The sequence below is a fragment of the Salmo salar genome, chromosome ssa01 (genome assembly GCF_905237065.1).
Source record: "Salmo salar chromosome ssa01, Ssal_v3.1, whole genome shotgun sequence".
Classification (NCBI taxonomy): Eukaryota; Metazoa; Chordata; class Actinopteri; order Salmoniformes; family Salmonidae; genus Salmo; species Salmo salar.
Genome location: NC_059442.1, coordinates 35,917,104 through 35,989,192, shown reverse-complemented (window position 1 = coordinate 35,989,192; position 72,089 = coordinate 35,917,104).

The following is a 72,089-nucleotide window of genomic DNA, read 5'->3' as shown; positions in this document are numbered from 1 at the left end:
TTTGACTAAATCCCTCTTGCCACTACACTATATCTGACTGTGTAAATAACTTTATTTTGAGTAAAAGCCAAATCATGCTTGATTCGAAAAAGTAGTCAGAGTCTTCGGATGGAGGGTGTGAATGAATTGCGAAGCCTCCTGAGGCATGCAGAGGCCAAATCAAGCTCCGTACCACATCGCTGTGCGCCTCTCCAATTTTGTAATAATACGAAGGGCTCCGTATCCATCCGCATTGACATGATTGGTTGACGGTAGGTGGAGACGGTATGTCCTGTATAAACACAAACTCAACTTCCTTCACAATAGCTCTCCTCTGCTCAGCTAAGTGCAAGAACTATGAAAGCCCTGACGCATCTCAGTAAATGCTGTATGGCCACTTCAGAATTCAGATTGACCATGCAGAGCTTGTCAGTGTGACTTAATCTTGAGCACTTGGACCAGGACTCAAGAACGGGTACTCAGGACTTCAGCCATAGGGACTTGTGACTCGACTCATGACTCGACCGTCGGTAACTCGGACTCGAGCACAGGGGACTTGGGACTCAATTTGTAGTTATTGGATGAAATTGTCGTTAGCTCTGTTTCAAAGTCATTAGCCCCCGTTCTACTTTTGGACATCAATATGGCTGTGGTGTCTGTGGAACGTTGATAACAATGGCAATGACACGACCGAGTGACCGAGGTGCAACCCAGACTTCTTTGCGTCAACATCTGGTGATTGTGCTACTCTCTCTATCGCTCTCTTTTTTTCTCTCTGTACTTGTGTATGTCTGTTTGTTTTTTATGTAATGTGCAATATCTATATAGCCTGAATTAGGAATTTGCATGGCCAGATAATTGTTATATTGAACAAAAATATAAATGCAACATGCAACAATGACAAAGATTTTACTGAGTTACAGTTCATATAAGGAAATCAATCAATTGAAATAAATAGATTAGGTCCTAATCTATGGATTTCACATGACTGGGCAGGGGCACAGCCATAGGAGGGCCTGGGACTGCATATGCCCACCCACTTGGGAGCCAGGCCCAGACAATCAGAATGAGTTTTTCTCCACAAAAGCAGGTTGGGTTGAAATGAAATAATACCAGATTACTTTACAAAAAATTGGCGTTGACTGATCAGATCAAATGATGACATAAAGAGCCATTGTGTTGAACACTGTGCAATGTTTAACAGTGAGAATGGCAGAATGGTGAACTTACTAAATGACTGAGAGTTTCACTGTGTAATATTAGGTTGCTTCTTGTGTAAATATTTTCCATCTGGATTTTAATGATTTGTAAACCAGATTAATTGATTCTCTACTGAAAGGTTTTGTACCTTTCATTTGTATTTCTTTTAAATCTTTTTAATGAATTTTAATCTTAACACTATGTTCTAGCTAGCTATTTGTGTAGGTAGCTATCAAGTAAAAATCTGCTAACTCCGGAGAAGGTGACAGACAGAAACACTCCTCAGTTTCATCAGCTGTCGGGGTGGCTGGTCTCAGACGATCCCGCAGGTGAAGAAGCCGGATGTGGAGGTCCTGGGCTGGCGTGGTTATACCTGGTCTGCGGTTGTGAGGCTGGTTGGGCATACTGGTATATTCTCTAAAACGACGTTGGAGGTGGCTTATGGTCGAGAAATGAACATTAAATTATCTGGCAACAGCTCGGGTGGACATTCCTGCAGTCAGCATGTCAATTCCACACTTCCTCAAAACTTGAAACATCTGTGGCATTGTGTTGTGTGACAGCACATTTTAGAGTGGCCTTTGTCATGGAAATTGCAAGATTATGTTATAATGCTTGTATTGCATTATAATGGTTGTTTTATTCGACAGAATAGAGTATTCTGTTAACTATTGTGTGTGTGTTCTACTGAGGAGGGCCTCTATGAGATAGCACTGACAGAGGAGATTTACAATGTCTTTGGGTAATAAAGCCTAAAGAGCATTCCAGAGAACATGAGCTAATGGTTCTGTTCTATACCGTACCAGGGAGAGACGGTTCCAGTTTGGAGTAGGAGGACCAGACACTGGTCTTTACAATGAAAACTGTTGACACAGCAGTTGCTGTCTGCTATGTATTATAGATACCTTTCATACAAATCTTAACCTTGTGACCATTCTATATATCTGTTGTTCGTCATATAGGTTGAGAGGGGTGTATCTTGGCTATAAAAGATCTTTGTACTTTTGTGTTGTCACTTTTCAATGGTTCATTAGAAATGGTGCATCATTGAAAGTCAATGCTATTGCAAAGCTCTTATTATTAGAAATGTAGTTTAAGTATAACTCTGACTGGTGTGTGAAGTTTGTTTCTCCTCATTTGGTAATATAGAAATTAGCCACCACACCTTCTATTGTCCCCAGCACAAGTTGCACCTGTGTAATGATCATGCTGTTTAATCAGCTTCTTGATATGCCACACCTGTTAGGTGGATGGATTATCTTGGCAAAGGCGAAATGCTCACTAACAGCGATGTAAACACATTTGTGCACAACATTTTAGAGAAATATGCTGTTTGTGCGTATGGAACATTTCTGGAAGCTTTTATTTCAGCTCATGATTCATGGGACCAACACTTTACATGTTGCATTTATATTTTTGTTCAGTATATAGACGTTTGTCTGTAACGTAGATGCAGGGAGTCAGGAAGCAAGTGCAGTTGGTGAGTTTAATGACAGAGGACATTGAACGATACGAAACAAGAAAAGCGACTAAACATGGAAACATAAACAATATATCACTAAACTCACTAACTAACTACACTTGCTTCCTAACTCCCTGCATTTACATTACAAAATATTGCCTTGTGGGTGATAACAACGGAGTGCTATACAAAGGGGAATGAATCAGGGAGCTGATGAAGTCCAGGTGTGCATAATGAGGTGCAGGTGTGCGTAAGGATGGGTTGCCAGGACTGGTGATTAGTAGAAAAATATGTTTGTAGGACAAGGGTATGTACAGTATGTTTGTGCACATGGGAGTCAGTGATTTATATTTACTATAGGTCAATGAGGCAATACAAATGTAATGTGACCAAAATGAAAGGGCATTTAGTTGACTAAGATGGCCCACTGTCATCGACATTAACTAGACTAAATCATTATTCAAATGACAGAAATGTGACTAAATCTTAATGATATTTTCTCAAAATGACTAAGACTAAAAAAAGAGTGTAAAATGTAACACTGGTGACATTTGTGATGAAACCATAGGCTGGGAAGATGAGGGGTTTAAGTTGTGGCCTTGACAGGTTCTTCAGCTCTGGGTAATGTTACATAATTATCTGTCAACATTGGACAACAACAATGTCACACACACTGTGTTGTTTACAGTGTCCATACTGTTGGACACCTGGAGCTTCTTGTTCTTACTGCATGGTAATCCAAACATGCAGTTTGGATCACCCTATTCCCTACATAGTGCACTATACCAGAGCCATTTGGGATGCAATATGTCATTTGGGATGCGATCACATATCGTACATTTCATGTCAGTGCTCCAGTTAGCTAGCGTCTATGTCTCTCTCTCGGTGTGACACAATTCTCACTGCAGATTCACTGCACAAGCACTATCAATAGAAGTAAAATGCAACATGCCTGGAGAAAAGATATCGCCCTGAGAGGCAAAATATATTTGAATATTCCCCCAAAGAATGTTTCAAAAGTACCCCCTAGAAGATCTTTTGGGATAAAAAAAATATATATATATGCAAGGCTGACATGATTTACAGAAAAGCTATTTAAATGTGAGCTCAAGAAAGCAGGTTGCTCCACAAGGGTGTCTTTGCATAAGCTATACAGTGTTTATGTTGTCTTCTTTTTATTCCAGCATGTTCAGTTATCACTGGATCAGTGGCGGTCGGTGCCGTTAAAGATGAGGGATGATGATAATGTTTTTTAATGAGTATGGCCTTATTTCTAATACAGCATAATACAGCACGGACGACTCTCATTCATATTCCATTCACCCAGCTCAATGTAACATCAATAGGTTTAGGATACTACATGATACTCCAATATTCCCTGTACCAATCATTAGGTTGCTACAACCTAGCCATTGAATGCAAGTTGACAATGTAGGTGCACAGGTCGAGAGAATTTTGAGTAATCAAGGTGACAGATATTGACACAATACAGCCTTGCATACTCTAGAGTGTAATCATTAGTCCAACAGTTGCAAATTTGAGTTTAGATTGGAAAAATGCAGGTATATTTATCACTGTTCCATTTGCTTCCGTTTCAGAAATGTTTTTTAATGAATCGGCAAAATGAATACACCCCTGATCACATGCAAACACAGTTCACTTTCATAGCAGCCACATAAAAACAGCATGACCACTGCTTGTTGACTATACAGTGCATTCGTAAAGTATTTAGACCCCTTGACTTTTCACATTGGTTACGTTACAGCGTTAATCTAAAATGGATTAAATAAAAAAAATCCTCATCAATCTACAAACAATAACCCATAATGATAAAGCGAAAACAGGTTAACACATTTTATAAATGTATTAAAGATAAAAAATACCTTATTTACATTAGTATTCAGACCCTTTGCTATGAGACTCGATATTGAGCTCAGGTGCATCCTGTTTCCATTGATCATCCTTGAGATGCTTCTGAAACTTGATTGGAGTCCACATGTGGTAAATTAAATTGATTGGACATGATTTGGAAAGGCACACATCTGTCTATATAAAGGTCTTACAGTTGACAGTGCATGTCAAAGCAAAAACCAGGCCATGAGGTTGAAAGAATTGTCTGTAGACCTCCAAGACAGGATTATGTCGAGGCACAGATCTGAGGAAGGGTACCAATAATATGTCTGCAGTATTAAAGGTCCCCAAGAACACAGTGGCCTCCATCATTCTTAAATGGAAAAAGTTTGGAACCACCAAGACTCTTGAGCTGGCCAAACTGAGCAATCGGGGGAGAAGGTCCTTGGTCAGGGAGTTGACCAAAAACCCGATGGTTACTCTGACAGAGCTCCAGAGTTCCTCTGTGGAGATGTGAGAACCTTTCCAGAAGGACAATCATCTCTGCAACACTCCACCAATCAGGCCTTTATGGTAAGAGTGGCCACACAGAAGCTACTACTCAGTAAAAGGCACATGCCCGCTTGGAATTTGCCAAAAGACACCTAAAGGACTCTCAGACTATGAGAAACAAGATTCTCTGGTCTGATGAAACCGAGATTGAACTCTTTGACCTGAATACCAAGCCTCACGTCTAGAGGAACCCTGGCACCATACCTACGGTGAAGCATGGTGGTGGCAGCATTATGCTGTGAGGATGTTTTTCAAGGTAGGTAAAGATGAACAGAGCAAAGTACAGAGAGATCCTTGATGAAACCCTGCTCTAGAAGAGCACTCAGGTCCTCAGAATGGGGCGAAGGTTCACCTTCCAACAATCCTAAGCACACAACCAAGACAACACAGGAGTGGCTTCGGGATAAGTCTCTGAATGTCCTTGAGTGGCCCAGCCCGGACTTGAACCTGATCGAACATCTCTGGAGGGACCTGAAAATAGCTGTGCAGCGATGTTCCCCATCCAACCTGATAGAGCTTGAGAGGATCTGCAGAGAAGAATGGGAGAAACTCCCCAAATACCCGTGTGCCAAGATTGTAGCGGCATATCCAAGAAGACTCGAGGCTGTAATCGCTGCCAAAGGTGCTTCAACAAAGTACTGAGTAAAGGGTCTGAATACTTATGTAAAATGTAATATTTCCAGGTATTTTTAAAAATACATTTGCAAAAATGTCTAAAAACCTGTTTTTGCTGTGTCATCATGGAGTATTTTGTGTAAATTGATGAGGGAAAAAAATAATCAATACATTTTAGAATAAGGCTGTAACGTAACAAAATGTGTAAAAAGTCAACATGTTTGTGTCACGCCCTGACCTTAGAGATCTTATTTATTCTCTGTTTGGTTAGGTCAGGGTGTGACTCGGGTGGGCATATCTATGTTTTCTATTTCTTTGTTTTTGAGCCGTGTGTGTGTGGTAACTGTCTATCATTGTCTCTGATTGGGAATCATACTTAGGCAGCCTGTTTTCCACCTGAGTTTTGTGGGAGGTTATTTTCTCTTTAGCGTATGCGCCTGACGGAACTGTGCGTTTTCATTTTTCCCTTTTGTTATTTTGTTTGATGTGTTTCTTGAAAATAAATAATCATGAGCACTTACCACGCTGCGCCTTGGTCCACTTCTTCAACTACAAACGACGAGCGTTAGAGTTTGAAAACTTTCCGAATGTACTGTATAATTCCTTCTTGCAACTATCTACATGCTCTCCTCCTCTTACCTTTTCCCTTCACTTGTGGATTTCAGTGCACAACACATCAGCTGTCTGTGACCAGGCGAAAAAGTCTTTCTAAGCCAAACCTTCATATTGTGACCCCTGATGCTACACTCAGCCTACATTGTTGTCAAGTCATATTCAACATATATACTAGAACTAACACATTAGAAAACCCGCTACAATCAAGCAGTACAGTGTACAGTCAGAAATGGTTTAGCAATTACACCGGCAGGCCCCAGTGGCAGAAATGTATAAAACCAAAAGATGACCTTGACTTGGAAGAGTTCCAATGTTGGATAGCCATAGCCTGCTGGCTAACATATCATCCCTCTCTGTTAGAGCCGGGTGTTTGAGTAGACTAAACTAGCTAGCTGCATCGCAACCAAATAGTTCGCTCTCTCTGTCTTTCTTCTCCTTAATTTTGGAATAAATGAATTTGTTCAAAACTGTTCAACTGTCTTTCTCTCTGAGTCAACTACTCACCACATTTCATGCACTGCAGTGTTAGCTAGTTGTAGCTTATGCTTTCAGTACTAGATTCAAGCTCTGTCAGTTCATGCTGCAAGAGCTCTGACAGGTTGGAGGACATCCTGCGGATGTTGTCATAATGACTGTATAAGTCTATAGAAGGGGGTGAGAACCATGAGCCTCCTAGGTTTTGTATGGAAGTCAATGTACCCAGAGGAGAAAGGAAGCTAGCTGTCCCCCGGTTAAACCATGGTGCTACCCTACAGAGTGCTGCTGAGGCTACTGTAGACATTAATTACTAAACAGTGTGTTTTAATCAATTATTTGATGAGGTGAATATATTTAGTATAGTTTTATCTAAAAATGGTAACTTTTTAAAATGTTTCACTTTTCTTTATGAAATTCACTGAGGAGGATGGTCCTCCCCTTTCTCATCTGGGGAGCCTCCATTGCACGGGATATATCAGAGGGATTCTCTGAGTCTGTCTGTTTTCAGGATGATCTGTTAAAGCTAGAAGCCTTAGTTGCTACATCCATTTTTGGAATTATGAATTAATTATATACACTAAGTGTACAACACATTAGGATCACCTTCCTAATATTAAGTTGCACCCCCTTTGCCCTCAGAACAGCCTCAATTTGTCGGGGCATGGACTCTACAAGGTGTCAAAGTGTTCCACAGGTTTCTGGCCCATGTTGACTCCAGTGTTTCCCACAGTTCTATCAAGTTAGCTGGTAGTAGTGGATCTCTACTCCAAATAGCTCATTGCATCTCATCCCACAGATGCTCAATTGGATTTTGATCTGGTGACTGCGAGAGAGAAAGAGAGAGATAAATGGGATAATTAGCGGGAGCATTCTTATGATCACAGAGGACACCAGATAAGACACTGTGACACTGTGGCCCCGTTCGACGATACCCCTGGACAGGACCAACCAGACAGGATAGAACCCTTCCAACTTTGCCAAAGCACAGCCCCCACACCACTAGAGGGATATCAATAGACCACCAACTTACTACCCTAAGACAAGGCTGAGCATAGCCCATTAAGATCTCCCCCACCACATATTGCCAAGGAGGTACAAAACTGGACAGGAAGACCTGGGCAGTGACTCTACCCACTCAAGAAAAGTATAGCGAAAAAAGGCTGGCACGACGTGACTCAGCCCTCCTAGGGATGGCTATCCAACGAGCTGTCGAAACGCTAAAGAATGGATAAATCGTAGGACCGAAGCGAACGAGATATGAACATGCGAGCAAGAGTAGAAAGGGTGCAGGCTGAGCACACCTAGTAAGCCACTGTAATAGCAATAGAGACAATGACAATCCCAGTGGAGAGAGGGGAACCTGCTAGGCAGAGACCGCAAGGGTGGTTCATCACTCCAGTGCCTTGCCGTTCACCTTCGCACCCCTGGGCCAGACTACACTCAATCATAGGACCTACTGAAGAGATGAGTCTTCAGTAAAGACGTAAAGGTTGAGACTGAGTCTACGTCTCTCACATGGATAGGCAGACCATTCCATACAAATGGAGCCATATAGGAGAAAGCTCTGCTTCCAGCAGTTTGGTTAGAAATTCTAGGAACAATAAAGAGGCCTGCGTCTTGTGACCGTAGCATACGTGTGGGTATGTACGGCAGGACCAAAACTTTGAGATAGGTAGGAGCAAGTCCAGCAGTAAAACCTTGAAATCAGCCCTGGCCTTAACTGGAAGCTAGTGTAGAGAGGCTAGCAATGGAGTAATATGATATCATTTTGGGGTTCTAGTCAAGATTCTAGCAGCCGTATTTAGTACCAACTGTAGCGCATTTAGTGCTTTATCCGTGTAGCCGAAGAGTAGAGCATTGCAGTAGTCTAATCTAGAAGTGACAAAAGCATGAATGAGCTTTTCTGCATCATAATGCACAAGGCATGGGGCATTATCCTGCTGAAAAAAAATTAATTCTCAGATGGATACACTGCTGCCATGAAGGTATGCACCTGATTGGAAATTATGTTCAGATATCCTGTGGCATTCAAACATTGCTCCACTTATATCAAGGGGCCCCAATGAGTGTCATGAAGACACACCCCACACCATCACCACCAGCCTGCAATGTTGACACGCAGCATGATGGATGCATGTACTCATGTGGTTCTCCATACCCTAGTCCTCCCATCAGCATGAAACAGCAGGAACTGGGATTCATCAGACCAGGCAATTTCTTCCCAATTTTAGTGTTTTCATTCCTTAAACCATTTCAACTGCAGTTTCTTGTTTTTGGTTGAAAGAAGTGGAACTCTGTAAGGTCGTCTGCTGTCATAGTCCGTTCGTGTCGAGTTGTGCATTATTTTATTGGTCTTCAGGCACCTATGTTATACTGGACTGTCAGTTGACTAACTGTAACCCATCTGTTGCTCTGCACAATTTGTGTCAGCCTCCTTTGTCCTATTTCATCAATGACCCATTTCGACCACTGGCTGGAAGTCCTTTGGGAGGTGGACCATTCTTGATACACACGGGAAACTGTTGAGCGTGAAAAACCCAGCCACGATGCAGTTCTTGACACACTCAACCTGGTGCACCTGGCACCTACTACCATACCCCGTTCAAAGGCACTTAAATAATTTTGGCTTGCCCATTCACCCTTTGAATGGCACATATACACAATCCATGTTTCAATTGTCCCCTTGGCTTAAAAATCCATCTTTAACCTGTATCAATAAGGTACAGGTGACATCGTAGCTTTCACCTGGAGTCACGTCAGTCTATGTCATGGAAAGAACAGGTGTTCCTAATGTTTTTTACACTCAGTGTATACCCATTGATTCTTAAAGAATATAACTTGTAAATGCCTCATGAGCTTATAGTTCAACTTTCGTACCCCATCAGAAAACAAAATATTAGCTTGTTTTACTCCAACAAATACTGTTTAGCCTCAAAACATGGTTAAGGGCTTTAGTCAATCTGTATCACTGAAGCGTTACAGATTGCGCAATATAAATTAAAATGCCCAGTGTAGTCATAATTCAATTTTCCTGTGTTTTATATCATATTGTACAACAGCTGATGAAACAGTAGGGAGAAGATGGCACCAACAGAGAAGGGCGACATCTTACGAGTTCCAACCCAATTTTGCTATATAATGACTTTTATTGTCTTTATCTTTACTTTTTCTGTACATAATGTTCATACTATTAACACATATGACCGCCAAGCACTTCTGGAGATCAGATCGGCTTTTACTAACTTCGGTTTTGACTTCAAAGACGATTTAAACTCTGACTCAACTGTTCATACAGGACCTTATTCCTTTGTTCCATGGGTTACCAAAACGCTGCAGGCGTAGATGCGGGAGACGAGGTGGAGTCCTGGTGAAGTTGAGGCATAGAGAAAACTGAACGGCGCTCCCCTTCAATCTATTGGCAAATGTCCAGTAGCTCAAGAATAAGATGGATGAGCTTCGTTCGAGAGTCTCCTATCAGAGAGACTTGAAAAGCTGCAATATTATATGTCTGGCTGGATGAAGACGCTATGCACGTAGTACTGAGTGGATTCTCCATGCAGCGGCAGGATCATACAGCGGCTTCGAAGAAGTCGAAAGGAGGTAGTGTGTTCATTTCTGTTCACCTGATGTAGAATATCTTATGGTAAGCTGCAGACCCTTTTATCTACCAAGACAGTTCTCATCTGTAATTATTACAGATGAGAACTGGAAGCCAACACCACTCTGGCACTATTACAGATGAGAACTGGAAGTCAACACCACTCTGGCACTCAACAAACAGTATGGGGCCATAAACAAACAACAAACCACTCACCCAGAGGCAGCGTTTCTGGTGGATATAGACTTTAAGGCGGGGAGACTTAAAACCATCCTACATCACTTTTACCAACAAGTATTTTTTTCATTTAACATTTTATTTAACTAGGCAAGTCAGTTAGGAACAAATTCTTATTTTACAATGACGGCCTACCCCGGCACTAACCCAGACGATGCTGGGCCAATTGTGCGCCGCCCTATGGGACTCCCGATCACCGCCGGTTGTGATACAGCCCGGGTTCGAGCCAGGGTCTGTACTGACACCTCTAGCACTGAGATGCAGTGCCTTAGACCACTGCGCCACTAGGTGTGCTAAAACTCTAGACCACTTTTATTCTACCCACAGAAACACATACCAGGCCTTCCCTCATCCTCCCTTCAGCAAATCTGAACATGACTCCATTCTTCTGCTTCCTGTTCACACAAAAAAAGCTCAAACAGGAAGTACCAGCGGTCGGATGAAGCAGACGTCTACAAGACTGTTTTGCTACTACAGACTGGGATATGTTCCAGGATTCATCTGATAGCATTGAGGAGTATACCACAACAGTCACGGGCTTCATGAATAAGTGCATAGCCGTGGTCGTCCCAACAGTGACTATAAGAACATATCCAAACCAAAAACCATAGATTACAAGCAATATCCACGCTGGGCTAAAGGCTAGAGCTACCTCTTACAAGGAATGGGACACGGACAAGAAAGCCTGCTACGACCTCCGATGCGAAAAGACAATACAGGAGGAAAGTGGAATCGTCGTCGTATGTGGCAGGGCTTTCAGACGATAACGGATTACAAAGAGAACCCAGCCATGAGTTAACCAGCGATGCAAAACTCCCAAACAAGCTAAATGTATTTTTTGATCGCTTCAAAGGAATATAACACTGTGCCTTGCTTGAAAGCTCTTGTTTTTACAGATGACTGTGATCTCACTCTCGATGGCCAGAATACCAGGGTGCATTTTCAAAGCATGTGCAGACCAGCTAGCAAGTGTCTTCATAGACATTTTCAATCTCTCCTTGTCCCAGTCTATAATGCCAGCATGTTTCAAACTGACCACCATTGTCCCTGTTCCCAAGGAAACCTGTCTAAATGACTATTGCCCTGTAGCACTCACATCTGTAATTATTAAGTGCTTGGAAAGGCTGGTCATGACAAACATCATGACACACATCAACACCATCACGAGATTGGATGGGACTATGGTGTTGAACGCTGAGCTGTAGTCAATGAACCGCATTTTCACATAGGTATTCCTCTTATATAGGTGGGTGATGGCAGTGTGGAGTGCAATTAAGATTGCGTCGTCTATGGATCTGCTGGGGCGGTATGTAAATTGGAGTGTGTCTGGGATGATGGCGTTGATGTGTGCCATAACCAGCCTTTCAAAGCACTTCATGATTACAGGTGTGCTACAGGGCGGTAGTCATTGTGGTAGGTAGCCGTAGAGTTCTTGGGAACAGAACTCCAAGGCTCTTGCATCTTGCATCTATAGTTCTGTCGAAAAATGTGAGATTGTTTTGGTAAAAAACAGTGGGATGGGCTTAGAGAAATGTAACCAGAGGTGGGGTGACCGCTTTGTTATTGTTTCAATTAAGAATTCTAGCTTTAACATACTTTGTTGAGTCCTTGTATGGTATATTCCTGTATAATAACTCCTGAAAGGCAAATTCGATATACAATCATGTTTATCTCTATTGGTCCGAGCCATGTTGGTGAAGTCCCAATATGTAAACTGGCATCAAATCACAGTTATTTCTGCCTCTATCAATATGATATTTGTTTATTTCTGAAAGGTGTATTAGGAGGGAGGCTGTTAAATATGCAGAGTCCTCTTTACCTGTGGATGGAAACTTACCTTCAGTTGAGTGCAGCCAAGAAGGAGATATAGGAGGCACCTGGCTGCAGATATTCTGAATAAATATTTGAATTCATCTGTTTGAGCCTTCACTCTAGGGCTGCAGTGCTCCAGTGCAGTCATTCTAGAGCTCCAGAGTCCTCTCTCCTATATCTGGCTTTTGGAAATTAGTTTTATTCATCCTACCAGCTCCCATCTGGCTCTAAGGGAGATGTTTTTTCAGTGGGGCTTGGGCTAAAAGAGGATAATACTTTGACATTAAAAAGACAAGAGTGGATAGGGAATGAGATAATGTTCCCAGGCGTTAATATTGACTAGTGAGACTTCGACTGCATGCCTTGGCTAGACTCCATAGAGACTATGGCTGGATTTGTGTAAATATGCCATCAATTCGGGGCTATGACAGCCTTACCACCGGGCTACCGCTTTATTTTAAATATTGGCCAAGTGTTAGATGTCTGGCTCATTCTCGATCATGCATCATACTCTTCTACCTACTGTCAACATTCATGTTGCTATCATGCAGATTAACTAGTAACAATGTTGATACAGGAGTGAGTGACAGAGGGAAGGAGGAAGAGAAAAAGACAGAAAGAGTGAGAGAAAGAAGCAGTAAAGCCATGTAGCTACTCCTATTATTGTATACTGTCCTCAATTTTACTACTACCTTAGACATCCTTTTGACGCTTATCTCCCATTAGTCACCTCTGCTATTCTTTAGCGTAGACATTCTAGGTTCTTGGAGCAATTCAGTGGATGAGAGCCTGTAACAGACATTCAGGCCCGACCATAATGCTCTCTGTCCGTAATCAGCCATAATTTCGTTACTGGATGTTGGATCGGGGGGAAAAAGCCAGCGCCGCTCAATGCTGAGCAACAATAAGGGCTTTATCAGATCACCCAGAGAGGGACGGCTGCTGGCCTGTCTGTCTGTCTGCTTTTTAGCTTTATCTTCAACTTGCCTGGAATGCCAGTTGGGCTGGGTTTGCAGTTTTGCGACTATTCTATTGGTCCAGTAGGCCAGTCAAGCTCAATAAAGTACAAATAAAGTATTGAACATTATTTAAAATAGTATTTTAACCCAAGTCTGCTGCCTGCCTGCCTGCGTTTGGGCATGGATCTGGCAAAGAGGACTCTCATCCTCTTGTCGGTGAGGGCTAGGACAGCAGATCCGGCAGGATGAAGAATCAGCCCGGTTAAGTGCTGTAACGACGTGTTACCAACTGCAGCCCTGGTGTGACGCAAAGAGAGAGAGAGAGAGAGAGAGCAGGGAGTGCAAGGTCATGGAAGGAGGAACATGACAGCCGTCACTCAGGAGACCGTAGCTCATCTTTGAAAAGGAAGAGGAATTTATGCCAGGTGACTAACCGCACCTTGGAGTGTATGGGATAAATAGACTATGTTATGGAGATTGTGTGGCCATGACAACATGTTACGTCAGGCAGGCATACTGTACCTGTGCGTTCCAAGGCATTTTATGAGAGGAGTTAGAATTATTTTGCATGTTTTTTTAACCTCTGCCATTTTGTACCACAGTATGTACAGTGTACACCAAATTTTTGAAAAAATGCTATTTCTCTGTCAATTTTTTTTACAGCAGACTTGCAGCATGCTTAAGAGAAGGGCACTCAACATGTACAGCACTGACACAAATGAGTGATTGAAATTGATAATAAGAAGTTTGTGGGAGCTGTACTGTTAGATTTCAGTGCAGCCTTTGATATTATTGACCATAACCTGTTTTTAAGAAAACAGTGTCACCGACAGTGTCACCAGCAAAGCACCCCCACCCATCACACCTCCTCTTCCATGCTTCATGGTGGGAACCACACATGCAGAGATCATCAATTAACCTATTCTGCGTCTCACAAACACACGGCGGTTGGAACCAAACATATCATATTTGGACTCATCAGACCAAAGGACAGATTTCCACCAGTCTAATGTCCATTACTCATGTTTCTTGGCCCCACAAGTCTCTTCTTCTTATTGATGTCCTTTAGTAGTGGTTTCTTTGCAGCAATTCGACCATGAAGGCATGATTCACGCAGTCTCCTCTGAACAAATCAAATCAAATTTAAATCAAATTTTATTTGTCACATACACATGGTTAGCAGATGTTAATGCGAGTGTAGCGAAATGCTTGTGCTTCTAGTTCCGACCATGCAATAATATCTAACAAGTAATCTAACCTAACAATTTCACAACAACTACCTTATACACACAAGTGTAAAGGAATGAATAAGAATATGTACATAAAAATATATATGGATGAGCGATGGCCGCACGGCATAGGCAAGATGCATATGAGTAATGTAGGGTATGTAAACATTATATAAAGTGGCATTGTTTAAAGTGACTAGTGATACATTTATTACATACATTTTTCATTGTTAAAGTGGCTAGAGATGAGTCAGTATGTTGGCAGCAGCCACTCAATGTTAGTGATGGCTGTTTAACAGTCTGATGGCCTTGAGATGTTGATGTTGAGATGTGTCTGTTACTTGAACTCTGTGAAGCATTTTTTGGGGGCTGCAATCTGAGGTGCAGTTAACTCTAATGATCTCATCCTCTGCAGCAGAGGTAACTCTGGGTCTTCCTTTCCTGTGGCGGTCCTCATGAGAGCCAGTTTCATCAAAGCGCTTGATGGTTTTTGGGATTGCACTTGAAGAAACTTTAAAAGTTCTTGACATTTTCCTCATTGACTGACCTTCATGTCTTAAAGTAATGATGGACTGTCATTTCGCTTTGCTTTTTTGAGTTTTCTTGCCATAATATGGACTTAGTTTTTTACCAAATACGTCTATCTTCTGTATACCACCCCTACCTTGTCACAGCACAAAACTGCCATATTGTGGATTCAGAGTTGTCTATCTAATAGAACTTGGAGGTTTTTTTTATGGAAGCTTCTCTCATGTCAAATATGTAAAGTGTGGTGTACCGCAGGGCAGCTCTCTAGGCCCTCTACTCTTTTATATTTTTACCAATGACCTGCCACTGGCATTAAACAAAGCATGTGTGTCCATGTATGCTGATGATTCAACCATATATGCATCAGCAACCACAGCTAATGAATTCACTGAAACCTTTAACAAAGAGTTGCAGTCTGTTTTAGAGTGGGTGGCCAGTAATAAACTGGTCTAGACCTCAGCTTAATCTGGTAATGAATGGTGTGGCTGTTGCACAAGTTTAGGCGACTAAATTACTTGATGTCACCTTAGACTGTAAGCTATCATGGTCAAAACATAGATTCAATGGTTGTAAAGATGGGGAGAGGTCTGCCCGTAATAAAGATATTAACTGCTTTTTTTGACACAACACTCCAAAAAGCAGTCCTGCAGGCTCTAGTTTAGTCTTTTCTTGATTATTGTCCAGTCGTGTGGTTGAGTGCTGTAATTAAGCTGCAGCTGGCCCAGAACAGAGAGGAACGTCTTGGTCTTCATTGTAATCAGAGGGCTAATATAAATACTATGCATGTCAGTCTCTCTTGGCTAAGAGTTGAGGAGAGACTGACTGCATCACTTCTTTTTATGAGAGAATCCCAAATAGTTTGCATAGTCAATTTACACACAGCTCTGACACACACACTAACCCCACCAGACATGCCACCAGGGGTCTTTTCACAGTCCCCAAATCCACAACAAATTCAAGAAAGCATACAGTATTATATAGAGCCTTTATTGCATGGAACTCAGTTCCATCTCATGTTGCTGAAATGAACAGCAAATCTGGTTTAAAAAAAGCGGATAAAGCAACACCCTAAGGCACAACGCCTCTCCCCTATTTGACCTAGATAGTTTGTGTGTATGTATTGATATTTAGGCTATGTGTGCCTTTTGTAATTGATGTAGTGCTGTCCTTGAGCTGTTCTTGTCTATTAATGTTCTGTATTATGTTTAGAGTGAACCCCTGGAAAGTAGCTGTTGCTTTCACAACAGCTAATGGGGATCCAAAAATACCAAATACAACCGGTGACTCTTTCTCCTTCTTTATATCCTGTGTTTGAATACAGTCTGTATATCTGTAGGTTTTCCTGTCCAGCTTTCTGTGTTTGCATGTGTAAGTGTGGATCTCCCTGATGTAAGATCAGGCTATTTCTCATGGTAGGATATGAGCAATTTCTCAAGAGAAGAAGGATCACATTCCCATGCAATGTGCAGCCAAATATGGCTCTGATTCTGTAGCCTGTATTAAATATGGTGAATAAAAAGGAGCAGCTAGCCTCAAACCGTTACTGTTACATTATTTTAGGTTTCCCCATTTATGGTTTATGTGGGATGTGGACTCCCAAGATGAGAAGACACTGGTACAATAGATACATTATTGAAATATTAGAAAGCTTGCAGTGTGCTTAGAGAAGCTTTGACCATCCATGCTCAACACCCACGCACTCAAATATAACCTAGTTTCACTGCAACAATCAGTCTTTTTACAAAATGCCATCACATCACAGGCAAAGAACAATTGTTTTATGACATATCTAATAGATTTTTCATTCTTAGGGTCCTAGAGATAAAATGCAGTGTAGTTTTGTTTGATAAAATAGATTTTTATAGCCTAACACGAAACATTTTGTAAATCGCTTGTGTCGTGAATTCCGTCTCAGTAAACTTTCAACAAAACATTAGATGTCATAAAACACGCTAAACCTACGTTTATCCAGTCATGGTTGGTTTGTTTCCAATAGTGTTAGTAGCACAACTATACTTGATGCTTCCTTACGTAGTATGTATTGGCAGATTTTTTTTTTTTATGATACCAAGCAATGAGCTCATTGCACACCAATGAGACAAGCGGTGTTCACTTGATTGACTTTATCTTGTCACAATGACCACCTATTGTTTTGAACTCTAGCTAGCTAGCCAATGAGCTTGGGTTTACGGACATATGTAATGGTTATCTCTGAGAAGAAAAGTCTTCGTGCTAAACACATGCATAAAGCCATTCAATCTCCATTGAAAATCAGACGGAGTTAGTAGCGCGACGCTTTACGCACAGCTAGATTTAGTAAACAACTTTTTCTGCAATTGTAGAGAGTAAAATATGACTACTAAAACTGGAAAAGCTAAATAAAAGTCCAGATATACAGATTTAAACAAGATTACAGAAGAAATCGTCCGGGAAAGCGATACAGAAACAGTACAGTCGTGGCGAAAAGTTTTGAGAATGACAAAAATATTAATTTCCACAAAGTTTGCTGCTTCAGTGTATTTAGATATTTTGTCAGATGTTACTATGGAATACTGAAGTATAATTATAAGCATTTCATGTGTCAAAGGCTTTATTGACAATTACATGAAGTTGATGCAAAGAGTCAGTGTTGACCATTCTTTTTCAAGACTTCTGCAATCCGCCCTGGAATGCTGTAAATTAACTTCTGGGCCACATCCTGACTGATGGCAGCCCATTCTTGATTAATCAATGCTTGGAATTTGTCAGAATTTGTGGGATTTTGTTTGTCCACCCGTCTCTTGAGAATTGACCACATGTTTTCAATGGGATTAAGGTCTGGGGAGTTTCCTGGCCATGGACCCAAAATATCGATGTTTTGTTCCCCGAGCCACTTAGTTATCACTTTTGCCTTATGGCAAGGTGCTCCATCATGCTGGAAACGGCATTGTTCATCACCAAACTGTTCCTGGATGGTTGGGAGAAGTTGCTCTCGGAGGATGTGTTGGTACCATTCTTTATTCATGGCTGTGTTCTTAGGCAAAATTGTGAGTGAGCCCACTCCCTTGGCTGAGAAGCAACCCCACACATGAATGGTCTCAGGATGCTTTACTGTTGGCATGACACAGAACTGATAGTAGCGCTCACCTTGTCTTCTCCGGACAAGCTTTTTAACCGGATGCCCCAAACGATCGGAGAAGGGGATTCATCAAAGAAAATGACTTTTCCCCAGTCCTCAGCAGTCCAATCCCTGTACCTTTTGCAGAATATCAGTCTGTCCCTGATGTTTTTCCTGGAGAGAAGTGGCTTCTTTGCTGCCCTTCTTGACACCAGGCCATTCTCCAAAAGTATTCACCTCACAGTGCGTGCAGATGCACTCACACCTGACTGCTGCCATTCCTGAGCAAGCTCTGTACTGGTGGTGCCCCAAACCCGCAGCTGAATCAACTTTAGAAGACGGTCCGGCGCTTGCTGGACTTTCTTGGGTGCCCTGAAGCCTTGTTCACAACAAATGAACTGCTCTCCTTGAAGTTCTTGATGATCCAATAAATGGTTGATTTAGGTGCAATCTTACTGGTAGCAATATCCTTGCCTGTGAAGCCCTTTTTGTACAAAGCAATGATGACGGCACGTGTTTCATTGCAGGTAACCATGATTGACAGAGGAAAAACAATGATTCCAAGCACCACCCTTCTTTTGAAGCTTCCGGTCTGTTATTTGAACTCAATCAGCATGACAGAGTTATATCCAGCCTTGTCCTCGTCAAAACTCACACCTGTGTTAACGAGAGAATCACTGACATGATGTCAGCTGGTCCTTTTGTGGCAGGGCTGAAATGCAGTGGAAATGTTTTTGGGGATTCAGTTCATTTGCATGGCAAAGAGGGACTTTGCAATTAATTGCAATTCATCTGATCACTCTTCATAACGTTCTGGAGTATATGCAAATTGCCGTCATACAAACTGAGGCAGCAGACTTGTGAAAATTAATATTTTTGTCATTCTCAACTTTTGGCCACAACTGTACATGACGAGTCATTTAGCAAACATAGCTTCGATTCAAAAACGGAGGAAACGTTTTTATTTGGAGAGGACATAACTTTAGACTAGTAAGTGAAATATGTTTGTTCTTCTCATGCTAATGCCGTTGTTTCAATGGTTACAAATGATTAATTAGAGATATTTGAGTTTTTTTCTTTGATTGCTATATTTAAAGTCGGAAGTTTACATACACTTAGGTTGGAGTCATTAAAACTCCTTTTTCAACCACTCCACAAATTTCTTGTTAACAAACTATAGTTTTGGCAAGTCGGTGAGGACATCTACTTTGTACAAGACACAAGTAATTTTTCAAACAAATTGTTTACAGACAGATTATTTCACTTATAATTCACTGTATCACAATTCCAGTGGGTCAGAAGTTGACATACACTAAGTTGACTGTGCCTTCCAGAAAATGATATCATGGCTTTATATGCTTCTGATAGGCTAATTGACATCATTTGAGTCAATTGGAGGTGCACCTGTGGATGTATTTCAAGGCCTACCTTTAAACTCAGTGCCTCTTTGCTTGACATCATGGGAAAATGAAAAGAAATCAGCCAAAAAATTGTAGACCTCCACAAGTCTGGTTCATCCTTGGAAGCAATTTCCAAATTGCTGAAGGTACCACGTTCATCTGTACAAACAATACTACGCAAGTATAAACACCACGGGACCACTCACACCTGTGTTAACGAGAGAATCACTGACATGATGTCAGCTGGTCCTTGTATGGCAGGGCTGAAATGCAGTGGAAAGGTTTTTGGGGGATTCAGTTCATTTGCATGGCAAAGAGGGACTTTGCAATTAATTGCAATTCATCTGATCACTCTTCATAACATTTTGGAGTATATGCAAATTGCCGTCATACAAACTGAGGCAGCAGACTTTGTGAAAATTAATATTTGTGTCATTCTCAAAACTTTTGGCCACGACTGTACACACTACCGTTCAAAGGTTTGGGGTCACTTAGAAATGTCCTTGTTTTTGAAAGAAAAGCATTTTTTTTTTAAAATAACATAACATTTATCAGAAATACAGTGTAGACATTGTTAATGTTGTAAATGACTATTGTAGCTGGAAATGGATGATTTTTTTAGGTAATGTTTACTTAGGCATACAGAGGCCCATTATCGCAACCATCGCTCCTGTGTTCCAATGGCACGTTGTGTTAGCTAATCCAAGTTTATAATTTTAAAAGGCTTCCATTTCACACTGGGTGAAATTTCTTTTTTTAGCCTTTCTGTCGGGATTTACCGTCATTGTCGTCATGCAGTCAGTGTGGATGAATATTAATTAGGGGCGTTTCACTGACTGTGGGCATTGAAAAGGGTGGGACAAGAAGCTCGCACACGTGCGCCAAATTTGGAGTTGTTTGTGATTTATAAAGAGAAACCGGCGTGGGTCGTGCGTGCACGCTGTGCTATAAGTCAGAATATTTCTGTGCGTAAGCACATTGTGTGTTTCGTCCGTATGCCACCTTTTGACGTGAATCCTCCGCACGGTTTTATAAATGAGGACCATGGCCTCCACAATCACCTGACCTCAACCCATTGAAATGGTTTGGGATGAGTTGGACTGCAGAGTGAAGGAAAAGCAGTCAAGTGCTGAGCATATGTGGGAACTCCTTCAAGACTGTTGGAAAAGCATTCCAGGTGAAGCTGGTTGAGAGAATGCCAAGAGTGTGCAAAGCTGTCATCAAGGCAAAGGGTGGCTTCTTTGAAGAATATAAAATACCTTTTGATTTCTTTAACACTTTTTTAGTTACTACATGATTACACGTGTTATTTCATAGTTTGTCTTCACTATTATTCTACAATGTAGAAAATAATAAAAATAAAGAAACCCTTGAATGGTACTGTAAGTATTCACACCCCTTTGCTATGACACTCCAAATTGAGCTCAGGTGCATCCACTTTCCTTTGATCATCCTTGAGATGTAAATTCAACTTGATTGGAGTCCACCTGTGGCCAATTCAATTGTTTGAACATGATTTAGAAAGAAACACACCTGTCTAAAGTATTTAAGGTCTCACAATTGACAGTGCGTGTCAGTGCAGAAACTATACCATCAAGTCCAAAGAACTGTCTATAGATCTCTGAGATAAAATTGTAATGAGGCATATATCTGGGAAAGGGAAAAAAACGACTGTTTCCAAGAGCACAGTGGTCTCCATCATTGGGACATTTTTAAAGTATGTAACTACCCAGACTCTGCCTAGAGCTGGCCGTTTGACCAAACTGAGCCACCGGGCAAGAAGGACATTGGTCAGGGTGGTAACCTGAAAACCCAATGACCGCTCTGACTGAACTACAGAGTTTATTGGCTGAGATGGGAGAACCTGCCAGAAGGTCACTACAGCACTTCACCAATCTGGGCTTTATGGGAGAGTGGCCTGACAGAAGCCACTCCTGAGAAAAAGGCACATAACAGCACACCTGGAGTTTGTAAAAAGGAACGTGAAAGACAGAGCATAAGGGAAACGATTCTGTGGTCTAATGAGACAACTCTTTCACCTGAATGCAAAGCTCTATGTCTGGAGAAAGCCATGCAACTTCATTATTATATCTAGTGTTGTCGCTGTGGGCATATCTTAGAGGGATTAAAAACCGAAGAGATTAATAAAATGCATTGAGTTTAATAGATGCTCTAAATGCATTAACTTTCATAATTAAATCTAAGTCTTGCAGTGTTCAGGGGCTCTGGATGCATGAACAGAATGCCAGGCACTGCCTCAACTCCCCTGTTCTTTTAAAATCACAGAGTTTTGGTGTTGCAATGGAGCGTAGTGCTGGGCAACAGCAGCAGACATTGCCATTTCGCTCACGCAATGCTGCAATGGCTGGACAAATCTGGCCAAGCTTATGACACAATGAATCTGTTGGGGGCCTGTCTTGTGTGTGTGAGGAGGCATTGCATTGATATGGGCATAGGGTTGCTAAGCAGAGAAGTGTTGCACGTCATCTTCAATGGCAATTCCTGTTCTAATTATGCCTGCATTTCACACATACAACTGAGGTCACCCGCACAGGTGTTTCTTTCACTCTCTTACCCAATAAAAAAACAGAAAACATATGAGCCATTTTGTCTATAAATAATTTATTATGCACAAGCTGCTGTACTTTTCACTCTTTCCCTAGTGTCTGAACGCTGTACACAGATTATTGCAAAGTGTGCTTTCGCTATTAAGTTTTTTGAAATCTGACACAGCGGTTGGATTAAGGAGAAGTGTATCTATAATTCTTTGAATAACAGTTTAATATTGTATCAGCGTTTATGATGAGTATTTCTGTAAATTGATGTGCTCATTCACTGGAAGTTTTGGGATGCAAAATATTTATGAACATTACACGCCGATGTAAAATGTTTTTTTTGGGATATAAATATGAACTTTATCGCGCAAAACATACATGAAGTCCTATGAGTGCCATCTGATGAGCACATCAATTTACAAAAATACTCATCATAAACGTTGATAAAATTTACAACAGTTATTGAAAGAATTATAGACACACTTCTCCTCAAATACCTCCGTTTTGTTCACATGTTCAGATCACTATTCCAAAGGCATAATGCGCGAGTGCAAAACCCGAGACGAAAAGTCAAAAAGTTCCATTACTGTTCGTAGAAAATGTCAAACGATGTTTCCAATCAATCCTTAGGGTCTTTTTATCATAAATCTTTAATATTCCAACCGGATAATAGCGTATTCATTACAGAGGAAAAAGAAGGAACGGTGCGCCTACGTGACGGCGCAGTAAACATCTCATTGGCTTAAGGCAGTCCACTTGTTGAATCAGGTCTTATTCTCTCCCCAGTCACAGTAGAAGCATGAAACAAGGTTCTAAAGACGGTTGACATGTTGTGGAAGCCTTAGAAAGTGCAAAATACCCCACAGAGACTGTAGTTTGGATAGGCAATCACTTGAAAAACTACAAACCACTTCCTGGTTGGATTTTCTTCTCAGGTTTTTGCCTCCCATATGAGTTCTGTTATACTCACAGACATCATTCAAACAGTTTTAGAAACTTCAGTGTTTTCCATCCAAATCTACTAATAATATGCAAATCCTACCTTCTGGGCCCGAGTAGCAGGCAGTTTAATTTCGGCACGTTATTCATCTGAATTTCCTAATACTGCCCCCTGTCACCAAGAAGATAACAACAAAAAAATCCAGAAAAACGCATGTCAAAAATGTTATAAATTGATTTGCATTTTAACCTGTTAGGGCTAGGGGGCAGTATTGACACGGCTGGATAAAAAACATACTCGATTTAATCTGGTTACCACTCCTGCCCAGTAACTAGAATATGCATATAATTATTGGCTTTGGATAGAAAACACTCCAAAGTTTCTAAAACTGTTTGAATGGTGTCTGTGAGTATAACAGAACTCAAATGGCAGGTCAAAACCTGAGAGATTCCTTTACAGGAAGTGGCCTGTCTGACCATTTCTTGAACTTCTTTGCCATCTCTATCTTTTACAAAGGATCTCTGCTCTAACGTGACACTTCCTACGTCGTCCATGGGCGCTCAGAGCCCGGGAAAAACCTGAATGTCGTCATCCCAGCCCCAGGCTGAAACACATTATCGCCTTTCTCAAGTGGCCGATCAAGGGACTGTGGGCTTAGGCGCGTGCCCTGGCCGCCCCCGTCTTTGTGATTTTTCCTCTGTTTGCCGAAAAGGAGATTCCCGGTCGGAATATTATCGCTTTTTTACGAGATAAATTGCATAAAAATTGATTTTAACCTCTATGGGCTAGGTGGGACGCAAGCGTCCCACCCGTGGTGCACTCCATCAACAGCAGGTGCATTTCAAGAGCGGCAAATTTGAATCCAAATAAATGTCAAAATTCAAATTTTTCAAACATACAACTATTTTACACCCTTTGAAAGATAAACATCTCCTTAATCTAACCACGTTTTACGATTTCAAAAAGGTTTTACGGCGAAAGCATACATTTAGAGTATGTTAGGACAGTACATTTACAAGAGTTGTGTGTAATGTTTTGTCAATTCAAAGACAGGGTCACCAAAACCATAAAACCAGCTAAAATGATGCACTAACCTTTTACAATCTCCATCAGATGACACTCCTAGGACATTATGTTAGACAATGCATGCATTTTTAGTTCTATCAAGTTCATATCCAAAAACAGCGTTTTACTATGGCATTGATGTTGAGGAAATCGTTTCCCTCCAATAACCGGCAGTCAAGTCAGCACGACAAATTAAATAATTAAAATTAGAAAACATTGGTAAAATATTATATTGTCATTTAAAGAATTATAGATTTACATCTCTTGAACGCAATCAACTTGCCAGATTTAAAAATAACCTTACTGGGAAATCACACTTTGCAATAATCTGAGCACTGCGCCCAGAAAAATACGCGTTGCGATACAGACTAGACGTCATGTTGGGGAGATCTAAAATCGAAAATACTATGTAAATAATCCATTACCTTTGATTCTCTTCATCAGATGTCACTTCCAGGTATCACAGGTCCATAACGAATGTAGTTTTGTTCAAAAAAGCTCATCATTTATGTCCAAAAATCTCCGTCTTGTTAGCACATGATCTAAGCCAGCCGGACTTCTCGTCATGAACGAGGGGAAAAAAATATATTTACGTTCGTTCAAACATGTCAAACATTGTATAGCATAAATCATTAGTGCCTTTTTAACCAGAACATGAATAATATTCAAGGTGGACGAATGCATTCTCTTTTATAACGTATTGGAACGAGGGTACCCAACATGAACTCGCGCCAGGTGTCTAATGGGCCATCATCGTTCCATGGCTCTTGTTCGGTCAGATCTCCCTCCAGAAGACTCAAAACATTTTTGTAAAGGCTGGTGACATCTAGTGGAAGCAATAGGAAGTGCCAAAATATTCCTCAGCCCCTGTGTTTTTCAATGGCATAGGTTTAAAGGTAATACAACACATCAGTTATCCACTTCCTGTCAGAAAATGTCTCAGGGTTTTGCCTGCCAAATGAGTTCTGTTATACTCACAGACACCATTCAAACAGTTTTAGAAACTTTAGAGTGTTTTCTATCCATATATAATAAGTATATGCATATTCTACTTACTGGGTAGGATTAGTAACCAGATTAAATCGGGTACATTTTTTTTATCCAGCCGTGCAAATACTGCCCCCTAGCCCTAACAGGTTAAACAGCGGTTGACATGCTTCGAAGTACGGTAATGGAATATTTAGAATTTTTTTGTCACGAATTGCGCCATGCGCACGACCCTAATTTACCATTTCGGATAGTGTCTGGGACGCACGAACAAAACGCCGCTATTCGGATATAACGATGGATTATTTTGGACCAAACCAACATTTGTTATTGAAGTAGCAGTCCTGGGAGTGCATTCTGACGAAGACAACAAAAGGTAATCAAACTTTTATAATAGTAAATCTGATATTGGTGAGTGCTAAACTTGCCGGGTGTCTAAATAGCTAGCCCGTGATGGCTGGGCTATGTACTTAGAATATTGCAAAATGTGCTTTCACCAAAAAGCTATTTTAAAATCGGACATATCGAGTGCATAGAGGAGTTCTGTATCTATAATTCTTAAAATAATTGTTATGCTTTTTGTGAACATTTATCGTGAGTAATTTAGTAAATTGTTAGCAAATTCCCCGGAAGTTTGCAGGGGTATGCTAGTTCTGAACGTCACATGCTAATGTAAAAAGCAGTTTTTTTTATATAAATATGAACTTGATTGAACAAAACATGCATGTATTGTATAACATAATGTCCTAGGTGTGTCATCTCATGAAGATCATCAAAGGTTAGTGCTGCATTTAGCTGTCTTCTGGGTTTTTGTGACATTATATGCTAGCTTGAAAAATGGGTGTCTGATTATTTCTGGCTTGGTACTCTGCTGACATAATCTAATGTTTTGCTTTCGCTGTAAAGCCTTTTTGAAATCGGACAGTGTGGTTAGATTAACGAGAGTCTTGTCTTTAAATAGCTGTAAAATAGTCATATGTTTGAGAAATTGAAGTAATAGGATTTTTAAGGTTTTGAAAATCGCGCCACAGGCCGCAAGCGTCCCACCTAGCCCATAGAGGTTAATAACATGAACATTGGAGCAGCAAAAAAAGGGAATAGGCCAAATGAGCAGGCTCTGGTTTGTGTCTCTAATTCTCCAGAATCGTTAGTCTGATACCCAGACAGACTGATGGGTGTTCACTGGAAACTGGAGGCTGGATGGAGCTGTGTGCATGTGACAATGTCAGCCCACTATCAAAACATGTGCATTCTAATTATATGTTCATGTGCATTCCAATCCTATGCTCAGTAGCTCCAATAGATGCTTCAGAAGACCTAATTGTTGTTATAAGTTGGTTATAACGGTTGCTTGAGTGATCCCATTGTTGAAATGCGTTGATCAATAAGTTAGTGCACCACATTGATTTTGTGGCTTTCTGCACACACACCGTGGTTATATGGGAAGCTGCACTGATCATTTTGCTGTATGTTAAGGGATCCATAAGTGTGGTGTTAATTTTCACAATGCATAACAATCCAACCACTGAAACAACTGAAATAAACTTTTCCTCTCCTGTTCTATTGAATCGCTTTGATGTTTTCCAATTAGGTGAGGTGGACATGGCCTCAGTCCTCAGACCAGAGCAGAAACTACCTGTGAGGGAAGGATATTCGTCAATCGCTCAACAAAGGCGGACAAGGGCAAGGTGGGGTCATACAAATTTCAGACCCTATAGCCTCTCCATTGATGGCCAGTTATAATTATTATCATTATTATTGAGTAATTTCAGCAAGCGTCCCACCTAGCCCATAGAGGTTAATGAGGGAAATAAGTATTTGACCCCCTCTCAATCAGAAAAATTTCTGGCTCCCAGGTGTCTTTTATACAGGTAACGAGCTAAGATTAGGAGCACACTCTTAAAGGGAGTGCTCCTAACCGCAGCTTGTTACCTGTAAAAAAGACAGCAGTCCACAGAAGCAATCAATCAATCAGATTCCAAACTCTCCACCATAGCCAAGACCAAAGAGCTCTCCAAGGATGTCAGGGACAAGATTGTAGACCTACACAAGGCTGGAATGGGCTACAAGACCATCGCCAAGCAGCTTGGTGAGAAGGTGACAACAGTTGGTGCGATTATTCGCAAATGGAAGAAACACAAAAGAACTGTAAATATCCCTCGGCCTGGGGTTCCATGCAAGATCTCACCTCATAGTGTTGCAATGATCATGAGAACGTTGAGGAATCAGCCCAGAACTACACGGGAGGATCTTGTCAATGATCTCAAGGCAGCTGGCACCATAGTCACCAAGAAAACAATTGGTAACACACTACGCCGTGAAGGACTTAAATCTTGCAGCGCCCGCAAGGTCCCCCTGCTCAAGAAAGCACATATACATGCCCGTCTGAAGTTTGCCAATGAACATCTGAATGATTCAGAGGACAACTGGGTGAAAGTGTTGTGGTCAGATGAGACCAAAATGGCATCAACTCAACTCGCCGTGTTTGGAGGAGGAGGAATGCTGCCTTTGATCCCAAGAACACCATCTCCACCGTCAAACATGGAGGTGGAAACATTATGCTTTGGGGGAGTTTTTCTGCTAAGGGGACAGGACAACTTCACCATATCAAAGGGACGATGGACGGGGCCATGTACCGTCAAATCTTCGGTGAGAACCTCCTTCCCTCAGCCAGGGCATTGAAATGGGTCGTGGATGGGTTTTCCAGCATGACAATGACCCAAAACACACGGCCAAGGCAACAAAGGAGTGGCTCAAGAAGAAGCATATTAAGGTCCTGGAGTGGCCTAGCCAGTCTCCAGACCTTAATCCCATAGAAAATCAGTGGAGGGAGCTGAAGGTTCGAGTTGCCAAACGTCAGCCTCGAAACCTTAATGACTTGGAGAAGATCTGCAAAGAGGAATGGGACAAAATCCCTCCAGAGGTGTGTGCAAACCTGGTGGCCAACTACAAGAAATGTCTGACCTCTGATTTGCCAACAAGGGTTTTGCCACCAAGTACTAAATCATGTTTTGCAGAGGGGTCAAATACTTATTTCCCTCATTAAAATGCAAATCATTTTATAACATTCTTGACGTGTTTTTCTGGATTTTTTGTTGTTATTCTGTCTCTCACTGTCTCAATAAAACCTACTATTAAAATTATAGACTGATCATTTCTTTGTCAGTGGGCAAACGTACAAAATCAGCAGGGGATCAAACACTTTTTTTTCTCCCTCACTGTACATGTAAAGAGGTAAACATGTCACGCCCTGACCATAGAGCCCTTGGTTCTCTATGGTGTTGTAGGTCAGGGCGTGACTAGAGGGTGTTCTAGTTTTTTCATTTCCATGTTGGTGCTCTTGGTATGGTTCCCAATTAGAGGCAGCTGATGTTCGTTGTCTCTAATTGGGGATCATACTTAAGTTCTCCATTGTTCCCACCTGGGTTGTGGGATATTGTTTTGTTGAGTGCTGATGTGCGCTCTGTTACTTCACGGTCATTGTTTGTTTATTGTTTTGTTTAATTTTAACTAATAAAAGATGTGGAACTCGAATCACGCTGCGCCTTGATCCATCTATCCCAACAACCGTGACACATAATATACTCACACAATTATTGTTTGTCCTAATGAGACGAAGTACAAACACAATCAACCTGAAACAAATTTAAAGCAAAACATTTAAGAGAAATACGTTTCGTTTTCCTTCCTTAAGTATCAGTATGGTTTACTCTCTAAGCCATAACAACTCCTCCCTCTAACACTCCTGTTTGTCCTACAGTAGCTACTATTTTCAACCTCTCCCTGTCTGAGTCTGTAATACCAACATGTTTCAGGCAGACCACTATAGTCTCTGTACCCAAGAACACTAAGGTAACCTGCCTAAATGACTACCGACCCGTAGCACTCATGTCTGTAGCCATGAAGTGCTTTGAAAGGCTGGTCATGGCTCACATCAACAGCATTATCCCGGAAACCCTAGACCCAATCCAATTTGCATACCACCCCAACTTCCTGACGGGCCTCCACCAGGTGGTAAGGGTAGGTAACAACACATCCAACAAGCTGATCCTCAATACGAGGGCCCTCGGGGGTGCGTGCTCAGGCCCCACCTGTATTCCCTTTTCCCTCATGACTGCACGGCCAGGCACGACTCCAACACCATCATAAAGTTTGCCGATGACACAACAGTGATAGGCCTGATCACCGCCAACGACGAGACAGCCAATAGGGAGGAGGTCAGAGACCTGGCCGTGTGGTGCCAGGACAACAACCTCTCCCTCAACGTGATCAAGACAAAGGAGATGATTGTGGACTACAGGAAAAGGAGGACCGAGCACACCCCCATTCTCATCGACGGGTCTGTAGTGGAGCAGGTTGAGAGCTTCAAGTTCCTTGGTGTCCACATCACCAACAAACCAACATGATCCAAGCACACCAACACAGTTGTGAAGTGGGCACGGCAAAACTTTTTCCCCCTCAGGAGACTGAAAAGATTTGACATGGGTCCTCAAATCCTCAAAAGGTTCTACAGCTGCACCATCGAGAGCATCCTGACTGGTTGCATCACTGCCTGGTATGGAAACTGCTCAGCCTCTGACCGCAAGGCACTACAGAGGGTAGTGTGTACGGCCCAGTACATCACCGGGGCCAAGATTCCTGCCATCCAGGACCTCTATACCAGGAGGTGTCAGAGGAAGGCCCTAAAAATTGTCAAAAAGATTCCAGACACCCTAGTAATAGACTGTTCTCTCTGCTATCGCACGGCAAGCGGTACCGGAGCGCCAAATCTAGGTCCAAGAGGCTTCTAAACAGCTTCTTCCCCCAAGCCGTAAGACTCCTGAACATCTAATCTAATGGTTACCCTGACTATTTGCATTGCCCCCCCCCCCGTACTCTGTACCAGTGCTCCTTGTATATAGCCTCGCTATTGTTATTTTACTGCTGCTGGGATTTTTATTAAAACTGCATTGTTGGTTAAGGACTTATAAGTAAGCATTTCACTGTAAGCATTTCACTCAGACCTGTTGAGTTTGGCGCATGTGACAAATAAAATTTGATGTGCCAGAGCTGATCTAATATGAATGGCTTGGGATTAGTGTTGGAGCATACACTGTTGATGATGTAATCAGTGCATACTTATAGATCTATAGCCCTCTAGCCCAGGCTTTATTAAACCACTTTAGCGCATAAGCAGCCGCTTCCTTAATTAGAGCAGGCCAGGGGTAACTTTGGCAGTCTAGTTTCTAACCTTTCTCTGTCTGACACCTATAAATCATTTCCTAATCCCAGCCAGCTAGCACTGCAAAATGCGCAGTCATGATTAAAGGAAGAGAGACCCATAATGGAACACTCGCTGTCGCTCATCGGGTGTAAGAGAAGGAAGGCCATCAATGTACAGGTAGAGCCTGGTGCTGCTGATCTTTAGGATAATTATAATATGAGGTGAAATAATGACTTTTCCCACCTTGCCGTTTGTTGGAAGGTAATTTAGGGGAGATTGCCGCCGATCCTGGGCACCATTATTGGTATTGAAATGTAATTAATGAGGGAGCGCTACATTGTTTATTTGTGTGACGCTGATGCTGTTGGGGGAGGGTGGGGTAAGGACAGAGCATGCTGGTAAATATTAATTCAATATAATTTGGAATGTGGTTCCATGGATGCAATATCGTATCTGTTTCTATGTTAATGAACTGTAAAAAGGATATACAAATAATATATTGCATCATGTTACTATATATTTTGCCTGTGTTTAGTCCACCATATATCGTATGTATTCAGTCAGTTTGGTATGGTTAACTAAGAATGGATTCAACGCATTCAATCATAACAGCAAGATGCTGCCACTATACCGCACCACTCATCACTATACCGCTGCCACTCATCACCTTGCACAGCTAATACTATAAAAAATAATAATTTCTCAATGGAGATAGCAGAGTAACAGTCCAATAGTACAGTCGATGACATTTGGCTGATCCAGCACTGCGCAAGCATCTACCTCTCCAGTCACACACAATGTGGACAATCTATACTCTACTTTCTCCAAGTAACTGTTCTTCTCTATGAAGTAACAATAGAAGTAGCTGATGACAATGGGCTACACTGAAAAGACAACACAAAGGGTGAAAGATAGCATATGTCAACAACTGTCCTATAGATGTTTTCTTGGCTTATGGATGTAAGGGTAGGTGGGTTTGGTGTCTGTGCATATGAATGGGAGTGTGAGGGAGGGTAGATATGAATATGTGTGGGAGAGTGGGAGAGAATGGTGTGTGGATACATAGGGTATCCACACACTATCATATTAGTCACATTGACCCCAAAACACATTTTGGAAAGAGGATCATGTTAACTTTCTAATGCCAAACATGCTGTGTCATCAAACCATGTTTGAGAAAAACACAGTCAAAGTTTAAATCACATTAAGATATTTATTCAAATAATGATTTAATTAATACAAAACACATGACATTTATTAACATATTATTTAACGTGGTCATTTATTCATAATTTATCCTCCAAAGCCATATCTTCAAATGTCATCTGGCATAAAAAACTGAGCCACAACCATGATATGTTCAAATCACATCCGCCAAATAGAACCATGAAATCCTTACTCACAAGCCCTGCAACAACAATGAGTTCAGACAATATTTACTAAATAAAGTAATAAAAAGTAACAAATAACAATGAGGATACAGTTGAAGTTGGAAGTTTACATACTCCTTAGACAAACGCATTTAAACTCAGTTTTCACAATTCCTGACATTTAATCCTAGTAAAAATTCCCAATTTTTAGGTCAGTTAGGATCACCACTTTATTTTAAGAATTTGAAATGTTAGAAATTCATTTACGTAATTTAGCAGAAGCTCTTATCCAGAGCGAATTACAAGTTGGTGCATTCACCTTATGATATCCAGTGGAACAACCACTTTACAATAGTACATCAATATCTTTTTTTAGGGGGGGGTCGAAGGATTACTTAATCCTATCCCAGGTATTCCTTAAAGAGGTGGGGTTTCAGGTGTCTCCGGAAGGTGGTGAATGACTCCGCTGTCCTGGCGTCGTGAGGGAGCTTGTTCCACCTTTGGGGTGCCAGAGCAGCGAACAGTTTTGACTGGGCTGAGCGGGAACTGTGCTTCCGCAGATGTAGGGAGGCGAGCAGGCCAGAGGTGGATGAACGCAGTGCCCTTCTTTGGGTGTAGGGACTGATCAGAGCCTGAAGGTACGGAGGTGCCGTTCCCCTCACAGCTCCGTAGGCAAGCACCATGGTCTTGTAGCAGATGCGAGCTTCAACTGGAAGCCAGTGGAGTGTGCGGAGGAATGGAGTGACGTGAGAGAACTTGGGAAGGTTGAACACCAGACGGGGTGCGGCGTTCTGGATGAGTTGTAGGGGTTTAATGGCACAGGCAGGGAGCCCCGCCAACAGCGAGTTGCAGTAATCCAGACAGGAGATGACAAGTGCCTGGATTAGGACCTGCACCACTTCCTGTGTGAGGCAGGGTTGTACTCTGCGAATGTTGTAGAGCATGAACCTACAGGATCGGGTCACCGCCTTGATGTTAGCGGAGAACGACAGGGTGTTGTCCAGGGTCACGCCAAGGCTCTTAGCACTCTGGGATGAGGACACAATGGAGTTGTCAACCGTGATGGCGAGATCATGGAACGGGCAGTCCTTCCCCGGGAGGAAGAGCAGCTCCGTCTTGCCGAGGTTCAGCTTGAGGTGGTGATCCGTCATCCACACTGATATGTCTGCCAGACATGCAGAGATGCGATTCGCCACCTGGTTATCAGAAGGAGGAAAGGAGAAGATTAATTTTGTGTCGTCTGCGTAGCAATGATAGGAGAGAGGATGTGAGGAGAGAGGATGTGAGGATATGACAGAGCCAAGTGACTTGGTGTATAGCGAGAATAGGAGAGGGCCTAGAACTGAGCCCTGGGGGACACCAGTGGTGAGAGCACGTGGTGCGGAGACAGATTCTCGCCACGCCACCTGGTAGGAGCGACCTGTCAGGTAGGACGCAATCCAAGAGTGAGCCGCGCCGGAGATGCCCAACTCGGAGAGGGTGGAGAGGAGGATCTGATGGTTCACAGTATCAAAGGCAGCAGATAGGTCTAGAAGGATGAGAGCAGAGGAGAGAGAGTTAGCTTTAGCAGTGCGGAGAGCTTCTGTGACACAGAGAAGAGCAGTCTCAGTTGAATGACCAGTCTTGAAACCTGACTGATTTGGATCAAGAAGGTCATTCTGGGAGAGATAGCAAGAAAGCTGGCCAAGGACGGCACACTCAAGAGTTTTGGAGAGAAAAGAAAGAAGGGATACTGGTCTGTAGTTGTTGACATCGGAGGGATCGAGTGTAGGTTTCTTGAGAAGGGGTGCAACTCTCGCTCTCTTGAAGAAGAGAGGAGGGGATAGGCTCAAGCGGGCAGGTTGTTGGGCGGCCGGCCGTCACAAGTCGCAAGATTTCATCTGGAGAGAGAGGGGAGAAAGAGGTCAAAGCATAGGGTAGGGCAATGTGAGCAGGACCAGCGGTGTCGTTTGACTTAATCTGCTTGTATTGACATCATTTAGACCAATTTGCCCCACTATACCTTCATGCCATAGGTCCTAACCCTTAACAGTCAAAGGTCCATCATCATACACCAGTGATGAAAGATTGATGATGCTATTCCCTACCCCTCTAGGAGACAATGTTACTGTCTTGACGTTGACTGTTGATGGCTGCACCTCACCTAGCTACTGCTGCTCTCCCATGGAATCAGTGATTACCTACCCTCTGATTACCTGTTCTGTTCTTCCAGGCTGAAATCATACCTTTCTCTCCTGCAGACACATGGCATGGCACCAGCACCATCAATTCACCTATGAGAAGGAAGCCTCCTTTCCACACACATAAACTGTCAGGCAGCGACGCAATCACCTCCCTGCTCACCTGCTGACCCTTTGAAATGGATGAGGCTGAGGGGCGAGGCTGGGGCAGGCTGTCAGGCTGGACTGAAAAGGGAGATGTAAAGCATCATTCAGCTTACAGAGCTTGTATGGATTCCCTTTGAATATGGCGTCTGTGAGGTGTGGAAGCCACAGAAGAGATGTAAACAAACACACAGGATGAATGCTAATAACTTGATGAGTCATACATAGGTGGTAGACAATGGATGATCCTTAGATGATAAAGATGTATTATCAGTAGTTTTGGCCCAGCACTAGCAGTGAAATGTGTGATACACCAGTGGAGGCTCCTCAGAGGAGGAAAGGGGATGACCATCCTACTCAGTGAATGTCAGAAAAATGTAAATAGTGAAACATGAAAAAAACATTTCGTTTTAGATAAAACTATACTAAATATATTCATGTCACCAAATAACTGATTAAAACATACTATTTTGCAACGAAGGTCTACAGTAACCTCAACAGCACTGTTGGAGGACATCCATTTTCCATCCTCTTCTGGGTACATTTACTTCAATACAAAACCTAGGAGGCTCATGGTTCTCACCCCCTTCCATAGACTTACAGTAATTATGATGACTACCGGAGGACGTCCTCCAACCTATCAGAGCTCTTTCAGCATGAACTGACATGTAAACTGCAGCTAGCTAGCACTGCATACAATGTGGTGTAGTTTACTCAAACAGGGAGAAAACTATAGTTGAACAGAAATCATTTCTGAAGTGAGAGAGAGCGAGACATTTATATTTCGTTAAAAAAATCGACTTATATAGCTAGTTAATTTAGCCTAATCAAACACCTGGCTCAAACCAAGTGGAATGCTATTTGTTAGCAATCTGGCTAAGACTATCCAACACTGGAACTCTTCATGCCCCACTGAAAATTTTTGAACCAGGAACAGATATATCCCTTGGTTCACTCCAGAACTGACTGTCCTTGACCAACACAGTAACATCCTGTGGCGCACCGCATTACCATCGAATAGCCCCCGCAATATGCAACTTTTCAGGGAAGTTAGGAACCAATATACACAGGCAGTTAGGAAAGGTTAGCTTTTTCAAACAGAAATTTTCATCCTGTTGCACAAACTCCAAATAGTTCTGGGACATTGTAAAGTCCATGGTGAATAAGAGCACCTCCTCCCAGATGCCCAATGCACTGAGGCTAGGAAACACTGTCACCACTGATAAATCCACGATTATTGCGAATTTCGTTTCTACGGCCATGCTTTCCACCTGGCTACCCCTACCCCGGTCAACAGCCCTGCACCCGCCACAGCAACTTGCCCAAGCCTCCCCCATTTCTCCTTCACCCAAATCCAGATAGCCGATGTTCTGAAAGAGCTGCAAAATCTGGACCCCTACAAATCAGCTGGGCTAGACAATCTGGACCCTCTTTCTAAAATGATCTTCCGCAATTGTTGCAACCCCTATTACTAGCCTGTTCAACCTCTCTTTCGTATCGTCTGAGATCCCCAAAGATTTAAAAGCTGCCACGGTCATCCCCCTCTTCAACGGGGGAGACACTCTAGACCCAAACTGTTACAGACCTATATCTATCCTACCCTGCCTTTCTAAGGTCTTCGAAAGCCAAATTAACAACAGATCACCGACCATTTCGAATTCCACTGTACCTTCTCCGCTATGCAATTTGGTTTCCGAGCTGGTCATGGGTGCACCTCAGCCACGCTCAAGGTCCTAAACGATATCATAACCGCCATCGATAAGAGACAATACTGTGCAGCCGTATTAATCAACCTGACCAAGGCTTTCGACTCTGTCAATCACCACATTCTTATTGGCAGACTCAACAGCCTTGGTTTCTCAAATGACTGCCTCGCCAGGTTCACCAACTACTTCTCAGACAGAGTTCAGTGTGTCAAATCAGAGGGCCTGCTCGTCTGGCAAAGGACCTCTGGCACTCTCTATGGGTGTGCCACAGGGTTCAATTCTTGGGCCGACTCTTTTCTCTGTATACATCAATGATGTCGCTCTTGATTCTCTGATCCACCTCTACGCAGACGACACCATTCTGTATACTTCTGGCCCTTCTTTCGACACTGTGTTAACTAACCTCCAGACGAGCTGCAATGCTACAACTCTCCTTCCGTGGCCTCCAACTGCTCTTAAATGCAAGTAAAACTAAATGCAAGCTCTTCAACCGATCGCTGCCCACACCTGCACACCCGTCCTGCATCAGTACTCTAGACGGTTCTGACATAGAAATGTGGACAACTACAAATACCTAGGTGTCTGGTTAGACTGTAAAGTCTCCTTCCAGACTCACATTAAGCATCTCCAATTCAACATTAAAGCAAAAAATCTAGAACAAAGCATCCTTCATTCATGCTGCCAAACATACCCTCGTAAAACTGACCATCCTACCGATCCTTGACTTCGGCGATGTCATTTACAAAATAGCCTCCAACACTCTACTCAGCAAATTGGATGCAGTCTATCACAGTGCCATCTGTTTTGTCACCAAAGCCCCATATATTACCCACCACTGCAACCTGTATGCTCTCGTTGGCTGGACCTCGCTATATATTCATCACCAAACCCACTGGCTCCAGGTCATCTATAAGTCCGGTGGTAGCCGGCTAGTGATGGCTATTTAACAGTCTGATGGCCTTGAGATAGAAGCTGTTTTTCAGTCTCTCGGTCCCAGCTTTGATGCACCTGTACTGACCTCGCCTTCTGGATGATAGCGGGTTGAACAGGCCGTGGCGCTGCTGGTCGATGTCCTTGATGATATTTTTGGCCTTCCTGTGACATCGGGTGCTGTAGGTGTTCTGGAGGGCAGGCAGTATGCCCCCGGGGCTGCGTTGGGCAGACCGCACCACCCTCTGGAGAGCCCTGCTGTTATGGGCGGTGCAGTTGCCATATCAGGCGATGATACAGCCCCGACGGAGTGTGCAAGGTGTGTGCAAGGCGGTATTGAAATGTGTCACTGTCTGTCACTGTCTGTTCACCTTGATTACTCCAATTTGTCTCTCGACATGTGCACCTACATTGTAAATGTTCATTCATAGGCTAGGTTGTAGCGACCTCATAATGGTAACAGGGGAAATTAGAGTATCATGTAGTAGCCTAAACCTATCACTGTTACATTGAGCTGGGTGAATGGAATATGAATGACAGTCATTCAATATGCTGTAATAGAAATAAGGCCACGCTCATGAAAACAAATACTGTCCTCCCTAATCTTAAACGACACCAATCGCCACTGTTATACACATTATTCATTTTAAAATGGTGGTCTTGTTTCATTGCATAGTTACATTTTTGATCATGCACTGGAAATGATTCATGTCATATAATTGTTATGTAGTGGCCAGGGCCTAAAGGAAAAAATTGCTTTGTAAGATCTTGACAATAAAAATAAAAAAACAGAAGAAGGCCTAACTGGAATATAAGTGATAAGACCAGACCATGACTCCCTGTATGTGCTGCTGGTCCTGCTGGGAGAGGTGGATGGTGTTAGGGTACATCCCAAATTACCATATTTTCTATATAGTGCACTACAGAGGGAATAGTGTTCCATTTGATATGCAGACTTGGTCCTGCTGTAAGGCTGTGAGAGGTGGACGGTCTCGGTCTCCAGTCTTGCTGCTGTTCAGAGTTGGCTGCTTGTTCCTTCCCGGCTGTCTCCTTGCCTTTAATTACAGACAGATCTAGAGCTTCTTCTCCATGGGGAGCTTCCCCATTCCCATCCCCTCGCCTGACTGCCTGTAAGCTGCCTGCTGCAAGCACGTCGCTTGGCCCGCCATGAAATATCTGAGATGAATACAAGATCACATCGGTAATGAAGGAAAGGAAATTACGGCGACAAGCGATGTGCAAGGCAGCGCTGCAGTCGAGCCTTTCAGCAGACGTGGAAATGTGCCCCTACACAAAGCCTTAATGAGCTTTTCATCCACAAAGTGTGATTTGTAACGGTGCAAATTCTCCATTAGACTGTCTGAGATGCCTGTGACCCGATAGCCTTCAAGAAGTGTAAATGAAAATACAGATTCAGCTCGGCAAGCAAGGGACAATATTGCAAGGCTGTTGCTGGATACTGCCTGTTCTAGCCTGCCTCATCGATATGATAGATATGTGCAATTACATGCGTTTGTGTGGTGCTGTTATGTATCAGGTCTGTTGTGCTCCTTTATTCCTGGTATTTAAATTTTCTGCATCGTGAGTACAGTGCTCCTTCAAGCCAAAGTCTCTTTTTTGGGAATACGATATGCCAAGAGGTCACTTATACTGTACGTAATTCTTGGTAATAGAAATCTAAATCCTTGTTAATATAATCCTAGGTTCCATTGGGATTTCTGTTTTAATTTGCCCAGGCACCATTATCTTGATTATCCTAATTGGACAGTGTGTGCAATAATTTGTTTTTCAAATAGAGCGCTCTGAAAAGGCAACAGGATAGCTTAATTAAGTCTCATCGGGGAGCTACCATAGATATACGCAACATAGACTGTATAAAAACAATGACTTTAAACATCATGCTCGGGATCATCTGTTTATTCACTGCTAAATGGCATATATAACATGTCAAAAACATACCGTCATTCATTCTAATTCCGATTCAACACAGTCCTTCTACTGTTAGTATACATAGTTATGTTGTTAGCAAACATTTGTACCCCCTCATTGTGCACCCATGTCATAAAGTCGTTTTCATATGTTCTTATTTTTCAATTTTGAAGACAGTCTAATCCATTCTGGTTTTCAGATCCATCTCTCTAGTCTAACTGACTCACTGTTTCAGAATACCACTCAGTGTCAGAATCTAGTAGCCTGGCTCTCAAAGATGCAGTCCGGGATCTTAAGCACAACAAATTTGTAACATATTGTAGGAATTGGATTCTTTATCATATGAATTGCACCCAAACGTAAAAATGTTGCAGAACGTAACATATCATATAAGTTCCAGAGCATCACTTTAAGTCTCTGGTCTCTCGGGGAGGAGTGTAAGCCCAAGCAGCAGTACCAGAGGGTGGGAGTGTGTTGGCAGAGACAGGCCTGACTAGGCGTGAATCTGCCATTAGGGACAACAACAGCAGGCAGTCGCTCACATCGCGCTGTTACCCCCCTCTCCCTCCATTACACTGATTGACTAATGACACCACATCCTCATTCTTGACAAGCCTCACTAATCCCAGGTACGTTGGTTTCGCTCTGTGTGAATGGATGCTGTGGAGAAGGAAGTATTTGCTAAGGTAAAAAAATCTGAATATGAATGTTTGTGTTTGAGGCAGAAAGCGTGAAAATGTGTGATGGTGGGGGTCTGTGCAGCCTGATTGTTGTGAAATTAAACAATGTATTTGCTGTGAACAGTAGGAGAACGGTTTCAATCAAATACATTTCAACAAGAGCAGCTTGAAGAGCTCGTCTGGCAAAGATGGCCGTCTGAGGAGAGCAGAGTCAAATGGGTTGACCGGAGGAGAACGCCAGGCTACAGTAATCATGTGCACTACAGTGTATATATTAGGACAGTCACACATACTGTATACAAGCAACAATGACACCAACTCTAAACTCCAAGTGACTGACAAATTCTATGGATATGTGATTCTCTCCTAATATGGATACCGTACTTGTCCACGCAGCACCTAGCATGCTTTCTTAGAGTATGCAGAGAGGGATAATTATGCAGTTCTTATATCATTATTTTGAATCAAACCTAAAATGAAAGCCAATTAACCTCTTACATCTAGACGTTCCGCTAGCGGAACACCTGCTCCAATATCCAATGATGGGCGTGGCGCGAAATACAAACTCCTCTAAAATCCGAAAACTTCCATTTTTCAAACATATGACTATTTTATAGCATTTTAAAGACAAGTCTCTCGTTAATCTAACCACACTGTCCGATTTCAAAAAGGCTTTACAGCGAAAGCAAAACATTAGATTATGTCAGCAGAGTACCCAGCCAGAAATAATCAGACACCCATTTTTCAAGCTAGCATATAATGTCACAAAAAACAAAACCACAGCTAAATGCAGCACTAACCTTTGATGATCTTCATCAGATGACAACCCTAGGACATTATGTTATACAATGCGTGCATGTTTTGTTCAATCAAGTTCATATTTATATCAAAAACCAGCTTTTTACATTAGCATGTGACGTTCAGAACTAGCATACCCCCCGAAAAAGTTCACAAAAAACATAACAATTATTAAAAAAATTATAGATACAGAACTCCTCTATGCACTCGATATGTCCGATTTTAAAATAGCTTTTCGGTGAAAGCACATTTTGCAATATTCTCAGTAGATAGCCCAGCCATCACGGCTAGCCATTTAGACACCGACCAAGTTTAGCCCTGACCAAACTTCGATTTACTATTACAAAAGTTTGATTACCTTTGTTGTCTTCGTCAGAATGCACTCCCAGGACTGCTACTTCAATAACAAATGTTGGTTTGGTCCAAAATAATCCATCGTTATATACAAATAGCGGCGTTTTGTTCGTGCGTTCAAGACACTATCCGAAGTGTAAATAAGGGTGACGAGCATGGCGCAATTCGTGACAAAAGATTTCTAAATATTCCATTACCGTACTTCGAAGCATGTCAACCGCTGTTTAAAATACATTTTTATACAATTTTTCTCGTAAAAAAGCGATAATATTCCGACCGGGAATCTGCGTTTAGGTAAACAGACGAAAGAAAACAAAGCATTCTGTCGACGCGGGCACGAGCCTGAGTCTCACAGTACTGTAACCAGCCACTACCAAAACGCGCTACTTTTTTTCAACCAGAGCCTGCAAAGCCACGATTCAGCTTTTTGCCGCCTTCTGAGAGCCCATGGGAGCCGTAGGAAGTGTCACGTAACAGCAGAGATCCTCTGTAATGGATAGAGATAATCAAGAAGGGCAAGAAATTGTCAGACAGGCCACTTCCTGCATGGAATCTTCTCAGGTTTTGGCCTGCCAAATGAGTTCTGTTATACTCAGACACCATTCAAACAGTTTTAGAAACTTTGGAGTGTTTTCTATCCAAACGCTAATAATTATATGCATATTCTAGTTTCTGGGCAGGAGTAATAATCAGATTAAATCGGGTACGTTTTTTATCCGGCTGTGAAAATACTGCCCCCTAGCCATAACAGGTTAATGAAAACTTGATTTAGCGAGAAATTGTAGCTCTGTCGTCCTCATTCATTTGTGTAGATGAGCCGGTCAGAGACCTGGGGAGTGCTTAAGTTGATTCGCAGTACATTCGGACTCTTAATTAAGGAATCTCTCTCAACTACATTAAATGTTGAAGAACTCGTGTTTATTTGGTTTTATCGACTGCTATGCCTATACATTTTAACTATTTATTCTATTCCCCTCAAAAAATAGCCTAGATTAGTCAAAGCTACAAAGGACAAACCGTCCGGATAGCTATAATATGACTACATGTAAACTCTGCATTTTTTAACAACATTATCCTTAAACTGACAAATGACTGTTTTCTATGCTGTTGTCAGCGTCATATGAATTGATGCCAGTTCATTCCTCAGCTGTAAGTGAATAGACCTGGAGCTGAAGCCCCATTCAGCAGGTCTTCAGGAACTCTCCAACGGGCATGTTTATTGATCTAATTTAGAATTCACTCCGGAGCCTGTAGTAATGATCAAATAACCTGAGTCTTAAATTCCACGTGTATTGGCACTCGAGTGCTAAAGATCTTTTAGTGGCACAAATACATTATTGAAAAGCTGCTTCTGGGCAAAATCCCCTCGAGTGCTTGACTGACACCCTTCAGTTTCCAGTGTGAGAGAAAACTAAGGAGACCTCTAATGGTTGATGAATCCAATTCCTTATAGGACAAAGAAGAGGAAGCATGCCAGGCACACTGGACACTCCAATTTGCTTACCACCTCAACAAATCCACTTCCTTCGCTATTCACACGGCCGTAACACATCTGGACAAGAGGAGCACCTATGTGAGAATGCGGTTCATTGACTACAGTTCAACATTCAACACTATTGTTCCCTCCAAGCTCGACACCAATTTCAGAGCCCTGGGTCTGGACACCCTCTGCAACTGGATCCTGAACTTCCTGACAGGGAGACCACAGGCTGTGAGGATTGGCAAAAACACCTCCTCCAAACTAACTCAACACAGGGGCCCCCAAGGGGTGTGTCCTCAGTCCTCTGCTGTACTCCCTGTTCACCCAGGACTGCGTGGCTTTTCACGACACCAACTCAAGATTGCTGACGACACCACGGTTTTAAGCCTGATAACCAACAATGATGAGTCAGCCTATAAGGAGGAGGTAGGTAAACTGACATTGTTGTCATGACAACAACCTCTTCCTCAACGTCAGCAAAACAAAGGAGTTGATTGTTGACTTCAGGAAGCAGAGGAGAAAACATGCCCCAATCCACATCAACGGTAGTGCAGTAGAGAGATTCACGAGTTAAGTTCCTCGACGTTCACATCACTGAGGACTTGTCATGGGCCAACATCACCACCACTCTTGTCAACAGGGTGCAACAGCGTCTCTAATTCCTAAGGAGGCTGAAGAAATTCGGCATGCTGTCTCGGGTCCTTTCCAAATATTACTGTTGCCCCGAGAGCGTCCTGACCGGTTGCTGTCCACGACAGCAAGGCCCTCCAGTGGGTGTTGAAGACGACATCACTGAGAAAGTACTCCCACACATCGAGGACATCTACTCAAAATAGTGCCTGAGGAAGCCACGCAGCATCATCAAGAAACCCACACACCCCAGCGATGAGATTTTCTCCCCCTTACCGTAGGGCAGATGGTATCGGAGCATGAGGTTTGATACCAACAGGCTCAGAGACAGTTTCTATCTACAAGCCATCAGACTGCTGAACACTTGAACTGGACTAACCACCTGCTCTGATTCTCCGCACACATGCACACACAACCACACATATACATTAATGCGACACACACCTACACACCACTGCTGCTACCAGGCTCTTGTTAAACTGCTCAGTTTATACACTGTCCCCCATTCCGCAATAGATTTGTAAATATTGGACTGTAAATAGTGCCTTCCTGTATTATACTTATGCTAAAATATTTTTTCTACTGAGCCATTTACTTTGTTCGTATTCTTATTTTATTATTTCTTATTGTTGTTACATTGAGAAGGAACCTGCAAGTAAGCATTTTGTTGGACATTGTATACCATGTGTATCCCGTGCATACGACTAACAAAAATGTAAACTTGAAAGCTTGTAATATTGGTGACATCTTAAAGGAAAGCCTGTCCTATAGCTGACATCTTAACTGTAATGAATCCCAATGGATGCATCATTGATGAATGATTTATGTTCATTGTGGGTCATTATGGCTCATTGAAACAGAGATTGAGTATGATTTTAAAAACAAGCTAACCATAATGGCTTAATGTCTGGTATGCGTTTGCTTGATTATGAATCCCTCAGGATGAATATATGACTAGTACTGTTGTAACGAACGTCGTAGTAAGAATGGTCGGACCATGGCGCAGCGTGGTTTCGGTTCATCATCTTTTATTACGGTGAACCAGCAACGAAACAAGAAAACAGAAACCAACGAAACGAACAGCCTTGTAGGGCAAAAAAAAGCAACAATACAAAATCAAGATCCCACAAACAACAGGTGGGAAAAGGCTGCCTAAATATGATCCCCAATCAGAGACAACGATAGACAGCTGCCTCTGATTGGGAACCATACCCGGCCAACATAGAAATACAAAAACTAGAGTACCCACCCTAGTCACACCCTGACCTAACCAAAATAGAGAATAAAAAGTCTCTCTAAGGTCAGGGCATGACAACTATATGTTGAGAGATTTGCAAACAGGTTGAAGAAAAGAGACTTTGCATTATTACTGTACATCAGAGAAGCTACTGACTTCGGGGAGCCTACATTGCACTCCAGAGTCCTCCTGCTAGCTCTCATACAGAGTAATTTCCTTTCCCACCTCATATAGGGATGAATATCTGTTTTTTTCTCACTCCCATTGAGCTCCTTTTACTCACCAGTAAATGGAGAGGTACCGTCTTGGTGCCAAATAGTACCGAATTCGCTATATAGTGCACTGCTTTTACTTATAGGCCCTGGTCAAAAGTAGTGCACTATATAACGAATAGGGTGCCATATGTAAATGAGTGCATTTCACCTTGAGGCAGTGATTCCAGTAATTAAAATGTAATGATAGGACTTTTATTGAATAACAATTTTTCTTGCCAGGCCTTTTATGTCAGTGCTGGATTTTGCTGAAATGAAGGACCATGTCCCTGAAACATCCTGAGCGTATTATAGGTAGTTATAACTACAGTGAGCCAAAGAGAAACCTCATTATGGAGAAGTTTATACCCGACAATGGATTGCTACGGATTAGAAAATGTTTAGTTTTGGTTGTGCATTTCATTGGTCAACTTGCATTCAAGCTGTGCTAAAATTTGCAGAATACCTGTATATCATTACACTTTGATAATCATAGACCTTACACCTGCATTTAAGGCAAAATTGATAGGCAATAGGTTAGATTTATTTAGTCTGATTTCTCTGGAGTGGGTGAATACTATAGGCTGATTCAGTCACTGAAACAGGAAAATTCAACTAAGAATAGAGATCAAAAGTATAAAAATGTGCTTACTTTCAATTTATGCCTCCTTGGAAAATTAAATCAATACAGACAAATAGCCCCCACAGACACCACCGAAACACACGTTAGTCAATACAATATCTCATCTTAAGCAGGCCATTGTCATCTGTACTAATACTGCATCTACAACCTCCTCATCTGCAAAGTTGCTTAGGAGCCATGAACCACCCAAAACTGCCAACCATCACCTTCAACACTAAAATAATCTATTTCTCTCTCTATTGATCCTGCTATTTTGACCATTATCCCCCCCTTTTCCATTTCTACCATCTTTAACCTTTTTACGTATGAGTTCCAAATATCTCTAGCAGTCGCCCCAGCGTGTTTTTTTTTATCCGTGTGATGTCAGAATGCACTCCCTTTCCAAAATGTGATTGTTACGCAACAGGATAGTTAACCCACACTACCCTCACACCAAGGCACGCTGCCTGCTAATTATTGTGCCATCGGAAAGTATTCAAACCCCTTTTGACACATTTTGTTACGTTACAGCCTTATTCTAAAATGTATTAAATCGTTTTTTTCCCCCTCATCAATCTACACACAATAGCCCATAATGACAGAGCCAAAACAGGTTTTTAGAAATGTTTGCTAATTTATAAAAAATACAAAAATATCACATTTACATAGGTATTCAGACCCTTTACTCACTACTTTGTTGAAGTACCTTTGGCAGCAATTACAGCATCACGTAAGACGCTACAAGCTCGGCACAACTGTATTTGGGGAGTTTCACCCATTTTCTGCAGATCTTCTCAAGCTCTGTCAGGTTAGATGGGAGCGTTGCTGCACAGCTATTTTCAGGTCTCTCCAGAGATGTTTGATCGGGTTCAAGTCCGGGCTCTGGCTGGGCCAGTCAAGGACATTCAGCCTCGTGTCACGAAGCCACTTCTGTCTTGGCAGTGTGCTTAGGGTCGTTGTCCTGTTGGAAGTTGAACCTTCACCCAGTCTGAGGTCCTGAGCGCTCTGGAGTACGTTTTCATAAAAGATCTCTCTTTACTCCGTTCATCTTTGCCTCGATCCCGACTAGTCTCCCAGTCCCTGCCACTGAAAACATCCCCACAGCATGATGCTGCCACCATTCAGGTTTGGCATTCAGGCCAAAGAGTTCAATCTTGGTTTCAACAGACCAGAGAATCCTGTTTCTCATGGTCTGAGAGTCTTTAGGTGCTTTTTGGTAAACTCCAAGCGGGCTGTCATGTGTCTTTTACTGAGGAGTGTCTTCCGTCTGGCCACTCTACAATAAAGTCTTGCTTGGTGGAGTGCTGCAGAGATGTTTGTCCTTCTGGAAGGTTCTCTCATCTCCACAGAAACTCTAGAGCTCTGTCAGAGTGCCAAGCGGAAAACTGGCAACACCCCTACAGTGAAGCATGGTGGCAGTATCATGCTGTAAGCATTTTTTTCAGAGGCAGGGACTGGGAGACTAGTCAGGATCGAGGGAAAGATGAACAGAGCAAAGAACAGGGAGATCTTTGATGAAAACCTGCTCCAGAGCGCTCAGGAACCGCTGTACACCCTTGTTTGTACATGTCAAAGGGTTAAGATACAGAATCACCCTGGACTCTGGACCTGTATTGAATAACGCTTCTATTTTTTTGTTACTACTCGTCAGTATTACTTACTAAAACAGTTGTTACAATAAGGTTTTTGTTCTAAAAGATAGACTACAATTAGGGTGTGGAAATTAGGATTGCTCTTACTGTAAGCAACTCCCGACCAGTCACATTGTACAGCACCCGAGTGGCGCAGCGGCCTAAGACACTGCATCGCAATTGCTACAGTTGCTGGTTCAATACCCATGCTGGTTGTGAGACCCATGAGGTGACGGTAGGCTTTTGGTTTCTCTCCCTCTAAAACAGAAATAAAAATGTTAAATAACAAACTGGCTTAACCTCTCTAGGGAAGGTGGGACGAAATCAGCCAGTGTAATCCCGTGGCGCGATATTCAAATACCTTAGAAATGCTATTACTTTTCAATTTCTCAAACATATGACTATTTTACACCATTTTTAAAGACAAGACTCTCGTTAATCTAACCACACTGTCCGATTTCAAAAAGGCTTTACAACGAAAGCAAAACATTAGATTATGTCAGCAGAGTACCCAGCCAGAAATAATCAGACACCCATTTTTCAAGCTAGCATATAATGTCACATAAAACCAAACCACAGCTAAATGCAGCACTAACCTTTGATGATCTTCATCAGATGACAATCCTAGGACATTATGTTATACAATACATGCATGTTTTGTTCAATCAAGATCATATTTATATCGAAAAACAGCTTTTTACATTAGCATGTGACTAGCATTCCCACCGAACACTTCCGGTGAATTTACTAAATTACTCACGATAAACGTTCACAAAAAGCATAACAATTATTTAAAGAATTATAGATACAGAACTCCTCTATGCACTCGCTATGTCCGATTTTAAAGCTTTTCGGTGAAAGCACATTTTGCAATATTCTAAGTAGATAGCCCGGCATCACAGGGCTAGCTATTTAGACACTCACCAAAGTCAGATTTACTATAAGAAAAATGTTATTACCTTTGCTGTTCTTCGTCAGAATGCACTCCCAGGACTTCTACTTCAAAAATAATCCATAGTTATGTTCAAATATCCTTTGCTTTGTTCGTGCGTTCAAGACACTATCCGAAGTGTAAAGAAGGGTGACGCGCTCGACGCGTTTCGTGACAATACATTTCTAAATATTCCATTACCGTACTTCGAAGCATGTCAACCGCTGTTTAAAATCAATTTTTATGCCATTTTTCTCATAAAAAAGCGATAATATTCCGACCGGGAAACCCTGTTTTGGTACAAAGAGAGAGAAAATAAAAACATGGGGTCGCCTCGTGCACACGCCTCAGTCTCATTGTCCTCTGATAGACCACTTACCAAAGGCGCTAATGTTTTTCAGCCAGGGGCTGCAAAGACGTCATTCAGCTTTTTCCCGGGTTCTGAGAGCCTATGGGAGCCGTAGGAAGTGTCACGTTACAGCAAAGATCCTAAGTTTTCAATAAAAAGAGTCAAGAAGCCCAAGGAATGGTCAGAGAGGGCACTTCCTGTACAGAATCTTCTCAGGTTTTTGCCTGCCATATGAGTTCTGTTATACTCACAGACACCATTCAAACAGTTTTAGAAACTTTAGGGTGTTTCCTATCCAAAGCCAATAATTATATGCATATTGTAGTTTCTGGGCAGTAGTAATAACCAGATTAAATCGGGTACGTTTTTTATCCAGCCGTGCAAATACTGCCCCCTACCCTCAACAGGTTAATTTACAAATTAGTAACAATGTGTCACACCATGTTCAAGAATGGCCTTTTTCTCGTTCACTTTAGGTTATTTGAAAACAAAATCATCTCCAAAATATCATTATTTTTTAAACAAGCCATAGAAAATTGGTTGCAATTTCAATTTAATCCACCAGAAAAGACTGAACATATAATACAACAAATATTGTGGGTAAACAAAAATATACTAATTGGTAAAAAACTTCAATTATCAATTGGAACCTTTAACAAACTGAAGGGGGCACTGCTCTGAAACAAGTCAAGACAGCACTGCTCTGAGACAAGCATGGGGACTGAATCTCTATTTGGGTATTGGTTAACTACAATTAGGGTGTGGAAATGTTAGGATTAGGTGTCAGCCGGCTCATCAGACTCTCACTCCTCAGCCAGTTCGTCAGATTCCTGCTCCTCCCAGGGATCATGCCAGTGGTTGGCGTCTTGCGGCTGGAGCAGAACGCGCCGGGGATGGGGTACTGTCACATATGCTCTCTCTCCGGCGCTCTAGGTCGCAATACTCCTGCGCCTCAGCTGGATCGACAGGTTCCCGCGCCTTAGCAGAGGTGACCGGTCCGCTCCTGATCCCCGGGATCGTCCCTGTGGTTGGCGTCCTGCGGCTAGAGCCGAACGCGCCGGGGAGGGGGTACTGTCACAAATGCTCTCTCCGGCGCTCTGGGTCGCCATGCTCCTGCACCTCAGCTGGATCGACAGGCTCCCCCGCCATAGCAGAGGTGACCGGTCCGCTCCTGATCCCCGGGATCAACATCTTGGTTGGCGTCCTGTGGCTGGAGCTGCGCGTCGGGGAGGGGCTACTGTCACGTGTGCTCCTTCTCTGGCCTCTAGGTCACCAGGCTGCTCGTTAAGGCGCACACCTGTCACCATCGTTACGCGCATTAGCGCAATATGACACTCACCTGGACCATCATCTCCTTACCTGCCCTATATATGTCAATCCCCTTCGTTCCTTCCCCAGGCGTCATTGTTTCTGTTTCTTGTCTGTGCATTGTTCATGTTTCTTGTTTCGGTTTATGTTAAGTTTTTTCATTAAAACACTCACTCCCTGAACTTGCATCCTGACTATCAGCGCACATCGTTACAATATGCGTATATTTACATGGCTTTCTTTCATTAATCCCTAATATTCTGAACTGTTCTCTCCATATATTCTAGTGTCTGTAGCGAAAATTCTAATTAAAAAGGTACACTACTGTAACGTCCGTCGTTAAAGGTAGACCAAGGCGCAGCGTGAGTTAGGATCATCATACTTTATTTTAAATGTGAACCAGCAAAAAAACAATAAACAATACAACGAACGAAAAGCTATGTGTTCAAACACATGCAACACAAAGACAAGATCCCACAACTGACTGTGAGAAAAAGGGCTGCCTAAGTATGATTCCCAATCAGAGACAACAAATGACAGCTGCCTCTAATTAGAAAACCATACACGGCCAATAAAGAAAAAACAACATAGACATACAACACATAGAATGCCCACCACATGTCACACCCTGACCTAACCAAACAGAGAAAAACGACTCTCAGGTCAGGGCGTGACAACTACAGATAAATGTACTGAAAGCAATATCGAATAAAATTCCAAAAGAAGATCAATTGGCCAGCAAGTGGGAGGGTTTTCAGCGGTTGAATGAACCAAGCCTGCAAAGTCTGTTACGTACCTGCATAAGGTAAGTCTGAATACCAACTACTGAGAAATGCGTAGGAAAAGCGTGCATAGGGTAGGCGTACGTTTCCTAAGTCTGAATCGGACCCTTAGCGAGTACCACTTCCTCCTGATTTGGCTCACACCAAGGCTCTAACCCAGGACTTCTGCTATGCTAGAACACGTGACTCCCCTCCTTGACAACTTACCAACTGTTTGATCTATTGAAAAATATCTAATTTGAAAGCTCCATCTGCAGCATTTCAAGCTAGCTGTGGAGTGAGCTTACGGTTCGTTCATGTCTTGCACATGTTAATCTAAATGGAATGTATTTCATTATTTATTTTACCAGATAAGTTGACTGAGAACACATTCTCATTTACAGCACTGTTCCACTGACATGCATTTCACTGAAAAGTTTGGTAAAAATAAGCTTCTCTCTGTGGTGATCATTGAACGCAAGTATTTGAGACTACTCTTCTATCGGTCATTCATCACAGAATGTGAGAAAAAGTAATAAATACTTCAGTTGATTAACATGTTAAGAGTGCAAAAATCATTTGGCTATTTATCTAGTGTACTTCTCTCTCCACTTTCCATTCTAAATGAACCCTTTCATTTGCAAGTCTCACATTACACAGGGTTGATGAGGGAGGCCTTTATTGGATGATTCAAAAGGACATTTTTTTCAAGTATCGATCACAATGAAGACATGAAAAGCCCTTAAGAGTCAATATTTGCAGTGTTGACCCTTCTTTTTCAAGACCTCTGCAATATGCCCTGGCATGCTGTCAATTAACTTCTGGGCCACATCCTGACTGATGGCAGCCCATTCTTGCATAATCAATGCTTGGAGTTTGTCAGAATTTGTGGGTTTTTGTTTGTCCACCCGTCTCATGAGGATTGACCACAAGTTTTCAATGGGATTAAGGTCTGGGGAGTTTCCAGGCCATGCACCCAAAATATCGATGTTTTGTTCCCCGAACCACTTAGTGATCACTTTTGCCTTATGGCAAGGTGCTCCATCATGCTGGAAAAGGCATTGTTCGTCACCAAACTGTTCCTGGATGGTTGGGAGAAGTTGCTCTCGGAGGATGTGTTGGTACCATTCTTTATTCATGGCTGTTTTCTTAGGCAAAATTGTGAGTGAGCCCACTCCCTTGGCTGAAAAGAAACCCCACACATGAATGGTCTCAGGATGCTTTACTGTTGGCATGACACAGAACTGATGGTCACGCTCACCTTGTCTTCTCCGGACAAGCTTTTTTCCCCGAATGCCCAAAACAATCGGAAAGGGGATTCATCAGAGAAAATGACTTTACCCCCGTCTTCAGCAGTCCAATCCCTGTACCTTTTGCAGAATATCAGTCTGTCCCTGATGTTTTTCCTGGAGAGAAGTGGCTTCTTTGCTGCCCTTCTTGACACCAGGCCATCCTCCAAAAGTCTTCGCCTCCTTGTGTGTGCAGATGCACTCACACCTGCCTGCTGCCATTCCTGAGCAAGCTCTGTACTGGTGGTGCCCCAATCACGCAGCTGAATCAACTTTAGGAGACGGTCCTGGCACTTGCTGGACTTTCTTGGGCACCCTGAAGCCTTGTTCACAACAATTGAACCGCTCTCCTTGATGTTCTTGATGATCCAATAAATGGTTGATTTAGGTGCAATCTTACTGGCAGCAATATCCTTGCCTGTGAAGCCCTTTTTGTGCAAAGCAATGATGACGGCACGTGTTTCCTTGCAGGTAACCATGGTTGACAGAGGAAGAACAATGAATCCAAGCACCACCCTCCTTTTGAAGCTTCCTGTCACAGGTATCGTCGTCGGTGAAGGAGGACCAAAACGCAGCATTTAATTAAATCAAAACGAACACAAAAACAACAAACAAGAGAACGAACGATCTACTGACAGTCTGCAAGGCACAAGGCTAACACAGAACAATCTCCCACAAATAACAAACACAAACACACCCTAATATATGGGACTCTCAATCAAAGGCAGATAGACAACACCTGCCTTCAACTGAGAGTCCCAACCCCAATTAACCAAACATAGAAACAGACACACTAGACTAAACATAGAATACATGAAAACCAAACAGTGCCCAAAAACCCCGGAATACTTAAATCAAATGCCCCTTCAACAAACACACCACCCCGAACCACATAAAACGAATACCCTCTGCCACGTCCTGACCAAACTACAATACCAATTAACCTTATACTGGCCAGGACGTGACACTTCCAGTCTGTTATTCAAACTCAATCAGCATGACAGAGTGATCTCCAGCCTTGTCCTCGTCAAAACTCACACCTGTGTTAACGAGAGAATCACTGACATGATGTCAGCTGGTCCTTTTGTGGCAGGGCTGAAATGCAGTGGAAATGTTTTTGGGGGATTCAGTTCATTTGCATGGCAAAGAGGGACTTTGCAATTAATTGCAATTCATCTGATCACTCTTCATAACATTCTGGAGTATATGCAAGTTGCCATCATACAAACTGAGGCAGCAGACTTTGAAAATTAATATTTGTGTCATTCTCAAAACTTTTGGCCACGACTGTAGATGTAGGAGTGTGGTCCTGTCATGTGGCCAGAAAACAACCCCTTCTCTGCTCCTCATATATTCATATGAGCAGTTAATTCACATCACTTGCCAAGTGAAAGGACATTATGTAAAAAGTCTTGCAACTGCTGGTTTTAGGTAATCATACTTCTACATGATTTGACCAATTATTCCGCCACACGATTTGCGTGACTTCCACTGATATTCTCATTAATCAGTGAATGGCAGCCAACAGAGGGAGGAGGGAGGGCTACCTGGGGCCGGGCGCCGACCACTGGGTGGAAATGTCTTAGTCATATAGCACACACACACACATGTTGCGATGAATGTACTGTGCTCAAGTGCAGCTCATTAGCTATGCAGGAAGTGTTATAGAATAGCATAGTGACTAAAGGCAGAACATATGTGACGCCTAAATAATATGATGTGATACAAATATGTAACTAAAAATGATCTACTTATTTGTTCAATTAGCCCACTTCCTACTACTGAAGATCTGGCTAGATAGCAAGCAACACATGTGCTATAGTCAGTACTTGATACTGTAAATGCAAGTGAAAATCACATAGGTGCCATGCATGTGATGTATTAAAATTAAATCTGTCATTTTCTGAGGAAAATATCGTTTATGAAATAATAGAGCACAGGGGAGCTCAGACTACATTTGAGTGATACCTTACATTTGTTTAAACATGGAGAGAAAGGGAGCGACCACGAGCTCCTGAAGTTTTCTGTAAAAAATTGGAATTAGAGTTAGATAAACTTATTTTTTTCCGCAAGTACTTGCAGGATACTACCCTCTAAATCAAATATCCAAACCTAAAACCGTATTTTTTGACAAAATTACCGGGAAGGATTCTTACTACCAAGGACTATCCAGAGAAAAACAAAACCTGCAGAAGAAACAGGAAATACCATCCAACCCAAAACTGAGTGAGTAATGTTCAGTCTGAACCAAAATCTACAGGCAAAAAGTAAAAGACCATAATCAAGATATTTTGTTACACAGCGCATTCGGAAAGTATTCAGACTCCTTCACTTTTTCCACATTGTTAGGTCACAGCCTTATTCTAAAATGAATTCAATTGTTTTTCCCCCCCTAATCAATCTAAACTCAATACCCCATAATGACAAAGCAAAAACAGGTTATCATTTTTTTCAAATGGATTATCAATTAAAAACTGAAATGTAACATTTACATAAGTATTCAGACCCTTTACTCAGTACTTTGTTGAAGCACCTTTGGCAGCGATTACAGCCTTGAGTCTTTTTGGGTATGATGCTACACGCTTGGCACACCTGTATTTTGGGAGTTTCTCCCATTCCTCTCCGGAGATCCTCTCAAGCTCTTTCAGGTTGGATGGGGAGCGTCGCTGCAGAGCTATTTTCAGGTCTCTCCAGAGATATTCGATCAGATTCAAGTCCGGGCTCTGGCTGGGCCACTCAAGGACATTCAGAAACTTGTCCCGAAGCCACTCCTGTTTTGTCTTCTGTGTGCTTAGGGTCATTGTCCTGTTGGAAGGTGAACCTTCGCCCCAGTTTGAGGTCCTGGAGCAGGTTTTCATCATAGATCTCGCTCTGTCCTTTGCTCTGTTCATCTTTCCCTCGATTCTGACTGTCTCCCAGTCCCTGCCACTGCTTCACCGTCGGGATGGTGCCAGGTTTCCTCCAGATGTGACGCTTGGCACTCAAGCCAAAGAGTTCAATCTTGGTTTCATCAGACAAGAGAATCTTGTTTCTCATTGTCTGCGAGCCTTTAGGTGCCTTTTCGCAAACTCCAAACGAGCTGTCATGTGCCTTTTACTGAAGAGTGGCTTCCGTCTGGCCACTCTAACATAAAGGCCTGATTGGTGGAGTGCTGCAGACATGGATGTCCTTCTGTAAGTTTCTCCCAGCTCCACAGAGCAACTATGGAGCTCTGTCAGAGTGACCATCGGGTTCTTGGTCACCTCCCTGACAAAGGCCCTTCTCCCCCGATTGCTCAGTTTGGCCGGGTGGCTAGCTCTAGGAAGAGTCTTGGTGGTTCCAAACTTCAATTTAATAAGGATGGAGGCCACTGTGTTCTTGGGTACCTTCAATGCTCTAGCAATTGTTTTGGTATGCTTCCCCATATCTGTGCCTAGACACAATCCTGTCTCGGAACTCTACAGACAATTCCTTCGACCTCATGGCTTAGTTTTTGCTCTGACTTGCACTGTCAACTGTGGGACCTTATATAGACAGGTGGGGGCTTTTCCAAATCATGTCCAATCAGTTGAATTTACCACAGATGGACTCCAATCAAGTTGTAGAAACATATCAAGGATGATCAATGGAAACAGAATGCGCCCAAGCTCAATTTCAAGACTCATAGCAAAGGATCTGAATACTTATTTAAGGTATGTTTTTTTATTTTTATTACATTTGCAAAATATTCTAAAACGTGTTTTCGCTTTGTCATTTATGGGGTAATATGGGTAGATTGAGGGAAACATTTAATTTAATTAATTTTAGAATAAGGCTGTAACGTAACAAAATGTGGAAAAAGTCGAGGGGTCTGAATACTCAAACAGGGCAACCTCAAACAGTTTCAGCAGGACTCTTATAGGATCAAATAGACAGCATAGCACGAGGTAATGACTCCCCCATCCTGAGCGAGTCTAATCACACTAACATGTCAAGTTGCCTCGCAGACGAGCAGCCCCAAAAGTCCCAAAGGGTGTAACTCCCGCAGCACTGAACAGACCCAGGTCCCACAACTGCACTGGACACCATTGTTGAGAGAGAGAAATTCACTGAGCTGGAGAGAGAGATGGTGGAGCTCAGAGCTTGTCCACACACTCCAGACAGCACAACAACACCCCACAACAAGACCCAGAGAATTGAAGGGACTGATAGACGGCTGTCTAGGAGAGCTGGCTGCACTAAGGACTGAGGCGACAAAAATCAAGCAAGAGAGGGAGGAATGCACAGCCCAGCTAACAGCACTGAAGGAGGAGGTGAGAAAGCTGAGGTGCAACAGAACAGGCCACTCACCCAGAGAAGCCAGCAGAACAGCCCAGGACCATAGCCTCAATACCATAGTGGGACAGACAATACAGCAGACCCCCACCCCCAATCAGCCACCCTGACAACCCCCTGACACTCACTGAGAACACACAAAAGCCAGAGATTGTGCACTTAATAGATTCTAATGGGAAATACATTGATGAGAATAACATCTTTCCCAAACTCAGTGGCTAAACTCTGGTCCCCAAACAGCCGATGCGCCCTAGGTCTGCTGCAACAGGCCCAACCCACAGTTCTACACCTGCCCAAGCCCCATCATGCGACCTAAGAGGTATTCCACAGATGCTCAGCATGCTCTGCTCAAACCTAATGGTTCAACCCTAAACAACACGAAAAACAACACTGGACAATATGGAACACAACGCTTTTACTATATCATGCTGGAATATACAAGGTCTGAGGTCATCTGCCTTTGGCCTAAATAGCAAGAACCCAGACTTCACCAAAGTAGTAGTAAATACAGACATTGTCATCCTACAAGAAACATCGTATAGGAGGAGACGGACCCACTGGTTGCAGGGAGCTGGTAGTCCAATCCACCTAACTACCAGGTGTGGAACAGGGAAGAGATTCGGGGGGTATGTTAATTTGGTATAGAGCAGACGTAACCCAAGATGAATTAATCGAAGCAGTAGCATTTTACATCTGGTTAAAAATAAATAAGGAAATGGCCACGTGTGCGACCTACATCCCCCCCCCAATAGAATCCCCAAACTTAACAATGACAGCTTCTCCATCCCATAGGGGGGGATCAACCACTTCCAGGCCCATGGACATGTACTAGTCTGTGGCGATGTAAATGCCAGAACTGGACAAGAACCTGACACTCTCAGCAGACAGCAGGACAAACACCTACCTGGAGGTGACACCATTCCCTCCCCCTCCTAGACACACCTACGACAAAACAAGCAACAAAAATGGGTCACAACTCCTGCAGCTCTGTCGCACACTGTGTCTGTAAATAGTCAATGGTAGGCTTCGAGGGGACTCGTATGGTAGGTACACCTACAACTCACCCCTTAATGTAGAATACTTTATCAATGACACCCCTATCAGATCACAGCTAAAATCAGTCTACTTGAACATAGCAATACCGAATCATGAAATTTCAAAGACAAACAAACTGCATACTACATTGAACAAAAATATAAACTCAACATGCAACAATTTCAAAGATTTTACTGAGTTACGGTTCATAAAGAAATCAATCAATTTAAATAAATTAGGCACAAATCTATGGATTTCACATTACTGGGAATACAAATATGCATCTTTTGGTCACAGATACCTTAAATAAAAGGTAGGGGCGTGGATCAGAAAACCAACCAGTATCTGTTGTGAACACTATTTGCCTCATGCAGCGAGACATCTCCTTCACATAGAGTTGATAAGGTTATTGATTGTGGAATGTTGTCCCATTCCTCTTCAATGCCTGTGCGAAGTTGCTGGATATTGTCGGGAACCTGAACACGCTGTCGTACACGTCGATCCAGCGCATCCCAAACATGTTCAATGGGTGACATTGTCTGGTGAGTATGCATGCCATGGAAGAACTGGGACATTTTCAGCTTCCAGGAATTGTGTACAGATCCTTGCGACATGGGGCCATGCATTATCATGCGTAAACATGAGATGGCGAAGGATGGATGGCATGACTATGGGCCTCAGGATTTCGTCATGATCTCTGTCATCGATAAAATGCAATTGTGTTTGTCTGTATTTTATACCGTAGCTTATACCTGTCCATACCATAACCCCACCGCCACCCTTTTGCACTCTGTTCACAATTCTGACATCAGCACACCGCTCGCCCACACGATGCCATACACGTGGTCTACGGTTGTGAGGCCAGTGGACGTACTGCCAAATTCTATAAAAAGCTAGGCTTCTGGTGGACATTCCTGCAGTCAGCATGCCACTTGTGCGCTCCCTTGAGACATCTGTGGCATTGTGTTGTGTGACAAAACTGCCCGTTTTAAAGTGGCCTTTTATTGTCCCCAGCACAAGGTGCACCTGTGTAATGATCATGCTGTTTAATCAGCTTCTTTATATGCCACACCTCTCAGGTGGATGGATTATATTGGCAAAGCAGAAATCCTCAGTAACAGGGATGTAACAAATTTGTGCATAAAATTTGAAAGATATTTCAGGGAGCTTTTATTTCAGCTCATGAAACATGTGAACAACAATACGTTGCATTTATATTTGTGTTTAGTATATTTTCCCTTTCGTACTTAAACAATTTGCACATTGTTACTGTGTAGATAGCCATAATCTAACATTTGAAATGTCTCTTTTTTGAAAGTAATGTTTACTGTTAATTTCTGATTGTTTATTATGTAGTCTAAATCAAATAACATTTTGTCACACTTTGTAAACAACTGGTGTGGGCTAACAGTGAAATGCTTACGGGCACTTCCCAACAATGCAGAGAAAGAAAATAGAGAAATAATAGAAAAATAAAAACAAGTGATCTAAGTACTAATACATAAACAATGAGTAACGATAACTTGGCTATATACAAGGGGTACCAGTACCAAGCTGATGAGCAGGGGTATAATGTAATTGAGTAGATGTACAGTATCAGTCAAAAGTTTGGACACACCTACTCATTCCACCTACTCATTCAAGTTTTTTTTTCTTTATTGTTACTATTTTCTACATTGTATAATAACAGTGAATACATAAACACTATGAAATAACACCTATGGAATCATGTTGTAACCAAAAAAGACGTATGTGACCAATAAGATTTGATTTGTCTGATTTATTTAGAATACAAGGCACACTTAACTAGCATGGCTACGACAGTATTCTGTAGTGATACGCCATCGCATCTGGTTTGCGCTTCGTGGGACTATCGTTTTATTTTTAAACAGGACAATGACCCAACACACCTCATGGCTGTGTAAGGGCTATTTGACCAAGAGGAGAGTGATGGACTGCTGCATGTGATGACCTGGCCTCTACAGTCACCCTACCTCAACCCAATTGAGATGGTATGGGATGAGTTGGGCCGCAGAGTGAAGGAAAAGCAGCTAACAAGTGCTCAGCATATGTGGGTATCCTTCAAGCCTGTTGGTAAAGCAGTCCAGGTGAAGCTGGCTGAGAGAATGCCAAGAGTGTGCAAATCTGTCATCAATGCAAAACGTTGAAGATTCTAAAATATTTTGATTTGTTAAACACCTTTTTGGTTACTACAAGATTCCATATGTGTTATTTAATAGTTTTGATGTCTTCACTATTATTCTAAGCACACACCCCTGAGGGGCCCCGTGTTGAGAGTCAGCGTGGCAGATGTGTTTCTTTTATTTTAATTTAACCTTTTAATTTGGTAAGTCAGTTAAGAACAAATTCTTATTTACAATGACGGCCTTACCTCACCACCTGGGAACGTCCCGTCTGGAAGTCCAGGATCCAGTTACAGAGGGAGGTGTTCAGTCCTAGCTAAGTGATGGGCTTGGAGGGCACTATGGTGTTGAATGCTGAGCTATAGTCAATTAACTTCTATGGGCTACGTGGGACGCTATATCAGGGCGGCAAATTCAAAACAACAAAATGTCATAATTCAACTTTCTCAAACATACAACTATTTTACACCATTTTAAAGATACACTTCTCCTTGATGTAACCACATTGTCCGATTTCAAAAAGGCTTTACAGTGAATGCAAAACATTAGATTATGTTAGGAGAGTACATAGACAAAAATAATCCCACAGCCATTTTCCAAGCAAGGACATGTGTCAATAAAACCCAAAACACAGCTAAATGAAGCACTAACCTTTGACGATCTTCATCAGATGACACTCCTATGACATTATGTTACACAATACATGTATGTTTTGTTCGATAAAGTTCATATTTATATCCAAAAACAGCATTTTACATTGGCGCGTGATGTTCAGAAAATGTATTCCCACCAAAACTTCCAGTGAATGTGCACATCAATTTACAAAAATACTCATCATAAACATTGACAAAATATATAACAATTATTTAAAGGATTATAGATAGACTACTCCTGGATGCACCCGCTGTGTCAGATTTTAAAATAGCTTTACGGAGAAAGCACATTTTTCAATATTCTGAGTACATAGCTCAGCCATCACAGTGAGCTATACAGACACCCGCCAAGTTCGGGGCAACCTAAACTCAGAATTAGTATTAGAAATATTCTCTTACCTTTGCTGATCTTCGTCAGGATGCACTCCCAGGACTGCTACTTCCACAAGAAATGTTGTTTTTGTTCCAAATAATCGATATTTGCACTATCCAAAGGCATAACGCGCAAGTGCGGTACCAGAGACGAAAAGTCAAAATGTTCCATTACCGTACTTAGAAGCATGTCAAACGCTGTTTAAAATCAATCTTTATGGTATTTTAACGTAAAATTGTGATAATATTCCAACCAGACAATAGCGTATTCATTCAAGGAGAAAAAGAAGGAACGGCGCACTCGTGGGCCCGAGCATATCCAATCCCTTTGTTGCCAGTCAGTCCACTCAGTAACTGAGCTCCTATTATCTGCCCAGTGACAGGAGAATGCTCAAACCACTTTCTGAAGGCTTTTGACAGCCAATGGAAGCCTTAAGAAGTGCAACGTAACCCCACAGATACTGTAGTTTCGAAAGGGACTAGAAAGAAGAACTACAATTCTCAGATCCTCCACTTCCTGGTTGACTTTTTCTCAGGTTTTTGCCTGCCATATGAGTTCTGTTATACTCAGACACCATTCAAACAGTTTTAGAGACTTCAGAGTGTTTTCTATCCAAATATACTAATAATATGCATATTCTAGTTTCTGGGCCACCTATTTAAATTGGGTACGTTTTTCATCCGGCCGTGAAAATACTGCACACCTACACCCCAACAGGTTAACAGCATTCTCACATACGTAGGTCCTAGTGGGAAAGTCAGTGTGGAGTGCAATAGAGATTGTATCATTTGTGCATCTGTTGGGGCGGTACGCAAATTGGAGTGAGTCCAGGATGTCTGTGATGGTGTTGATGTGAGCCATGACCAGCCTTTCAAAGCATTTCATGGGTACAGATGTGAGTGCTACCGGGCGATAGTCATTTAGACTAGTGACCTTGGTGTTCTTAGGCATAGGGACTGTGGTGGTCTGCTTTAAGCCTTTACATATTACAGACTGGGTCAGGGAGAGGTTGAAAATGTCAGTGAAGACACTTGCCAGTTGGTCAGCGCATGCTCTGAGTACGCGTCCTGGTAATCTGTCTGGCCTTGCGGCCTTGTGAATGTTAACATGTTTAAAGGTCTTACTCACATCGACTACAGAAAGCATGATCACACAGTCGTCCGGAACAGCTGGTGCTCTCATGCATGGTTCAGTGTTGCTTGCCTCGAAGCGAACATAGAAGGTATTTAGCTCGTTTGGTAGGTTCATGTCATCGGACAACTCACAGCTGGGTTTCCCTTTGTAATCCATAATAGTTTGCAAGCTCTGCCACATCCAATGAGCGTCGGAGCTGGTGTAGTATTGACGTTTAGTCCTGTATTGTCCTGTATTGACGTTTTGCCTGTTTGATGATTCAAAGGGCGGATTTTTTTTATAAGTGTCCGGGTTAATGTCCCGCTCCTTGAAAGCGGCAGCTCTAGCCTTTAATTCAATGCAGATTTTGCCTGTAATCCATGGCTTCTGCTTGGGATATGTATGTACGGTCACTGTGGGGGCGACTTCGTTGATGCACTTATTACTGAAGCTGATTACGTATGTGGCAACTCTTCAATGCCATCGGATGAGTCCCAGGTCGTATTCCAGTCTGTGCTAGTGAAACAGTCCTGTAGCTTAGCATCCACTTCATCTGACCACTTTCATATTGAGCGTGTAACTGGTACCTCAAGTTTTTGCTTGTAAACAGGACCAGGGGGGATATTCTTATGGTCAGATTTGCCAAATGGAGGGCGAGGGAGAGCTTGGTGGGCATCTCTGTGTGTGGAGTAATGGTCATTTAGAGTTTTTTGGCCTCTAGTTGCACAGATGACATGCTGTTAGAAATTATTTTCCTGCATTAATTTCGACATGTTGGTAGACAAAATTACCTGCCACTAGGAGCGCCGCCTCTGAATGAACATTTTCTCATTTGCATATGGCCCTGAAACGGCACGTGGCAGGTGTTTCCTTTCAAAGTGTGGTATTGTACACAAGAAAATATCTATTTAAGAATGCAATACATAAGGGTGCACTACACAGAACACATGGTATAATCCAAGCCTGGAGCTGTCACAGTCAGTAAGATCGTTCAGACCCCTTGTTAACTTGCTATTCAAGAACTGACACTACAATTCTTAGAAGCCACAGTATATCCTTTCCAGACAAACCTTATCTATTGTAAATAATTAACATTGTTTTAAATATAGTTTGTTATTGTTGATTGATCCCTCAAATGAAGCAAATGTATTCACCCCCTTGGGCATCTTTCCTATTTAGTTGCCTTACAACCTGGAATTCAAATGGATTTTTGGGGGTTTGTGTCGTTTGATTTACAAAACAAGCCTACCACTTTGAAGATGATTTTTTTTTTATTGTGAAACGAACAATAAATAAGACAAAAAACCTGAGGATGCATAACTATTAACCCTCCAAAGTCAATACTTTGTAGAGCCACCTTTTGCAGAAAGTACAGCTGCACATCTGTTGGGGTATGTCTCTATAGGCTTGGCACATCTAGCCACTGGGAGTTTTGCCCCTTCTTCAAGGCAAAACCCTGAAATGTCCATCCCTAACTACAACCTCTTCCAACAAGATAGAACTGCCAAAGGGGGCGGTGTTGCAATCTACTGCAGAGAGAGCCTGCAGAGTTCTGTCTTACTATTAAGGTCTGTACCCAAACAATTCGAGCTTCTACTTTTAAAAATCCACCTTTCCAGAAACAAGTCTCTCACCATTGCCGCTTCCTATAGACCACCCAGCTGTGCCCAGTACACCATATGTGAATTCATTGCCCCCCATCTATCTTCAGAGCTTGTACTGCTAGGTGACCTAAACTGGGACATGCTTAATAACACCCCGGCCATCCTACAATCTAAGCTTGATGCCTTCAATCTCACACAAATGATCAATGAACCCACCAGGTACAACCCCAAATCTGTAAACATGGGCACCCTCAAAGATATCATCCAAACCAACTTGCCCTCCAAATACACCTCTGCTGTTTTCAACCAAGATCTCAGCAATCACTGCCTCATTGCCTGCATCCGTAATGAGTCTGCGGTCAAATGACCACCTCTCATCACTGTCAAACACTCCCTTAAAACACTTCAGCGAGCAGGCCTTTCTAATCAACCTGGCCCGGGTATCCTGGAAGGATATTGACCTCATCCCGTCAGTAGAGGATGCCTGGTTATTCTTTAAAAGTGCCTTACTCACATCTTAAATAAGAATGCCCCATTCAAAAAATGTAGAACCAGGAACAGATATAGCCCTTGGTTCACTCCAGAACTGACTGCCCTAGACCAGCACAAAAATATCCTGTGGCGTTCTGCATTAGCTTCGAATAGCCCCCGTGGTATGCAACTTTTCAGGGAAGTTAGGAACCAATATACATAGGCAGTTAGGAAAGCTAAGGCTAGCTTTTTCAAGCAGAAATTTGCATCCTGTAGCACAAACTAAAAAGTTCTGGGACACTGTAAAGTCCATGGAGAATAAGAGCACCTCCTCCCAGCTGCCCACTGGACTGAGGATAGGAAACACTGTCACCACCGATAAATCCACTATAATTGAGAATTTCAAGAAGCATTTTTCTACGGCTGACCATGCTTTCCACCTGGCTACCCCTACCCCGATCAACAGCCCTGCACCCCCCACAGCAACTCGCTCAAGCCTCTCCCATCTCCCCTTCACCCAAATCCAGATAGCTGATGTTCTGAAAGTGCTGCAAAATCTGGACCCCTACATATCAGCCGAGCTAGACAATCTGGACCATCTCTTTCTAAAATGATCTGCCGAAATTGTTGCAACCCCTATTACTAGCCTGTTCAACCTCTTTCGTATCATCTGAGATTCCCAAAGATTGGAAAAATTCCATGGTCATCCCCCTCTTCAAAGGGGAGACACTCAAGACCCAAACTGCTATAGACCTATATCTGTCCTACCCTGCCTTTCGAAGGTCTTCGAAAGCCAAGTTAACAACAGATCACCGACCATTTCAAATCCCACTGTACCTTCTACGGTGGGACTACTAAATGCATGCTATTGTAACCGATCGCTGCCCGCACCTGCCTGCCCATCCAGCAGCACTACTCTGGACGATTCTGACTTAGAAATTGTGGACAACTACAAATACCTAGGTGTCTAGTAAGACTGTAAACTCTCCTTCCAGACTCATATTAAGCATCTCCAATCCAAAATTACATCTAGAGTCGGCTTCCTATTTCACAACAAAGCATCCTTCACTCACGCTGCCAAACATACCCTCGTGAAACTGACCATCCTACCGATCTTCAACTTTGGCAATGTCATTTAAGAATAGCCTCCAACACTCTACTCAACAAATTGGATGCAGTCTATCACAGTGCCATCCGTTTTGTCACCAAAGCCCCATATATTACCCACCACTGCGACCTGTACCCTTTCGTTGGCTGGCCCTCGCTTCATACTCGCCGCCAAACCCACTGGCTTCAGGTCATCTACAAGTCTCTGCTAGGTAAAGCCCGCCTTATCTCAGCTCACTGGTCACCATAGCAGCACCCACCCGTAGCACGCGCTGCAGCAGGTATATTTCACTGGTCATCCCCAAAGCCAATTCTTCCAGTTCTCTGCTGCCAATGACTGGAACAAACTTAAAAAATCACTGAAGCTGGAGACACATATCTCCCTCACTAACTTTAAGCACCAGCTGTCAGAGCTGCTCAGACCACTGCACCTGTACATAGCCCATCTTTAAATAGCCCACCCAACTACCTCATCCCCATACTGTTTTTATTTATCTTGCTCCTTTGCACCCCAGTATCTCTACTGCACATCTACCATTCCAGTGTTTAATTGCTATATTGTATTTACTTCACCACCATGGCCTATTTATTGCCTTACCTCCCTTATCCTACCTCATTTGCACACACTGTATATAGATTGTTCTACTGTATGTTTGTGTTGTTGTATGTGTCGAACTGCTTTGCTTTATCTAGGCCAGGTCGCAGTTGAAAATGAGAACTTGTTCACAACTAGCCTACCTGATTAAATAAAGGTGAAATAAAAAAAAATTAAACTGCTCCAGCTTCTTCAAGTTGGATGGGTTCCGCTGGCGTACAGCAATCTTTAAGTCATACCACAGATTCTCAATTGGATTGAGATCTGGACTTTGTGTCACGGCTGTCAAAAGGAGCAAACCAAAGTGCAGCGTGGTTGTAGTTCCACATTTTATTAAATCCGTGAAACTTTGCAATACATAAATGACTGAATTGACAAAACAACAAACCATGACGCAGAGAGAAACAAACACTACTCGAAATATACTGCTCAAAAAAATAAAGGGAACACTAAAATAACACATCCTAGATCTGAACGTATGAAATAATCTTATTAAATACTTTTTTCTTTACATAGTTGAATGTGCTGACAACAAAAATCACACAAAAATAATCAATGGAAATCCAATTTATCAACCCATGGAGGTCTGGATTTGGAGTCACACTCAAAATTAAAGTGGAAAACCACACTACAGGCTGATCCAACTTTGATGTAATGTCCTTAAAACAAGTCAAAATGAGGCTCAGTAGTGTGTGTGGCCTCCACGTGCCTGTATGACCTCCCTACAACACCTGGGCATGCTCCTGATGAGGTGGAGGATTGTCTCCTGAGGGATCTCCTCCCAGACCTGGACTAAAGCATCCGCCAACTCCTGGACAGTCTGTGGTGCAACGTGGCGTTGGTGGATGGAGCGAGACATGATGTCCCAGATGTGCTCAATTGGATTCAGGTCTGGGGAACGGGCGGGCCAGTCCATAGCATCAATGCCTTCCTCTTGCAGGAACTGCTGACACACTCCAGCCACATGAGGTCGAGCATTGTCTTGCATTAGGAGGAACCCAGGGCCAACCGCACCAGCATATGGTCTCACAAGGGGTCTGAGGATCTCATCTCGGTACCTAATGGCAGTCAGGCTACCTCTGGCGAGCACATGGAGGGCTGTGCGGCCCCCTAAAGAAATGCCACCCCACACCATGACTGACCCACCGCCAAACCAGTCATGCTGGAGGATGTTGCAGGCAGTAGAACGTTCTCCACGGCGTCTCCAGACTCTGTCACGTCTGTCATGTGCTCAGTGTGAACCTGCTTTCATCTGTGAAGAGCACAGGGCGCCAGTGGCAAATTTCCAATCTTGGTGTTCTCTGGCAAATGCCAAACGTCCTGCACGGTGTTGGGCTGTAAGCACAACCCCCACCTGTGGACGTCGGGCCCTCATACCACCCTCATGGAGTCTGTTTCTGACCGTTTGCGCAGACACATGCACATTTGTGGCCTGCTGGAGGTCATTTTGCAGGGCTCTGGCAGTGCCCCTCCTGCTCCTCCTTGCACAAAGGCGGAGATAGCGGTCCTGCTGCTGGGTTGTTGCCCTCCTACGGCCTCCTCCACGTCTCCTGATGTACTGGCCTGTCTCCTGGTAGCGCCTCCATGCTCTGGACACTACGCTGACAGACACAGCAAACCTTCTTGCCACAGCTCGCATTGATGTGTCATCCTGGATGAGCTGCACTACCTGAGCCACTTGTGTGGGTTGTAGACTCCGTCTCATGCTACCACTAGAGTGAAAGCACCGCCAGCATTCAAAAGTGACCAAAACATCAGCCAGGAAGCATAGGAACTGAGAAGTGGTCTGTGGTCCCCACCTGCAGAACCACTTCTTTATTGGGGGTGTCTTGCTAACTGCCAATAATTTCCACCTGTTGTCTATTCCATTTGCACAACAGCATGTAAAATGTATTGTCAATCAGTGTTGCTTCCTAAGTGGACAGTTTGATTTCACAGAAGTGTGATTGACTTGGAGTTACATTGTGTTGTTTAAGTGTTCCCTTTATTTTTTTGAGCAGTGTATAATAACCCACAAAACCCAGGAAGAAAAACCCCTGCTTAAATATAATCTCCAATTAGAGACAACGAGGACCAGCTGCCTCCAATTGGAGATCAACCCCCAAAAAACCAACATAGAAATAGAAACCTAGAACTAAACATAGAAAAAGAAAACATAGAAAAACACAAAACACCCCCTGTCACGCCCTGACCTACTCTACCATAGAAAATAACCTCTTACTATGGTCAGGACGTGTCACTTTGACTAGGCCATTCCATGACTTTAATGTTTCCCCTTAAATAAACTACTCGGTGTTGCTTTAGCAGTATGCTTAGGGTCCTTGTCCTGCTGGAAGGTGAACCTCCGTCCCAGTCTCAAATCTCTGGAAGACTGAAACAGGTTCCCTTCAAGAATTTCCCTGTATTTAGCGCCATCCATCAACCCTTAAAATTCTGACCAGATTTCCAGTCCATGCCGAGGAAAAACTTGGGATGTTGTTCTTGGGGTGATGAGAGGTGTTGGGTTTTCTCCAGACATAGCATTTTCCTAGATGGCCAAAAAGCAAAATTTTAGTCTCATCTGACCAGAGTACCTTCTTCCATATGTTTTGGGAGTCTCCCACATGACTTTTGGCGAATACCAAACGTGCTTGATTATGTTTTTCTTTAATTAATGGCTTTTTTTCTAGCAACTCTTCTGTAAAGCCCGGCTCTGAGGAGTGTACGGTTTAAGGTCCTATGGACAGACACTCCAATCTCCGCTGTGGAACTTTGCAGCTCCTTCAGGGGTATCTTTGGTCTCTTTGTTGCCTCTATGATTAATGCCCTCCTTGACTGGTCTGTGAGTTTTGGTGAGCGGCCCTCTGTTGGCAGGTTTGTTGTGGTGCCATATTCTTTCCATTTTTTAATAATGGATTTAATGGTGCTCCGTGGGATGTTTAAAGTTTCTGATATTTTTTTATAACCCAACCCTGATCTGCACTTCTGCACAACTTTGTCCCTGACCTGTTTGGAGAGCTCCTTGGTCTTCATTTACGTCATTTAGCAGACGCTCTTATCCAGAGCGACATACAAATTGGTGCATTAACCTTATGATATCCAGTGGAACAACCACTTTACAATAGTACATCTATATCTTTTTTTGGGGGGTGGGGGTATGGGGGTTAGAAGGATTACTTTATCCTATCCCAGGTATTCCTTAAAGAGGTGGGGTTTCAGGTGTCTACGGAAGGTGGTGATTGACTCCGCTGTCCTGGCGTCGTGAGGGAGCTTGTTCCACCATTGGGGTGCCAGAGCAGCGAACAGTTTTGACTGGGCTGAGCGGGAACTGTGCTTCCACATAGGTAGGGGGGCCAGCAGGCCAGAGGTGGATGAACGCAGTGCCCTTGTTTGGGTGTAGGGACTGATCAGAGCCTGAAGGTACGGAGGTGCCGTTCCCCTCACAGCTCCGTAGGCAAGCACCATGGTCTTGTTGCAGATGCGAGCTTCAACTGAAAGCCAGAGGAGTGTGCGGAGGAGTGGGGAGACGTGAGAGAACTTGGGAAGGTTGAACACCAGACGGGGTGCGGCGTTCTGGATGAGTTTTAGGCGTTTAATGGCACAGGCAGGGAGCCCAGCCAACAGCGAGTTGCAGTAATCCAGACGGGAGATGACAAGTGCCTGGATTAGGACCTGCGCCGCTTCCTGTGTAAGGCAGGGTCGTACTCTGCGAATGTTGTAGAGCATGAACCTACAGGATCGGGTCACCGCCTTGATGTTAGCAGAGAACGACAGAGTGTTGTCCAGGGTCACGCCAAGGCTCTTAGCACTCTGGGAGGAGGACACAATGGAGTTGTCAACCGTGATGGTGAGATCATGGAACGGGCAGTCCTTCCCCGGGAGGAAGAGCAGCTCCGTCTTGCCGAGGTTCAGCTTGAGGTGGTGATCCGTCATCCACACTGATATGTCTGCCAGACATGCAGAGATGCGATTCGCCACCTGGTTATCAGAAGGGGGAAAGGAGAAGATGAATTGTGTGTCGTCTGCATAGCAATGATAGGAGAGACCATGTGAGGATAGGACAGAGCCAAGTGACTTGGTGTATAGCGAGAATAGGAGAGGGCCTAGAACTGAGCCCTGGGGGACACCAGTGGTGAGAGCACGTGGTGCGGAGACAGATTCTCGCCACGCCACCTGGTAGGAGCGACCTGTCAGGTAGGACGCAATCCAAGAGTGAGCCGCGCTGGAGATGCCCAACTCGGAGAGGGTGGAGAGGAGGATCTGATGGTTCACAGTATTAAAGGCAGCAGATAGGTCTAGAAGGATGAGAGCAGAGGAGAGAGAGTTAGCTTTAGCAGTGCGGAGAGCCTCCGTGACACAGAGAAGAGCAGTCTCAGTTGAATGACCAGTCTTGAAACCTGACTGATTTGGATCAAGAAGGTCATTCTGAGAGAGATAGCAAGAGAGCTGGCCAAGGACGGCACGCTCAAGAGTTTTGGAGAGAAAAGAAAGAAGGGATACTGGTCTGTAGTTGTTGACATCGGAGGGATCGAGTGTAGGTTTTTTGAGAAGGGGTGTAACACTCGCTCTCTTGAAGACGGAAGGGTGCCGCTTGCTTGGTGGTGCCCCTTCCTTAGTGGTGTAGCAGACTCTGAGGTCTTTCAGAACAGGTGTATATATACTGAGATCATGTGACAAATCATGTGACACTTAGATTGCACACAGGTGGACATTTTTAAGGTAATTGGTTGCACCAGATCTTATTTAGGACCTTCATAGCAAAGGGGGCGAATACATATGCACACACCACTTTTCCATTTTTTATTTTGTAGAATTTTTTGAAACATGTTTTTCTTCATTTCACTCCACCAATTTGGACTATTTCGTGTATGTCCATTACATAAAATCCAAATAAAAATCAATTTAAATTACAGGTTGTAATGCAGCAAAATAGGAAAAATGCCAAGGGGGATGAATTCTTTTGCAAGGCACTGTATAAAGCCCTTTTTACATCAGCAGTTGTCACAAAGTGCTATACAGATACCCAGCCTCAAACCTCAAAGAGCAAGCAATGCAGAAGCACAGTGGCTCTGGAAAAACTCCCTACAAAGGCAGGAACCTAGGAAGAAACTTAGAGGAACCAGGCTCCAGACCCTTAGGGCTAATGGATATTGAATGAATTCATCTAACAAGACCACAATTGCCATGTCTAACATGTCAGTGCACATTGATCGCCATCTTCTAAGTGTGACCAACAAAATCACAGAGAACAATGTTTACGATGGGATGTCCTCCTTTGGGGAAAACAGTGCAGCAACAGAGAGCAGTGCAAAAAATACAACTACATCTACAGTATATGGGTGTTAAAGAACATTTTACGAACTATTTATGCATTCACTTTTGTATGTGGATTTGGTTAAAATCATCTCCTAGGTATATGGCATATATTATATACTGTATTTTCATTAAAAAACAGCTGGAGGTGCTGTACCTTGAGGAATCCAAAGACAGGTTCCCGCTGTTTAGCAGTGGAGATGTATTCCATGTGGGAAGTCATTAAACTGGAGAACATTGCAGTGAGGAGGTGTCAGCCATAGAGTCAGAATCTGTTTAACCAGCCCAGAAGTCAGGTAGAAAAATAACAGATTAGTGACCTCCCTGCTGTGATTCATGCAAGCTAAGTTATTAGCTAGAGATGCTAAATCATAATCTTGTTTGGTGACAATGATAGGTATAATGCATTGTATTACCTACAGGATGGTGGTCAGTTTGGCTGCGTGCGAGATGGATTATGTAAGCACAGAAGTCTGTTTCCTAACTTAAGCACGTGCACACATAAATTGAATTATACCATAAATCTCCCATTGACGTCAATGCATAATTTCCTTGAGTCTAAGTTTGAGTCACTCACAACACCTATGTATTGTACAGTATTTTAAACTAAGATTCAGTCTCTGCCTGCATCAGGTGTATACTATATGGTATACGTACAGTATATTATATTCAGTTAGATAATTTCTCTGCCTGCATAAGGTGTAGGACTACACGGCATATGCATACAGTCAGTTAGGTCATTTTAAATAGACCGGTTTCAATTACTGTGGGACCTTTGTTCTGAGAGATCATAGTCTCTCAGTGCTCAGGGCTTCATCAGCATGCAGCTACATAGATCCACAGGGTTAGCTACTCCTTCGAACATCATTAAAAAGAGCACAGACTGCTGCTTCAACAACTCCAGAGACTGATTCAATTAGCCCCCGTGGACCTCCAGAGATACAGGGAGCCAACCAGGTGTATCTGTGAGAGGAAGTGGGAAGGAAGGGGAAGGTGGTCAAATAAATCTAATTTAGTTGGTCACATACGCATATTTAGCAGATGTTATTGTGGGTGTAGCAAAATGCTTGTGTTCCTAGCTCCAACAGTGCAGTAGTATCTAACAATTCACAACAATACACACAAATCTAAAAGAAAAATAATGGAATTAAGAAATATAAATATTAGGACAAGCAATGTCGCAGTGGCATTGACTAGAATACAGTATATACTGTGGCAGACGGCAGGGAGAGGTGAGGGGAGTGGTTATTGAAGGGAGATACCTTGCAGCTCGCTGGCTCCACCTCCGAGCCTTATATGGACTTCCTGCCCCAACGGGGAGTGCATGGGGATAAAAGAGGAAGCGGCCAGCACAAAGGGGCAGAGTGTGAGATGTGAAGAGAGTGAGATATCTGTGTGATTACCCGTTAATTTGTTTTATTTCACCTTTATTTAGCCAGGTAGGCTAGTTGAGAACAAGTTCTCATTTACAACTGTGACCTGGCCAAGAATAAAGCACAGTAGTTTGACACATACAACAACACAGAGTTACACATGGAATAAACAAAACATAGTCAATAATACAGTGTGTGCAAATGAGGTAAGAGACCTGGACTGTGATTACCCCTACTGTGTACCGAACTAGTTTGGCTGAGGACCCGAGTTTTAGGAATACCCCTGAAGAACGGAACGGAAAACAAGAACAGATTGTGGACTGTGAAATGGTTGGTCAATTCCCCCCTTTTCCCCAGTGTATAAAACTCCCTAATAAACTCCCCATTTGCATTCTAGTTGTGCTTCTTGTGCGTGTTTGGTTATTGAACTTGGTGGCGTGGAAACCCCACACCCTTGAACCTGCTACAATACACATGAGTTAAACAGAATGTAAACATATTAAAGTGACTAGTGTTCCATTATTAAAGTGAACAGTGATTCCATGTCTATGTACATAACACAGCAGTCTCTAAGGTGCAGGGTTGAGTTACTGGGTGGTAGCCGGCTAGTATTGGTGCTTCTCAACTTCATCCTGGCTGTCTGGTCTTGAGGTCCCCAGGTGGCAACACTCATGGCTTTTATTGGGCTATGCCTGCAGGCTCTGGACAGTGTTCTCTTTAGCTACCTCTCTGCTGCTCCCAGACCGACAAGACAAGGACCTGGCCTGGGGAATTGCAAAGCACCACTGTCACTGTGAATGGGAAGACCCTTATGGTTCATGCCAGACCTCTAAGACAGTGAAAAAAGAAGAGTTGTCGAGAGTGCGAGAGTCACTGTCCACCGATAATCTAATTAATTATCTTCCAGTTATCTACCATTTGCATTTAACAATACTAGTTAAAAGCTGCAATACACTCCACATCAGAGGGCTGCTGCATGTTCTGATGGAGTTATGCTACTCTGTCGGGTAATTCATCACAGACACATTAACCCATAAGCCCTGTCTAAACCAGGGAAGGGGGGCACTACTAAGCTATATGGAATTGTTTTAAGTC